Source organism: Salvelinus alpinus, chromosome 4 (genome assembly GCF_045679555.1).
Source record: "Salvelinus alpinus chromosome 4, SLU_Salpinus.1, whole genome shotgun sequence".
Taxonomy (NCBI): Eukaryota; Metazoa; Chordata; class Actinopteri; order Salmoniformes; family Salmonidae; genus Salvelinus; species Salvelinus alpinus.
This window is the reverse complement of record NC_092089.1, coordinates 21,910,829-21,982,917: the sequence shown is the minus strand read 5'-3', so window position 1 is coordinate 21,982,917 and position 72,089 is coordinate 21,910,829. Positions and strand designations below refer to the sequence as shown.

Here is a 72,089-nt window from a genome sequence, read left to right as displayed (position 1 = left end):
GTATGATGTATAGTAACTGTACTGTATGATGTATAGTAACTGTCTGATGTATAGTAACTGTCTGATGTATAGTACCTGTCTGATGTATAGTAACTGTCTGATGTATAGTAACTGTATGATGTATAGTAACTGTATGATGTATAGTACCTGTCTGATGTATAGTAACTGTCTGATGTATAGTAACTGTCTGATGTATAGTAACTGTATGATGTATAGTAACTGTCTGATGTATAGTAACTGTATGATGTATAGTAACTGTACTGTATGATGTATAGTAACTGTCTGATGTATAGTAACTGTCTGATGTATAGTAACTGTATGATGTATAGTAACTGTCTGATGTATAGTAACTGTCTGATGTATAGTAACTGTCTGATGTATAGTAACTGTCTGATGTATAGTAACTGTCTGATGTATAGTAACTGTCTGATGTATAGTAACTGTCTGATGTATAGTAACTGTATGATGTATAGTAACTGTATGATGTATAGTAACTGTCTGATGTATAGTAACTGTCTGATATATAGGAACTGTATGATGTATAGTAACTGTCTGATGTATAGTAACTGTCTGATGTATAGTACCTGTCTGATGTATAGTACCTGTCTGATGTATAGTACCTGTCTGATGTATAGTAACTGTATGATGTATAGTAACTGTATGATGTATAGTAACTGTATGATGTATAGTAACTGTATGATGTATAGTAACTGTATGATGTATAGTAACTGTCTGATGTATAGTAACTGTCTGATGTATAGTAACTGTATGATGTATAGTAACTGTCTGATGTATAGTAACTGTATGATGTATAGTAACTGTCTGATGTATAGTACCTGTATGATGTATAGTAACTGTCTGATGTATAGTAACTGTCTGATGTATAGTAACTGTCTGATGTATAGTAACTGTATGATGTATAGTAACTGTCTGATGTATAGTAACTGTCTGATGTATAGTAACTGTCTGATGTATAGTAACTGTCTGATGTATAGTAACTGTCTGATGTATAGTAACTGTCTGATGTATAGTAACTGTCTGATGTATAGTAACTGTCTGATGTATAGTAACTGTCTGATGTATAGTAACTGTCTGATGTATAGTAACTGTCTGATGTATAGTAACTGTCTGATGTATAGTAACTGTCTGATGTATAGTAACTGTCTGATGTATAGTAACTGTCTGATGTATAGTAACTGTACTGATGTATAGTAACTGTCTGATGTATAGTAACTGTCTGATGTATAGTAACTGTCTGATGTATAGTAACTGTCTGATGTATAGTAACTGTCTGATGTATAGTAACTGTCTGATGTATAGTAACTGTCTGATGTATAGTAACTGTATGATGTATAGTAACTGTCTGATGTATAGTAACTGTATGATGTATAGTAACTGTATGATGTATAGTAACTGTCTGATGTATAGTAACTGTATGATGTATAGTACCTGTCTGATGTATAGTAACTGTATGATGTATAGTAACTGTCTGATGTATAGTAACTGTATGATGTATAGTAACTGTACTGTATGATGTATAGTAACTGTCTGATGTATAGTAACTGTATGATGTATAGTAACTGTATGATGTATAGTACCTGTCTGATGTATAGTAACTGTATGATGTATAGTAACTGTCTGATGTATAGTAACTGTATGATGTATAGTAACTGTACTGTATGATGTATAGTAACTGTCTGATGTATAGTAACTGTCTGATGTATAGTAACTGTCTGATGTATAGTAACTGTCTGATGTATAGTAACTGTATGATGTATAGTAACTGTCTGATGTATAGTAACTGTACTGTATGATGTATAGTAACTGTCTGATGTATAGTAACTGTCTGATGTATAGTAACTGTCTGATGTATAGTAACTGTATGATGTATAGTAACTGTATGATGTATAGTAACTGGCTGATGTATAGTAACTGTATGATGTATAGTAACTGTATGATGTATAGTAACTGGCTGATGTATAGTAGGATATTGATTGACCATAAACACATTCTATTAGTCAAAAATTGCAATATTTATATTGTTACTGCCTATATATCTACTGTACGTATGAAACTTACAGTAATAAGGTTAACTGCTTTATGTTGTTGCAACTGGTTCTATAATGCATTCAAATTAGTCAAGTTAAAACTGATTACTGCTGGCGAAAATGCTGGTTAAATTGACGGCACACATTTTCAATGTGTGAAATATGACTAACGTCAGAGCTTCTCATTTCGGTTCACATATGGGCAATAATTACATAGCAAAATATGATCAGGTTTTTTTTTGCTCCCAATTTTCAAATTTTTCGATTAGTAATATATATTTTTTTACACAGTCATGTTATAAAGCACATGACTGTTGACTACCGTGCTGTATATCATTCCTCTGACCAGTGTCATCATACATACTTCCTCTTCCTCCATCCCAAATGGCACCCTATTCCCTATATAGTGCAACTACTTTTGACAAGAGCCCTGGGGGGAATAGGGTGCCATTTGGGACACATCGCTGTTGTGAACCTCAGTCCTCCCAAACCCTACACTCTCACATCACTTTAACTGTTGTTAGTCTGGTAAAAAGGCAAACAAGGGGGCTCCCAAAGGCCATTTCATATCAATAGGAGAATAATAACAATAAGAAAATGTTCAGCATTTCTTCTTTCAGTTCCCTTACATGTCCCTCTCTACATTACAGGTCAGGTTTCAGTATTATGTGAGGAAAAACACAGCCAGAAACACTGTATAACAAGGCATCAAATCAATTCTGCTATGGAGACATCTACTATATCAAAGGAGTGTTTGTGGAACAGAAACTATGATGACCAAGTCATTCAACAACAGGCCTTTAGTTTCAATTCCCTCTAAACTACAAGGTAATGCACACTTCTCTTTACTGTAACAAGTCCCATTTGAAACAATATCTACGTCCTAAATGGCACTCTATTCACTCGACAGTGCACTACTTTTTACCAGGGCCCATGTTCAACAAGTGCTGTTCTAACTGGTTGAATGAACACATTCAAAGGCATTATTCTTCCCTGTGTACAATGTGTCAAAACAATAAACAATTATCATCAAACTCAGTAAACACATTACATTCACTTTGCATTCATAGTGTTATCGCAGAATTGGACCGACAAGTAAAATATCCAACTAGACATGAATGTATTGTTAGTGTGTGTTGACAAGCAGGACGCACTGTGCTGTGTTTCATTGGATCTGACTTGCCAATATGCTTAGTAATATGGTCACACCTCTACGGACGTACATTATCATAATCTAGAAGTGACTAACAATACCTGTCAAATCAACGTGTTTCTTCCCTCTGTATTTAATACAATTATTGTTTTAATCTAATTTAAGGTACCATGAAACTGACGCTGCATCCCAAATGGCAACCTATTCCTTATATAGTGACCAGCTCTGCCAAATGCAGTGCACTATATAGGGAAAAGGGTGCCAATCAGGATGCACTGTGTCAAACCTACTGTAAGTACATGGAGCTGTTAAACTGACTCGGTCCATCCATGACACAGCTCAGATGGTACCTGCCCCCTCAAGCCATCTGAACAGCCCAGAGTGGACATCTGTGAGCCCTCGCACTGCCAAGAACAAGTCTGATGTAAAAAATATCATCAATATTCTGAGGTGGACAAAAGACTGAAGGGTCGTTTGCACGTGGTCTGAGAAGGGCTTTCATATCAAAACACATGAGCATTTTCTTCTTGTCACAGTTGAAAATGTCAAGTGTATACTGGCAAGCCCCCGCTTCCTGTATTTTCTCATTACCACGCCGAAATAAGAGTTGGATTTTGTCAACATCTGACACCTCGAGACAGAACATTGGCAGAGACAAAAGCTTCATAAAACCTGAAATTTACTCAAAAATCGAATGAAAGCCATGAAGAAGCATGTCTGCAATGGGTTACCATAGGAAACAAGGCAACTCAAACACTGAGGTCAACAAGACAGTCAAATATGCCCTTTCACCAACATCACAACATCCCTACAGCCAATGCTGATTGATATTTCATTGAGCTGTCCACTCTTGGATTTAGAGTGAAATCTGAAAAAGTATTTTAAAATGGCAAGGAATCAATGTTGACAACCTGTTTTTGTATCTTAAGATACGTTTTATTGTGTAGGGGGAATGGGGGGATATCACTTACCACTAGCTGGATGTGTTGGTCGTATGGTTGTCTGTGAGACGTAACGCTCGTAGACGATCAGGATGACCCTGGTGGGTTTATAACTGTGCTGTTTTCTTCTTCTGTGCTGTTGCCCTGTCTTTGCTCTTTGGCTATTTGACTAGAGAAGTTGACTGTAGAACAAGAGATCCACAGATATTATGATGCTGATGAGAATGGACCATCCCTGTAACCAACAGGTAAACAATCTAGATAAGGGATAATACAGATATACTGATAGCGTGTATTGTAAAGACACACACACACACACACACACACACACACACACACACACACACACACACACACACACACACACACACACACACACACACACACACACACACACACACACACACACACACACACACACACACACACACACACACCACATGAGGTGGGTGGCACCTTAATTGGGGTTGGGGAGGAAAGGCTTGTGGTAATGACTGGAGCAGAATTAGTGGAATGGTATCAAATACATCAAACACATAGTTTCCAGGTATTTAATGCCATTCCTCCCCTCAGCAGCCTATACTGACATACACAGCCATATAAACCTCATGCAAATGCATTTAAACAACCACTTTTTAAGTCAGCTGCTTAACACCATGTCTATCTATCTGTGGAGATAATAGCAGAGATGATACTGTAGCAGGCAGCTAACTCATTGTTACTTCAGTCACGTCTGGTGGTGAGATCATACATGTGGGTATTGGTCTATTTATAGTCTGGCTGTGGTACTGCTTGGAGACAGAATCAATGCGCATGGCATTTTATCTGTCTAGCAGCGTAAAACAATAAGGGGGACAATATCGGGTCGTTTATGGTCATGCAGATTAATGGGGAGTATGTGCAATATGAATACGGTTAGGTTATTATTAAGTAAAACATGTTGTGTCATGTAATAAACAGCCTCTTACATAAAAAGGCAAGTGGCAAGATACAGGTGGGCTATGAATGAAAACATGGAAGTCACTTTTGAACTGTGATAAAATACAATTAAGTTCAGACCAAGCTAGAGTTGACAGTAATAGGCTAAATAACAGTAATACATTTCGATTCAAATTAGTAAATTCTCTACTAAAAACATGATCATGTTTGCTACTGTACCAACCTGATGCACTATTGTATCTCATTGCAAAGATTTGACACTAGCTATCTTACCTTCTGTACAACAAAACCACGTTGAGTTGAGAAGAAACTCGGTTGGATCAATTTGGCAACGGTGAAGTGAATTTAGTACCCTGCTCGAAGGCAGATAGAGGGCTCCGGGTCAGGCGAGCGCTGTGTTTTAAAATTGAAGCGAATCGAAATGCTCAGTGTCTAAAAGCGGTATGACGAATGGGCTAAAAATAACTACGAGGAGAGAGCAGGAGCCGTACAATCAAAACTGTAGCCTATGCGGTATTGACGGATGGTAGACATAGCAACGGTGTTTATAAATACGTGTGGATATAAGGTGATGTTATATTTCAACCTCTACACGATTGCACTGGATAAAGAAGAACGAGTCTTAAAAAGCATGCCTTGTTACAGGTGCCAGTGAATATCTTGATAACAGATTACCCTACATACATTTAAATAATACTAGACTACCTTGTGATTGTGTTTTTACTTTGTACCGCTATTACAATAGATTGCATGTCACAAAGGAATGTTATTAATGAGTGATAGGGTTTATATTGAAGTTTGTCTTTGTGAGAAAGTGCAGTGAGTTAGCTGCAGGTGAGGAGGCTGCTTACAGGGTCCACTGTGGTGGGCGGGAAGCTGTGGTCTGTGTGTGGGTGGCGGGGGTGCTTGCCCTCAGGGCCACTGAAGAGAACTTTCTCCCCTGGGTGTCTTGTGGCAACCTGGTCTCAGAGCATATCGTATTATTCTGTAGGATGATATGTTACGTTTCGTATGGTATGTATTCATTTGTGGCTGTCCATCACTCATTTCATATGATATGGTACCAATTACAATTAGTATTATATGTTACGAATTTGCAAAATGTACAATGTGTTATAGATTTGCAAATGTATGATATGTTACGAATTCTAGCTAGGTTGATAGGTAGCTAACGTTACCTAGCTCGCTAACATTAGCTAGGCTAGCGGTTGGGATTAGGGTTAGGGTTAAGTTTAGGAGTTAGGTTAAAGGGTTCATGTTAGGGTTAGGGGAAGGGTTAGCTAACGTGCTCCACAAGCACTTCGTATTATTCTGTATGTAAATCCAAGGCTAGCTTTTTTCAAACAGAAGTTTGCATCCTGTGGCTCCAAAAAGTTTTGGGACACTAAAGTCCATGGAGAATAAGAGCACCTCCTCCTAGCTGCCCACTGCACTGAGGCCAGGTAACAATGTCACCACCGATAAATCCACGGTAATCAAACATTTCGATTTCAATTCTACGGCTGGCCATGCTTTCCTCCTGGCTACCCCTACCTCGGCCAAAAGCTCCACACCCCCCGCAGCTACTTGCCCGAGCCTCCCCAGGTTCTCCTTCACCCAAATCCAGATAGCAGATGTTCTGAAAGAGCTGCAAAACCTGGACCCGAACAAATCAGCTGGGCTAGACAATCTGGACCCTCTCTTTCTAAAATGATCTGCCGCCATTGTTGAAAGCCCTATTAGCAGTCTGTTCAACCTCTCTTTCATATCGTCCGAGATCCCTAAAGATTGGAAAGCTGCCGCGGTCATCCCCCTCTTCAAAGGGGGTGACACTCTAGACCCAAATTGTTATAGACCTATATCCATCCTGCCCTGCCTTTCTAAAGTCTTCGAAAGCCAAGTTAACAAACAGATCACTGACCATTTCGAATCCCACCGTACCTTCTCCGCTGTGCAATCCAGTTTCCGAGCTAGTCACGGGTGCACCTCAGCTACGCTCAAGGTACTAAACGATATCATAACCGCCAACGATAAGAGACAGTACTGTGCAGCCGTCTTCATTGACCTGGCCAAGGCTTTTGACTCTGTCAATCACCGTATTCTTATCGGCAGACTCAACAGCCTTGGTTTCTCAAATGACTGCCTCGCCTGGTTCACTAACTACTTCTCAGATAGAGTTCAGTGCGTCAAATCTGAGGGCCTGTTGTCCGGACCTCTGGCAGTCTCTATGGGGGTACCACAGGGTTCAATTCTCGGGCCGACTCTTTTCTCTGTATATATCAACGATGTCGCTCTTGCTGCGTGTGATTCCCTGATCCCCCTCTACGCAGACGACACCATACTGTATACTTCTGGACCGTTTTTGGACACTGTGTTAACAAACCTCCAAACGAGCTTCAATGCCATACCACACTCCTTCCGTGGCCTCCAACTGCTCTTAAACGCTAGTAAAACTAAATGCATGCTTTTCAACCGTTCGCTGCCCGCACCCACCCGTTCGCCCGACTAGCATCACTACTCTGGACGGTTCTGACTTACAATATGTGGACAACTACGAATACTTAGGTATCTGGCTAGACTGTAAACTCTCCTTCCAGACTCATATTAAACATCTCCAATCCAAAATCAAATCTAGAATCGGCTTCCTAATTCGCAACAAAGCTTCCTTCACTCACGCCGCCAAACATACCCTCATAAAACTGACTATCCTACCGATCCTCGACTTCGGCGATGTCATTTACAAAATAGCCCCCAACACTCTACTCAGCAAACCGGATGCAGTCTATCACAGTGCCATCCATTTTGTCACCAAAGCCCCATATACCACCCACCACTGCGTCCTGTATGCTCTCGTCGACTGGCCCTCGCTACATATTCGTCGCCAGACACACTGGCTCTAGGTCATCTATAAGTCTATGCTAGGTAAAGCTCCGCCTTATCTCAGCTCACTGGTCACGATAACAACACCCACCCGTAGCACGCGCTCCAGCAGGTATATCTCACTGGTCATCCCCAAAGCCAACACCTCCTTTGGCCGCCTTTCCTTCCAGTTCTCTGCTGCCAATGACTGGAACGAATTGCAAAAATCGCTGAAGTTGGAGACTTATATTTCCCTCACTAACTTTAAACATCTGCTGCTGCACATAGCCCATCTGTAAATAGCCCATCCAATCTACCTACCTCATCCCCATATTGTTCTTATTTACTTTTCTGCACACCAGTATTTCTACTTGCACATCATCATCTGCACATCTATCACTCCAGTGTTAATATGCTAAATTGTAATTACTTTGCTGCTCTATGGCCTATTTATTGCCTTACCTCCTCACGCCATTTGCACACACTGTATATAGACTTTCTTTTTTTCTATTGTGTTATTGACTGTACGCTTGTTTATTCCATGTGTAACTCTGTGTTGTTGTCTGTGTCACACTGCTTTGCTTTATCTTGGCCAGGGCGCAGTTGTAAATGAGAACTTGTTCTCAACTAGCCTACCTGGTTAAATAAAGGTGAAATATATATTTATTTTTTTAAACACTCCATTTAGTATGATATGTTATGTTTAGTATGGTTACATAAGACAGATGGTTACTTAAGACAAAAAACGGAAGGGGGGTGGTTGGGTGGGCATTTAATGTGAACGTCTATAAGTAGTTGCAAAGTAGCTCAAAAGTAGGAAGTAGTTGAGAAGTTGCTACTTAGGTAAAATGCTAAAGTTGTCTGTGATGAGATTCGAACTCGCAACCTTTTGGTTGCTAGACATTCGCGTTAAAAGCCCATCCAACCACCATCCTTTTGTTTTTTCTGTCTTATGTAACCATACCAAACAAAGTATAACATACTAAATGAAGTGTCTTGGATTTACGTACAGAATAATACAAAGTACTCTGAGACCAGGTTGCTCCCCTGTTAGAGGAGGGGAGCCACAATGAGGGATGAACTCTAATAAACTGAGGATTTATATGATTTATGGCTGTAGTGTAAAGTATGTGAGGTATTTGTCAGAATCAATTGTCGTGGGAGTGTCATGACAAAAACTTACCTGAGGATTTCAGTAATACTGCCTGTCTCCTAAATGGCACCCTTTTTCCCATAGAGCTCTGGTCAAAAGTAGTGCACTTTGTATGGAATAGGGGTGTCATTTGGTACACAACCAATGTGTTGAGGTATTTGTCAGAATCATCATGGGAGTGTAATGTCAAAAGTGTACCTGAAGATTTCAGTAATACTGTTTGCCTAATTTTGACCACAAAAATATGCAACCTATATCATTTATTGATGCCTATAAAACAATCACTCAGAGTTATGTGAGGAAGGAAGGGTTATACAGAGAAGCACTTGAACAAATAACCCGTGTTGCTGTCTGTCTAGCTGCAGCTGGGTGCAGCAGGAAGGAACAGATAAAACACTGGTGTTCACTCTTCACCTTCTAGGAAACAGCTTCCCCTGCTGCCTACGTCTGAAGTTGCATGGAGGTCCAACAACTGTCTTACAACACGTCTGTACCACTTCCAACAGTTGTGGCTATCTACCAACCAAGAATCTATCACCACCAGCTAACTATGCTGCACTAGGGATACCCCTACATATTTATGATTCTCTACTGTAGCCCATTCTGCAATAGGGATACCCCTACATATTTATGATTCTCTGCTGTAGCCCATTCTGCACTAGGGATACCCCTACATATTTATGATTCTCTACTGTAGCCCATTCTGCACTAGGGATACCCCTACATATTTATGATTCTCTGCTGTAGCCCATTCTGCACTAGGGATACCCCTACATATTTATGATTCTCTGCTGTAGACCATTCTGCACTAGGGATACCCCTACATATTTATGATTCTCTACTGTAGCCCATTCTGCACTAGGGATACCCCTACATATTTATGATTCTCTGAGGTAGCCCATTCTGCACTAGGGATACCCCTACATATTTATGATTCTCTGCTGTAGCCCATTCTGCACTAGGGATACCTCTACATATTTATGATTCTCTGCTGTAGCCCATTCTGCACTAGGGATACACCTACATATTTATGATTCTCTGCTGTAGCCCATTCTGCACTAGGGATACCCCTACATATTTATGATTCTTTACTGTAGCCCATTCTGCACTAGGGATACCCCTACATATTTATGATTCTCTGCTGTAGCCCATTCTGCACTAGGGATACCCCTACATATTTATGATTCTCTGAGGTAGCCCATTCTGCACTAGGGATACCCCTACATATTTATGATTCTCTGCTGTAGACCATTCTGCACTAGGGATACCCCTACATATTTATGATTCTCTACTGTAGCCCATTCTGCACTAGGGATACCCCTACATATTTATGATTCTCTGCTGTAGCCCATTCTGCACTAGGGATACCTCTACATATTTATGATTCTCTGCTGTAGCCCATTCTGCACTAGGGATACACCTACATATTTATGATTCTCTGCTGTAGCCCATTCTGCACTAGGGATACCCCTACATATTTATGATTCTCTACTGTAGCCCATTCTGCACTAGGGATACCCCTACATATTTATGATTCTCTGCTGTAGCCCATTCTGCACTAGGGATACCCCTACATATTTATGATTCTCTACTGTAGCTCATTCTGCACTAGGGATACCCCTACATATTTATGATTCTCTACTGTAGCTCATTCTGCACTAGGGATACCCCTACATATTTATGATTCTCTACTGTAGCTCATTCTGCACTAGGGATACCCCTACATATTTATGATTCTCTACTGTAGCTCATTCTGCACTAGGGATACCCCTACATATTTATGATTCTCTACTGTAGCCCATTCTGCACTAGGGATACCCCTACATATTTATGATTCTCTACTGTAGCCCATTCTGCACTAGGGATACACCTACATATTTATGATTCTCTACTGTAGCTCATTCTGCACTAGGGATACACCTACATATTTATGATTCTCTGCTGTAGCCCATTCTGCACTAGGGATACCCTTACATATTTATGATTCTCTGAGGTAGCCCATTCTGTGCTAGGGATACCCCTACATATTTATGAGTGATGTACTACACATATAACTGAAGTGGTAGATGTGTGCTGTGAATCACAGATCGTACATTTATATTGTCCAGTAAACATCATGAAGTCATGCAATAGCATATGTGGATGTGTTTGCCCTTCCCTAATGTGTTTAGGGCCAGGTATCAATGGTGAGGGCCTGCGTCCCATATGGCACCCTATTCCCTATGTAGTCAACTACGTTTGACCAAAGCCCTGAGGGGTGAAATTAGTGTATACGGGCCCTGGTCAAAAGTAGTGCCCTATATAGGGAATAGGGGCCCATTTGGTACACAACCAGGGTCTTCTCTTGTTCCCCATCGAAGTATGGGGTAGGGTGGGTTGGGGTGGGGTATGTCACGGTGTGTCACGGTGTGTCACAGCAGCCGGTTGCTCACTTCAAAGCCAGTCAGGGAACCAGAAGCTGTGGGCCCTCAGACCTGACACTTTCACACTCCTTTGGTGACATCACCGGTCATTGCTGGGAATGTAGGGAAAAGAGAGATGCTTTTATCTTAACCAGGAGCAAAGGCATGCACGATTAGGGCAGATTATATGCAGATTTGTCATCGTCATAAATCCACAGCTGTCCAGGGCCTCACATTTTTATTTGTCACTTCAAAGGCATTCTTCACTGTCTCTCTTTGGTTCATTGTTTTGGGCATGGACTGCCAATGGACAAATGCATTTTCAGTTAGTCAGTGTGAAAGTTGTTTTTCAACAATGCATATTGAAACAATGTTTTTGTGACATGAAAGTAGTGTTCTGTAGGGGCCAATGATTTGGATGTCCAGGGTGGATGGTGACCTTGAGCTGTCCATTAAATTCCCTCTGCTGAGTGACTGGCTGTTGACCCAAAACTAAAGAGGAGAATGTAAGACGTTCCAAGACCACACTAGCATATGCAGAAAGGTCTTGTGGCCCATAACCATTACACCCCTGCAGCGATGGGAAATGACTGGTGAGCTGATGCAGTTCCTGTTCTTCTTCTTCTTTTTCTTCCCCTCTTCCTCCTGCTCCCCTCCTCCTCCTCCTCTCCTCCCCCTGCTCCCCTCCTCCTCCTGCTCCCCTCCTCCTCCTGCTCCTCCTCTCCTCCTTCTGCTCCCCTCCTCCTCCTCTCCTCCTTCTGCTCCCCTGCTCCTCCTCTCCTCCTTCTGCTCCCCTCCTCCTCCTGCTCCTCCTCTCCTCCTTCTGCTCCCCTCCTGCTCCTCCTCTCCTCCTTCTGCTCCCCTCCTCCTCCTACTCCCCTCCTCTCATCCTCCTGCTGCCTTCCTCTTCCTCTCCTTTCTTCCTCTCCTCCCCTTCCTCTCCTCTTCTCCTCCTCCTCACCATGCAGCAGTAACAGCTGAGTGACCTGGTGGGTGACAACTCTTTCATCTGAGGTTCTCCTCTCTCCACTGGCCAGCTGTTTGCTATTCCTCATTCTGACAGCCTGAGACAGAGGACCAATGCTTCCATGCAGAATCTCTCACACTCACACACACTCACACACACACTGCGCGGGTCAGCAGTTTTTTCACCTGCAACCATCTGCAGTTGCTAATAACTATTAGCTAATAACTATTAGCAACCGCCCGACTATAATGTGATGAAGTGAAAATATGAGGCCGACACCAGACCTAACCTGCTAATAAAGAAAATGCGCTGTAGTCAGAGACGGTGGAACGATTTTTGCAGGATTTTTATTGCCTGGTTTAGATATGTTTCTGCTTATAATTTTCAACATTTTGGTAGGCTATTTGTTAGTCAACTTGTCTATAATTAGATACATGCAGCTTCTCTTCTGTCATTATATGTTGCCCTAGAAGACTAACCTTGCTCACCAGAACAATGTCATGCATTGATAGAATGAATGATTCAATCTAGTTGACATTGGTAAAGTTTTCTCTGTGATCTCTGCTTCTTTCATGGAGAAAAGACGTTTAGGGATGTCACGCCCTGACCGTAGAGATCTTTTTATTCTCTATGTTTGGTTGGTCAGGGTGTGACTCGGGTGGGAAACTCTATGTTCTTTATTTCTATGTTTTGGCCGGGTGTGGTTCTCAATCAGGGACAGCTGTCTATCGTTGTCTCTGATTGGGAATCATACTTAGGCAGCCTTTTTCCCACCTGTGTTTTGTGGGTAGTTGTTTTCTGTTTTGTGTCGGCACCTGACAGAACTGTTTCGTTTTGTTCTACTTTGTTATTTTGTTTCAGTTTGATTAAAAATCATGAACGCTTACTACGCTGCACCTTGGTCTCCTTCTACTTCATACGACGAATGTTACAAAGGACCGGGGAGAAAATCCAATAACAAGAAATAAAGGGAAAAGTTTGACCGGTTGAAAGGAAATATAAAGCTGGGAAAACGACCCAACATATTTCTGATAAGATTTCAGTTCGACCCCTTTCCCAAAAAGGGCCATAAAGATTAGGTGTATGCACTAATGCCACTGATAAAATAATTACAGAAAAACCTCAATGTAGCCTAGAGATACACATTTCACAAAAAGTATACAGACATTTTTTAAGGTATTGTTTTCTCTTTATGCAATTCACCCGCCACCAAACTGATCACCCGAAACCCGCCCACCCTGTGGATATAACCGCGGGAATTGCAGGTTATTAGTCAACCCGCGCATCACTAACACACACGCAGACACACACACGCCACTGTGGCCCACTGCAAAACAGGATACAACCACACCTGGACTGAGTAGACCAACCATCAGATCAACATCACGTATCAGATCCTAGTGCCATAGATCCCTGCATTAGCAGAATATACAAGCTGGCCTGGGCTTCCTCAGTAGTCAGGGGAGAGGGGTTAGAGCACAGGTACTACAGGTCAGTGTGCACATTACAGAGTCCAGGGACGGGGTGGAGGGGGGAGGGTGGAGGGGGTTAGAGCACAGGTACTACAGGTCAGTGTGCACATTACAGAGTCCAGGGACAGGGTGGAGGGGGGAGGGGGGAGGGGGTTAGAGCACAGGTACTACAGGTCAGTGTGCACATTACAGAGTCTAGGAACGGGGTGGAGGGGGGAGGGTGGAGGGGGTTAGAGCACAGGTACTACAGGTCAGTGTGCACATTACAGAGTCCAGGGACGGGGTGGAGGGGGGAGGGTGGAGGGGGTTAGAGCACAGGTGTTACAGGTCAGTGTGCACATTACAGAGTCCAGGGACGGGGTGGAGGGGGGAGGGTGGAGGGGGTTAGAGCACAGGTACTACAGGTCAGTGTGCACATTACAGAGTCCAGGGACAGGGGGGAGGGGGGAGGGTGGAGGGGGTTAGAGCACAGGTACTACAGGTCAGTGTGCACATTACAGAGTCCAGGGACAGGGTGGAGGGGGGAGGGTGGAGGGGGTTAGAGCACAGGTGTTACAGGTCAGTGTGCACATTACAGAGTCTAGGAACGGGGTGGAGGGGGGAGGGTGGAGGGGGTTAGAGCACAGGTACTACAGGTCAGTGTGCACATTACAGAGTCCAGGGACAGGGTGGAGGGGGGAGGGTGGAGGGGGTTAGAGCACAGGTACTACAGGTCAGTGTGCACATTACAGAGTCCAGGGACAGGGTGGAGGGGGGAGGGTGGAGGGGGTTAGAGCACAGGTACTACAGGTCAGTGTGCACATTACAGAGTCCAGGGACAGGGTGGAGGGGGGAGGGTGGAGGGGGTTAGAGCACAGGTACTACAGGTCAGTGTGTCCATTACAGAGTCTAGGAACGGGGTGGAGGGGGGAGGGTGGAGGGGGTTAGAGCACAGGTACTACAGGTCAGTGTACACATTACAGAGTCGAGGGACGGGGTGGAGGGGGGAGGGTGGAGGGGGTTAGAGCACAGGTGTTACAGGTCAGTGTGCACATTACAGAGTCTAGGGACGGGGTGGAGGGGGGAGGGTGGAGGGGGGTAGAGCACAGGTGTTACAGGTCAGTGTGTACACATTACAGAGTTAGGCTGCTGTTCAGGAGAAAGGGGGTGGGGGGGTTAAGATCAGGGTGAGGCATGTGAGAGCGAAGGGCATCTGTTTTCTCCATCTCCCTGTGTTTACTCCCCTTCTCCCTCTTACCCTCCTTTCTGCTCCTCTCTTAATTCAATTTTTGGGAACCCCCATCCCTCCGCTCTTCCCTCCCTCCCATCCAGCTGTCCCCTGTGAGAGTGCATTCCAGCTGGGGTTTCTAGGGCCTTAGGGGGGCTTAGGGACAGATCCTGGAGGATTACCTCCGGCTAAAAGGGACCAACCCACCCAAAACCATCAATTCCGTGGTGGAACTGCACACCATAGCTGCCATACCCACCACCTTTCCTCTCTCCCCTCCCTTTCTCTCCTTTCCTTGAAATGTGAGACCGCCAGACAAAGCTGGTGAGCATAATCCACAAGGAGCTCTCTCTTTCTCTCTCATTCTCTCTCTCTCTCTGTCTCATTCTCTCTCTATCTCTCTGTTTCTCTCTCTCTCTGCCTACTACTAGAACAGTAGGACATTCACCAGAGAGGGATAATGAGTGTATTCAGTCTTCAGTCTCCCCAGACAGTTGAGAGTTGACACCACATCCTGACCTGGCTGCTCATGGCTCAACTGTGGAAGGAAGAGACTTGATCTGTAATGTAATGGCCACCCAATGGGACAACTATACAGGCTGTATCACAATCGGGACGTGATTGGGAGTCCCAAAGGGCGGCGCACAATTGGCCCAGGGTCGTAAAGGTTAAACAATTGGCCCAGGGTCGTAAAGGTTAAATAAATAAAAAAGTCTCATCAACAGAATGGCTGTTTGGTTCACAATATGTCTGTATTTGCTGTGCGGTTATTTAACCCTTATTTTACCAGGTCAGTTGACTGAAAACACATTCTCATTTACAGCAACGACCTGGGGAATAGTTACAGGGGAGAGGTAAGGGGGATGAATGAGCCAATTGGAAGCCGGAGATGATTAGGTGACCGTGATGGTATGAGGGCCAGATTGGGAATTTAGCCAGGACACCAGGGTTAACACCCCTACTCTAACAATAAGTGCCATGGGATCTTTAGTGACCACAGAGTCAGGACACCAGTTTAACGTCCCATCCAAAAGATGGCACCCTACACAGGGCAATGTCCCCAATCACTGCCCTGGGAAATTGGGATCTTTTTTTAGACCAGAGGAAAATGGCCCTCCAATACCACATGTTTTGTAACGGCTGGTTGATACTTTGTGAGTTAAAGTTGAGCGTGGTAACTGAATTATAATACCATTCATGCTGTCATGAGTTACTTCAACTATTCTAATATTGCTTTCTAGGTTAAGGAATATGGGACATTCTTGTATCAAGAATTTTTCCGTCAAGGATTCATTAGCACTCTTGAGAGTGAAAAGGTCATATTTAAGTTAACATATCATCATGAGCACAGAGGAGTGTGAAAGTCTCCTGACATGGAATGTTAGCCACAGCAGCTGATGACGCAGGACAATAATCTCCTCTGGATGGACAGTGGAAATACCTCCGACAGGACTGCTGGGGAATGGAATGCCAGCGTGGCTTAGAGCCAGACAGAACTAGCGGGGCACCAGCGTGGCACAGCGCTAGAGGCTTGGACACAAGACTGGCAGTGTGTGGAGCACAATAGACCAGTTCCCACAAACCAAATCCATCCTGTCTCCAATGGTCATGTCACATTCCTGGCATGGCCAAAATCCCTGTCATTGATAGCTTGGCATATTATAATTTTTTAGGGGGAAAGAAATCTGCAGTTGTTCCCCTGTCTGGAAAGAGATGCCTCTGTCAACCTGATGTGTAATTTAGACCTACATATTACACATTCTCTCATGGCTCTGGTGCTGTAGTGGTTTTAGGGAGAGTAGACAGTAGGGGGCGGTGTTATACCACATTTCAGAGAGATCAGCCCAAGAAATTACAAGATAATACTAAGACCTATTATATCTGTCTAAAATGAGGAAAATACACTCAGCTACTCTAAAATAAAATAAATACAATAATGTTATTGTCTACAAAAACAAATAATTTTCTGTATCTACAGATTTTCACAGAAAAAGCTATGAGAACAGAATGCCACCAAACTAGACTATTCACATTCCTCAACAATCAACTGAATTAGACATGTCAGTTTAGCCACAAATAAAATATGTCACATTTGAATGTCCCATAGACAACAGGCCTCATGTGTGTTTCAACATGACATAACACATAACCAATGGGGTTAACAGGTTGTTACTACCAGTCGATAGAAACTTCTGGAACGGCTATCCTTTCTGACTACCTACTTCACATATCGTGTCAGTGTAAAAACACCCTCAGAACTGGGACATCCCTGGTTGACTTATGTTAAGAATCATCAATAGATTCCAGGAGCCAAGTTGTAAACATTCCGTGAGGAGCACGGTAGTGGTGATCTATATAGGTTAGTTACCATCATAGTGGTGATCTATATAGGTTAGTTACCATCATAGTGGTGATCTATATAGGTTAGTTACCATCATAGTGGTGATCTATATAGGTTAGTTACCATCATAGTGGTGATCTATATAGGTTAGTTACCATCATAGTGGTGATCTATATAGGTTAGTTACCATCATAGTGGTGATCTATATAGGTTAGTTACCATCATAGTGGTGATCTATATAGGTTAGTTACCATCATAGTGGTGATCTATATAGGTTAGTTACCATCATAGTGGTGATCTATATAGGTTAGTTACCATCATAGTGGTTATCTATATAGGTTAGTTACCATCATAGCGGTGATCTATATAGGTTAGTTACCATCATAGTGGTGATCTATATAGGTTAGTTACCATCATAGTGGTGATCTATATAGGTTAGTTACCATCATAGTGGTGATCTATATAGGTTAGTTACCATCATAGTGGTGATCTATATAGGTTAGTTACCATCATAGTGGTGATCTATATAGGTTAGTTACCATCATAGCGGTGATCTATATAGGTTAGTTACCATCATAGTGGTGATCTATATAGGTTAGTTACCATCATAGCGGTGATCTATATAGGTTAGTTACCATCATAGTGGTGATCTATATAGGTTAGTTACCATCATAGTGGTGATCTATATAGGTTAGTTACCATCATAGTGGTGATCTATATAGGTTAGTTACCATCATAGTGGTGATCTGTATAGGTTAGTTACCATCATAGTGGTGATCTATATAGGTTAGTTACCATCATAGTGGTGATCTATATAGGTTAGTTACCATCATAGTGGTGATCTATATAGGTTAGTTACCATCATAGTGGTGATCTATATAGGTTAGTTACCATCATAGTGGTGATCTATATAGGTTAGTTACCATCATAGCGGTGATCTATATAGGTTAGTTACCATCATAGTGGTGATCTATATAGGTTAGTTACCATCATAGAGGTGATCTATATAGGTTAGTTACCATCATAGTGGTGATCTATATAGGTTAGTTACCATCATAGTGGTGATCTATATAGGTTAGTTACCATCATAGTGGTGATCTATATAGGTTAGTTACCATCATAGCGGTGATCTATATAGGTTAGTTACCATCATAGCGGTGATCTATATAGGTTAGTTACCATCATAGTGGTGATCTATATAGGTTAGTTACCATCATAGTGGTGATCTATATAGGTTAGTTACCATCATAGTGGTGATCTATATAGGTTAGTTACCATCATAGTGGTGATCTATATAGGTTAGTAACCATCATAGTGGTGATCTATATAGGTTAGTTACCATCATAGTGGTGATCTATATAGGTTAGTTACCATCATAGTGGTGATCTACTGTATATAGGTTAGTTACCATCATAGTGGTGATCTGTATAGGTTAGTTACCATCATAGTGGTGATCTATATAGGTTAGTTACCATCATAGTGGTGATCTATATAGGTTAGTTACCATCATAGTGGTGATCTATATAGGTTAGTTACCATCATAGTGGTGATCTATATAGGTTAGTTACCATCATAGTGGTGATCTATATAGGTTAGTTACCATCATAGTGGTGATCTATATAGGTTAGTTACCATCATAGTGGTGATCTATATAGGTTAGTTACCATCATAGTGGTGATCTATATAGGTTAGTTACCATCATAGTGGTGATCTATATAGGTTAGTTACCATCATAGTGGTGATCTATATAGGTTAGTTACCATCATAGTGATGATCTACTGTATATAGGTTAGTAACCATCATAGTGGTGATCTATATAGGTTAGTTACCATCATAGTGGTGATCTATATAGGTTAGTTACCATCATAGTGGTGATCTATATAGGTTAGTTACCATCATAGTGGTGATCTATATAGGTTAGTTACCATCATAGTGGTGATCTATATAGGTTAGTTACCATCATAGTGGTGATCTACTGTATATAGGTTAGTTACCATCATAGTGGTGATCTATATAGGTTAGTTACCATCATAGTGGTGATCTATATAGGTTAGTTACCATCATAGTGGTGATCTATATAGGTTAGTTACCATCATAGTGGTGATCTATATAGGTTAGTTACCATCATAGTGGTGATCTATATAGGTTAGTTACCATCATAGTGGTGATCTATATAGGTTAGTTACCATCATAGTGGTGATCTATATAGGTTAGTTACCATCATAGTGATGATCTACTGTATATAGGTTAGTAACCATCATAGTGGTGATCTATACAGGTTAGTTACCATCATAGTGGTGATCTATATAGGTTAGTTACCATCATAGTGGTGATCTATATAGGTTAGTTACCATCATAGTGGTGATCTATATAGGTTAGTTACCATCATAGTGGTGATCTATATAGGTTAGTTACCATCATAGTGATGATCTACTGTATATAGGTTAGTTACCATCATAGTGGTGATCTATATAGGTTAGTTACCATCATAGTGATGATCTACTGTATATAGGTTAGTAACCATCATAGTGGTGATCTATATAGGATAGTTACCATCATAGTGGTGATCTATATAGGTTAGTTACCATCATAGTGGTGATCTATATAGTTTAGTTACCATCATAGTGATGATCTACTGTATATAGGTTAGTAACCATCATAGTGGTGATCTATATAGGTTAGTTACCATCATAGTGGTGATCTACTGTATATAGGTTAGTTACCATCATAGTGATGATCTACTGTATATAGTTTAGTTACCATCATAGTGATGATCTACTGTATATAGGTTAGTTACCATCATAGTGATGATCTACTGTATATAGGTTAGTTACCATCATAGTGATGATCTACTGTATATAGGTTAGTTACCATCATAGTGGTGATCTATATAGGTTAGTTACCATCATAGTGGTGATCTATATAGGTTAGTTACCATCATAGTGATGATCTACTGTATATAGGTTAGTTACCATCATAGTGGTGATCTATATAGGTTAGTTACCATCATAGTGGTGATCTATATAGGTTAGTTACCATCATAGTGATGATCTACTGTATATAGGTTAGTTACCATCATAGTGATGATCTATACAGGTTAGTTACCATCATAGTGATGATCTACTGTATATAGGTTAGTAACCATCATAGTGGTGACCTATATAGGATAGTTACCATCATAGTGGTGATCTATATAGGTTAGTTACCATCATAGTGGTGATCTATATAGGTTAGTTACCATCATAGTGATGATCTACTGTATATAGGTTAGTAACCATCATAGTGGTGATCTATATAGGTTAGTTACCATCATAGTGGTGATCTACTGTATATAGGTTAGTTACCATCATAGTGATGATCTACTGTATATAGGTTAGTTACCATCATAGTTGTGATCTATATAGGTTAGTTACCATCATAGTGATGATCTACTGTATATAGGTTAGTTACCATCATAGTGATGATCTACTGTATATAGGTTAGTTACCATCATAGTGATGATCTACTGTATATAGGTTAGTTACCATCATAGTGATGATCTACTGTATATAGGTTAGTTACCATCATAGTGACGATCTACTGTATATAGGTTAGTTACCATCATAGTGGTGATCTATATAGGTTAGTTACCATCATAGTGGTGATCTATATATGTTAGTTACCATCATAGTGATGATCTACTGTATATAGGTTAGTTACCATCATAGTGATGATCTATACAGGTTAGTTACCATCATGGTGATGATCTACTGTTTATAGGTTAGTTACCATCACTGGGGAACGACAGTGATATTGTAGCTGTGTTATAAGGGTTAAGACACACTTATCCATCATTATGGATGCTTCCCAAATGGCACACTATTCCCTATATAGTACACTACTATAGACCAGAGCCCTATTCCCTATCTAGCCCACTACTTTTGACCAGGGCCCATAGGGTGCCATTTGGAATGCATACCATGACTTTAGACCTCTGTCAGAATCAATCCTCCTCCTTCTGACTGACCTCTGTGTCTGGACTCACCCCTCAGTCTAATACTGACTACATGTCATGTTGCTGGCCTCACCCCTCAGTCTAATACTGACTACATGTAATGTTGCTGGCCTCACCCCTCAGTCTAAAACTGACTACATGTCATGTTGCTGGCCTCACCCCTCAGTCTAATACTGACTACATGTCATGTTGCTGGCCTCATTCCTCAGTCTAAAACTGACTACATGTCATGTTGCTGGCCTCACCCCTCAGTCTAATACTGACTACATGTCATGTGTCTGGACTCACCCCTCAGTCTAAAACTGACTACATGTAATGTTGCTGGCCTCACCCCTCAGTCTAAAACTGACTACATGTCATGTTGCTGGACTCACCCCTCAGTCTAAAACTGACTACATGTCATGTTGCTGGCCTCACCCCTCAGTCTAATACTGACTACATGTCATGTTGCTGGACTCACCCCTCAGTCTAAAACTGACTACATGTAATGTTGCTGGCCTCACCCCTCAGTCTAAAACTGACTACATGCCATGTTGCTGGCCTCACCCCTCAGTCTAATACTGACTACATGTCATGTTGCTGGCCTCACCCCTCAGTCTAAAACTGACTACATGTTATGTTGCTGGACTCACCCCTCAGTCTAATACTGACTACATGTCATGTTGCTGGCCTCACCCCTCAGTCTAAAACTGACTACATGTCATGTTGCTGGCCTCACCCCTCAGTCTAAAACTGACTACATGTCATGTTGCTGGCCTCACCCCTCAGTCTAAAACTGACTACATGTCATGTTGCTGGACTCACCCCTCAGTCTAATACTGACTACATGTCATGTTGCTGGCCTCACCCCTCAGTCTAAAACTGACTACATGTCATGTTGCTGGCCTCACCCCTCAGTCTAAAACTGACTACATGTCATGTTGCTGGCCTCACCCCTCAGTCTAAAACTGACTACATGTCATGTTGCTGGACTCACCCCTCAGTCTAATACTGACTACATGTCATGTTGCTGGCCTCACCCCTCAGTCTAAAACTGACTACATGTTATGTTGCTGGACTCACCCCTCAGTCTAATACTGACTACATGTCATGTTGCTGGCCTCACCCCTCAGTCTAAAACTGACTACATGTCATGTTGCTGGCCTCACCCCTCAGTCTAAAACTGACTACATGTCATGTTGCTGGCCTCACCCCTCAGTCTAAAACTGACTACATGTCATGTTGCTGGCCTCACCCCTCAGTCTAAAACTGACTACATGTCATGTTGCTGGACTCACCCCTCAGTCTAATACTGACTACATGTCATGTTGCTGGCCTCACCCCTCAGTCTAAAACTGACTACATGTCATGTTGCTGGACTCACCCCTCAGTCTAAAACTGACTACATGTCATGTTGCTGGACTCACCCCTCAGTCTAAAACTGACTACATGTTATGTTGCTGGACTCACCCCTCAGTCTAAAACTGACTACATGTTATGTTGCTGGACTCACCCCTCAGTCTAATACTGACTACATGTCATGTTGCTGGACTCACCCCTCAGTCTAAAACTGACTACATGTTATGTTGCTGGACTCACCCCTCAGTCTAATACTGACTACATGTCATGTTGCTGGCCTCACCCCTCAGTCTAAAACTGACTACATGTCATGTTGCTGGACTCACCCCTCAGTCTAAAACTGACTACATGTCATGTTGCTGGACTCACCCCTCAGTCTAAAACTGACTACATGTCATGTTGCTGGCCTCACCCCTCAGTCTAATACTGACTACATGTAATGTTGCTGGCCTCATCCCTCACAGTCTAATACTGACTACATGTCATGTTGCTGGCCTCATCCCTCACAGTCTAAAACTGACTACATGTCATGTTGCTGGACTCACCCCTCAGTCTAAAACTGACTACATGTTATGTTGCTGGACTCACCCCTCAGTCTAATACTGACTACATGTAATGTTGCTGGCCTCATCCCTCACAGTCTAATACTGACTACATGTCATGTTGCTGGCCTCATCCCTCACAGTCTAAAACTGACTACATGTCATGTTGCTGGACTCACCCCTCAGTCTAAAACTGACTACATGTCATGTTGCTGGACTCACCCCTCAGTCTAATACTGACTACATGTAATGTTGCTGGCCTCACCTCTCAGTCTAATACTGACTACATGTCATGTTGCTGGACTCACCCCTCAGTCTAAAACTGACTACATGTCATGTTGCTGGCCTCACCCCTCAGTCTAAAACTGACTACATGTCATGTTGCTGGACTCACCCCTCAGTCTAAAACTGACTACATGTCATGTTGCTGGCCTCACCCCTCAGTCTAAAACTGACTACATGTCATGTTGCTGGACTCACCCCTCAGTCTAATACTGACTACATGTAATGTTGCTGGCCTCACCCCTCAGTCTAAAACTGACTACATGTCATGTTGCTGGACTCACCCCTCAGTCTAAAACTGACTACATGTCATGTTGCTGGCCTCACCCCTCAGTCTAAAACTGACTACATGTCATGTTGCTGGCCTAACCCCTCAGTCTAAAACTGACTACATGTCATGTTGCTGGACTCACCCCTCAGTCTAAAACTGACTACATGTTATGTTGCTGGACTCACCCCTCAGTCTAATACTGACTACATGTCATGTTGCTGGCCTCATCCCTCAGTCTAATACTGACTACATGTAATGTTGCTGGCCTCATCCCTCACAGTCTAATACTGACTACATGTCATGTTGCTGGCCTCATCCCTCACAGTCTAAAACTGACTACATGTCATGTTGCTGGACTCACCCCTCAGTCTAAAACTGACTACATGTAATGTTGCTGGCCTCACCTCTCAGTCTAATACTGACTACATGTCATGTTGCTGGACTCACCCCTCAGTCTAAAACTGACTACATGTCATGTTGCTGGCCTCACCCCTCAGTCTAAAACTGACTACATGTCATGTTGCTGGACTCACCCCTCAGTCTAAAACTGACTACATGTCATGTTGCTGGCCTCACCCCTCAGTCTAAAACTGACTACATGTCATGTTGCTGGACTCACCCCTCAGTCTAATACTGACTACATGTAATGTTGCTGGCCTCACCCCTCAGTCTAAAACTGACTACATGTCATGTTGCTGGACTCACCCCTCAGTCTAAAACTGACTACATGTCATGTTGCTGGCCTCACCCCTCAGTCTAAAACTGACTACATGTCATGTTGCTGGCCTCACCCCTCAGTCTAAAACTGACTACATGTCATGTTGCTGGACTCACCCCTCAGTCTAAAACTGACTACATGTTATGTTGCTGGACTCACCCCTCAGTCTAATACTGACTACATGTCATGTTGCTGGCTTCACCCCTCAGTCTAAAACTGACTACATGTCATGTTGCTGGACTCACCTCTCAGTCTAATACTGACTACATGTAATGTTGCTGGCCTCATCCCTCAGTCTAATAGTGACTACATGTAATGTTGCTGGCCTCACCTCACAGTCTAATACTGACTGCATGTCATGTTGCTGGCCTCATCCCTCAGTATGATACTAACTACATGTCATGTTTCTGGCCTCATCCCTCAGTGTAATACCGAATGGTTCCCAATTCCCTTTATCGTGCACTACTTTTGACCAGAGGCGCAGAGAATACATGAATAAAGCTGAGGATGAGTGGGCTTGAAGGAGGTTACCTGCGAGGAGAGGACTCAACATGCTCTGCAGTGCAGCAGTCCATGGGTACTGCTCTGACTGTCAAAGCTAAAGTGCAAAGGAAGAAGCGCCTTGGCTTGCAGTCTAATCAAGGTTCATTAATTGAGGATTTGGAGCAAGCTAGATGTGTGAAAGTCACTCTAGGACAGTGGAAGTTGAATCAAAAATGTTTATTATTGAATGGTGCATTTCATCCTTCTTCAGGGTGTTATAAAGCTGCATCAGCTCTACTGTGTATCTGTCTGTCCAGTGTTGGGGTTTTACTTAGGGGCACTCTAAAAAGTGTTGTAACTTTCAAGAATTTTATCACATGTAGTGGTTTTGGTACTTTAGATTATTACAGGCGTCTAATTATCCCTGGCCCACTGTGAGGCCTTATCACATGTAAAATATATTAAATAAGATGACAAAGCTATAAAACATTTTCCTAAATATCAACCAAACTTAGCAAATGCCATCAGTGTTAAATATGAGGGTTTCAGCATAAAATATCCTTTATATATTTTGCTACTATGTCAATATGTATTTGTTATCAATGTTTTGCCATCAAACTGGTGCAGCTGTGATAAAAGTAAATAGTTGAAAGAGTTGCAGAGTTAAATGATAATAATGCCATTGTTGATTAGATGCTTTTTTCCTTAGTTATTTTCTCTAAATACGCTCGAGGCGTCACTACAGATCTGGGTTCGATCCCCATCTGTGTCGCAGACGGCCATGACCAGGAGACCCATGAGGCAAAGCACAATTGGCCAAGCGTCGTCTGGGTTTGGGAAGGTTTTTTCCCCCCGTCCGGGATGTCCTTGTCACATCGCGCTCTAGCGACTCCTGTGGCGGGCCGGGCGCATGCACGCTGACACGGTCACCAGATTTTCCTCCAGAAACAGTGGTGCGGCTGGCCCCCGGGTTAAGCGAGCAGTGTGTCAAGAAGCAGTGTAGCTTGGCAGGGTCGTGTTTCGGGGGGCTCTCGACCATCGCCTCCCGAGTCCGTACGGGAGTTGCAGCGATGGGACAAGACTGTAACTACCAATTGGATATCACAAAAATTGTGGAGAAAAAGGGATCCAAAGTACAACAAAAAATATATAAATGACTGAATTTAGCATAGACTCCAATAAATTCTGTTAATTACCAAAATTATAGAAGATTCCAGTAACTTTGGTAAATTACCGGTAGCTTTACAAGCCTACCTGTGACATCGTTTAACCAACTTATTTATGACAGAAAACCTACCCTGTACAGCAGTATAAATAAAACCCTTCAACTGTACTTGGTCAACATTTATCAGCGTGTGAAAGAACAGAATAACAGTAAACTTTCTCTTCCTGCAGTGTTATGATTTTTTAAATGATTTAATGTTAACCAAAACTGCTCATTACATAAATTGTACACAATTTCATACAAAATACAAACAAATGCAAAACTGAACATTTTCATTGATTGAATTTGAACATATTCAAAGTTTGATTTTTCTTTTGACAAAATAAATTAAATAAACCCTGACTTTCCCTGAATTATGTCACTGAAGTGACAGACAAAACAACATGGGGTCTAACGTTCCACTGCACTATTCTGCATAGCAACATGAACATGATTGGCTCAGTTAAACAAGGTACATTTTTTAAAGTGCTACATACAACAGTCTTCTAATTTCACTAAGAGTGCAATAGGTTATTTTGCCATAAATAAGTGCATACATTTTCTTCAAGTTAGATATGTAGATCAAACACATTGATCTGCCACTTGAACTCAATGGCAATGACCCAGATGGCACCCTATTCACAATATAGTTCACCTATGGGCCCTGGTCAAAAGTAGTGCACTACATAGGGCATAGAGTGCTATTTGAGATGTAGAAAATGTAATTGGGTCTTGGACTACTAACTCATCTATAAATGATTATTACTTTGCCTGTCTTGCAATGCAAGCGAGTGGGCTGAAGAACAGATAGACAGGATCCATAAAGCTGGTTGAAGTCCACTAAAGTGATCAAATTGCTCATAAAATGACTTAATGATTTAGTAGGATTGTCAATGCATTTTGTACAAAAATATCAAGCACAGTGTAGATAGATACTCCATCTCATCGATAGCTCAAATAGCTTATGGTTTGTTTCATTCAACTGCACCTTTAAATGGAAGTGATTATTTCTAAGCAAACAACGGCTTATATATATATATATTCACAATAAATGCTGTCAAAGTAAATGCTATAGTACGGGGACTTTAAAAGCAAGAATGCTATAGTGGAGACTTAAAAAGCAAGGCTCCGTATTCATAAAGTGTCTCAGAGTAGGAGTGCTGATCTAGGGTCAGATCCACCCCCCTTCTCCAAATAATCATATTCATTATGATCTAAAAGAAAACACTGACCCTAGTTCAGCAGTCCTATTCAGAGATACTTTATGAATACGGGCCCAGAGGATTGGTAACATTTTAGTTCTGCATCATCTCATCTTACTCATTGACCAATGAAAGAACTGGTTGTTCAGTATTACATCAGGTTCATGACATGGCATGCTGACACACTGACCAGTAAACCATGACTGTTTTTCTGGACAAACAAAATGGCTGACAAGAGTTTTCTTTTTAAAGCAAGTCCACATTCAAACAGGTCATTAGTCCATTATATTTCTATGCACTACCTGGCCTGATGACTCCTTACTGTCCCCAGTCCACCTGGTCGTAATGCTGCTCCAGTTTCAACTGTTCTGCCTGCGGCTATGGAACCTTGACCTGTTCACCGGATGTGCTACCTGTCCCAGACCTGCTGTTTTCAACTCTCTAGAGACAGCAGGAATGGTAGAGATACTCTGAATGATCGGCTATGAAAAGCCAACTGAAAATTACTCCTGAGGTGCTGACCTGTTGCACCCTCTACAACCACTGTGATTATTATTATTTGACCCTGCTGGTCATCTATGAACATCTTGGCCATGTTCTGTCATAATCTCCACCCGGCACAGCCAGAAGAGGACTGGCCATCCCTCATAGCCTGGTTCCTCTCTAGGTTTCTTCCTAGGTTCTGGCCTTTCTAGGGAGTTTTTCCTAGCCACCGTGCTTCTACACCTGCATTGCTTGCTGTTTGGGGTTTTAGGCTGGGTTTCTGTACAACACTTTTTGACATCAGCTGATGTAAGAAGGGCTTTATAAATACATTTGATTGATTGATCATCCACTTCCTCTGGTCTCCCTCCGTCTGTCTGTTTGTCACAATCTCTCTGTCTCTGACTGCTGTCTAATGTTCAGACAGTCTCTCTGGATGTGAATCTCACTTTTACATTTTAGTAATTTAGCAAATGCTCTGATCCAGAGCGACTTATAGTTGTGAGTGCATACATTTTCATACCGGTCCCCCGTGGGAATCGAACCCACAACCCTGGCGTTGCAAGTGCCAAGCTCTAACAAAATGATCCACATGATCTCCAGTCCAAGTCCTCCATACTCCCAGACATGTCCTGGTTCCTGTTTTAGACTGCAGCCCAAATTGTACCCTATCCCCTATATAGTGCACTACTTTTGACAAGAGCCCATTTGGGAAACTTAGTGGTCTCAGGGGAGCCATGTGCAGCTGGGTGCCAGACAGGAGGAGCCTCATCCCTCTAGCCTCTGTTGTGTGGTGCTGTCGTCAGTCAGGGCTCTGCTCCCTCCGGGGGACTGGGTGCAGCTGGGTGCCAGACAGGAGTAGCCTCATCCCTCTAGCCTCTGTTGTGTGGTGCTGTCGTCAGTCAGGGCTCTGCTCCCTCCGGGGGACTGGGGGCAGCTGGCTTGCCTTGGAACGTCTGGCTCTGGAGCCTCCAGGGAGGAGGGCCTTCAGTCTCACATGAATCCACTCAGAGGGAGGTCAGGGTAGGGCCTGCTCTCAGCAGAGGGAGGAGGAGGCTGGTGCTTTGGCTGCCCTGCTGCTGCATGTCCATGGTCTGCCCCCCTGGAGGACCCAGGGTTGGGTACAGGGCCAGGGGCTGGACCAGCCTCCTTCAGGCTCCCGTTCTGGAACTGGAACAGAGGAAATGGCCGACATAGCTAAGCCTCCCTTTTCTGGTCTAAATTGCCTTGACGTGTAAATACCCACTGGCTTTCAATGGTCAAATGATAATGACCTTCTGTTTCTAAAGTCTCATTCCCTTGGTAAATCTGATGAGCGGGTATGTATGTGCCATTGGTATTCAACGTTCATATGATGAGCATATAGCTAGAGGAAGTAAAGCACATAGTTCTAACATTTTACATAATTAGTTCAGGGCCCTAGTCCCAGTGCTTCTACATCTGCATTGCTTGCTGTCTGTGGTTTAAGGCTGGGTTTCTGTATAGCACTTTGTGACATCTGCTGATGTAAAAAAGGATTTTATAAATACATTTGATCTTGTTCCATGGGGCACAATATTTTATTTATTAGCGTTTTTATTAGACAAATTCAGGTAGGCCCCCTTTTACGCTTCACAACATTTTACCTGTTTGACGCCTAATGAACACTACCCAGGTTAGTGTCACCTTTCTTACCTGTGTGGTGAATGGCCACTCTGCTCTGTTGACCTGGCTGAGCCCCATAGCCAGGGGATAGGCATGCTGAGCCCAGCCCTGGCTGGTGGCCTGAGACTGAGTCAGGCTGTCAGGGAGGTGCCTCTGCTGCTGGGACACAGCTAGGGCCTCCACCACACTCCAGTGGGGCGCTCCCCTACCATCCTCTGTCCCCCGGGGACCACTGGACTCCAGGCTGCCCAGCAACTCCTCCAAATTCTGGGGCGTGAGCTCTCCGTCCACCCCCTGGCTCTGGAGGCCCGTGGTGGGTACATAGGAGGAGTGCACTGAGGAGCGGCTAACAGACAAAGTGTTCAGCTGGTTCCTGTAGGGGAGGCCCAGGGCCAGGGAAGCTTCCCCCAGGCAGAGGTTCCCATGCTGGGGGTGGCTGTGGTGAGTCTGGAGCCCCCCTGGCTGCTCCACGTTGAACAACGGAGGAATCTGCTGCTGCTTGGTGATGTCTTTCTGTCGTTGTGTTATTGAACCCGTCCCAGTCACCTGCATGTGCTTCAGTCTGTTACACAGTTGCTGCTGGTTTGGCAATACCTGTCCATTTAGATGGCTCTGTTGCTGCTGCTGTGTTGCCTGCAATACTGTCTGTGGGTGGGGCTGTGTGTGTAAACAATGCTGCAGTATTGGCTGCTGTGGGTAGTGGGGCGGAGACTGATAGTGGTGAACTGATAGGGGATGGACTACAGGCAGCTGTGGTGGCTGTATCTGTGACTGCCACTGAGGCACTGTAGTAGAATGTGGTTGTGGGGTTAGTGGTTGTTCCAGAGATGGTTGGTGTAACAGCGTGGTAGGGCAGCTATAGTCCTGATCCTCTAACTTAGTCCCCCTGCAAGAGAATACAGTCTGACCCCAGTCCGACCTCTTCCTCAGAGACTCCTGTACGTAGGAGAGAATCTCGTCTGTCAGGTCAGGAAGGAGGCCGTCTCGGCCAGCGTCCAGATCCACATCGAGGAACATCTCATCCTGCTGGAACAGCTCCAGGTCCTCCCTACTAATGCCCAGGTTCATCATGAAGCTCCACAAATCCCCGTCTCTGTCAATCAAATCAATATCTTTATAGTCACAATTGGGAAATGAGTAGCGCAGTCAAGGTTACATTATTAAAAACAGTAGCAACCACACAGATACACATAAGATAAACAGTAAGTGATCAGTTACCTGTCCTCCAATGAGAAGCCGTCGATCCCCCCGCCATCCCCCACCCCCAAGGGCTCCTGCTTGAAGAGGACTCTCTCTGATAGAGAGAGGATGCTGCCCTCCTGCCAGCTGCTGGAGAAGATGCCCCCACACTCCTCCTGCGGAAGCCCTGCCACCTCCTCCTGCGGAAGCCCTGCCACCTCCTCCTGCGGAAGCCCTGCCACCTCCTCCTGCGGAAGCCCTGCCACCTCCTCCTGGAGTTGGAGCTCGTTCTGAGTGTGAGGGGAGCAGCACAAGTAGATGGACTTGTCCTGTTTCAGCAGAAGTTGAAGCGGGAGCTGGTTCTGAGTCTGAGGGGAGCAGCAGTAGACAGACTTGTCCTGTTTCAACAGAGAGCCCAGCAGTGAGTCAGGGTCCAGGGTTCCATCCTGGTTGTTGTTGGTGGTATTTCCTGCAGAGCCGGTGGTGTCGCCTGCTAAGGAGTCCCCTGTTACCAGAGTTTTGGGGAAGCTGGTGTTGTAGAGAAGAGCCTCCCCAGTGGTGTAACTGAAAGGCAGCTGGAGGCTCCGCTTCCTTAGGTTGTCCTCTCCCTCTTCATCACTAAAAATAAGTAAATTTTAGTCATTTAGCAGACGCTCTTATCCAGAGTGACTTACAGGAGAAATTAGGGTTAAGTGCTTTGCTCAAGGGCACATTGACCGTTTTTTCACCTAGTCAGCTCGAGGATTCCAACCAGCAAACTTTGGTTACTGGCCCAATGCTCTTAACCACTAGGCTACTTGCCGCCCCAATGGAATGACATTAAACAATGAGGTTGTGTGTGTGCGTGCCGAGACGTACGTGAGGACTCTTTGGGATGCGATGATACACTCAGGCCGTCCGTTCTTATAGACCAGTCTGGCGTTAGCCTGCACCCACACCCAGCCTGTCAGCTTGGTCAGCAGCCTGAATACTGTCATCCCACTCTCTCCGGTCTTTATCACTGGGCATGGAAACACACACATTAACCAAGTTACACAGCAGAAATGTGTATAGGACACAAACATCACATAAACATCACCAAACATCACTAGGGATGTGGCTTATGGTTAAAAAAATTTTTTTTAAAGATACAGAAAATTCATAACGTTTCATGTGAATTCACAATGCAGCTGTGCTGCTGCCAGCAACGGTTTGGGTCTCACAGTGCATCCCTTTCAGATGGTGAAGCGTTGCACCTGTACTACAATTCCTGTACCTCAACTCCACTTCGCAAAGTTGCCATTTCCTTCTCATTTAACGGGACTTCTCTGCTGTCGCTTGCCTTTCTCAGCCATTTTTCAAAAGTTAATTAACGACAATGACGTAGTGGTGGAGAGTCGACTCCAAAATAATAGATTCCTCGACTCCTTACACGAGGACTCCCGTTTCTGAGTGTTAAGATTAGATTGAGCTAAGAATGGACACCTAAGATTCAGTATTTTTGGAACGGAGGAGAATTATTAGTTGCCAAACTGAGAACACAAACACTGGCATCTTTCATAGAGCTAGCGAGGGCCAGGGAGAGGCGCACATTATAGGCAGATCGGCCACCAGGCAAACAGTCAGAACCACGCACTAGGCCTATCTATCGGTAATCAAAAGCTGTATCTCGTAATGGAATGCTGTATTTTGCCATTTCTTGGCTTGCAATGTTTCGTAACTTCAGCAAAGCAGGGCCTATCTCTAGGGCTGGGCGCTATAGCGTATTTGATGATATACCGGTATTGATGCAGGGACCGGTTTGGGCTTTTACTTTACCTTCTATAACGGTATTTGAATGTTTGGTTTGTTAAATGTGGTACGCCTTGTGTAACGTCCATTTTTATAGTTTACTTCGCTACCCGAGTCATCTCTATCCACTCTCTACATGCTGCTTTCCAGACAGACCTAGGCCTGCACCCAAGGAGAGCATTTGTTGTTCCTTAACCAGGCTGCATGGGCAATGCAGCACATGTAACAATGTTGACGACAACGATGCCGTTTTTACTTTGCTTCTTACTATAAATCCACTAGCATTCTATAATTACACTATTGGTTTGTGTTTCTTACATCTGCAAACAGCTAGTTTTGTATTTTCTTAGCAATTTGGGCCTAAATCCTGTTAGCCGCTAATGCTAATCGCTAGCTAGCTAATAAATGTACTGAGTCATAGCAAACGTAATTAGCTATACAGCCTGACAATACCAGTGCTGGTGTAGACCTAAATCAGCATGTTGTCTAAATCAGAGGAATATGAAGTAGCTAAGAGAGAACATTCAATGTAGACAAAGATTACAGGGTCCCCTAGGACACACTTATCAACAGTTCCTACCCTGTCACAATAACTCTTCCCTGGCATTTTCATTCGTTGTCATGTCAAACACTGAATTCAAATTGCCCACAATTATATTCTAACTATAGAATTAGAATAATCATTCTATTTCCATGATTCCAACAGTTCACTCTGTTTTTTGGTTTAAGTTGAATTGAACAGTATACAACAATCAGAATGGAGAAAGACCCATTGAAATCACTTAGAATGTATGTGTTGCCACCCTAGGGTCACACTACTCAAAGAAAATGGTGAACTTTTATTATTCAAAAACATAAAATATCGTCATACCGTACAATTAAAAAAAAAAAAAAAAAACCTGATATGATATTTTGGCCATATCACCCAGCCCTACCTATCACCAATGAATAGTCTAGGATATTCTACACACAACAGACCGAAGACTGAACACACACTCGCATCATTAATAAAGAGCAGGCGAGCCAGCGCGAGAGGAGGAGGCAGGCAAAAATAATGTCTTGTTTCGCAAATTCACCAAAGTAGCCTAAAGTTTTATTTAAAATGACACAACTTTCCGCAGGCATTTATAGCTTACCGTCTAGTTAGGCTATAACACGGAAATTAACATGACCTGCACTGTGATTTTAGCAAAAAAAACAAGGATTTTTCATAACGTTAAGGATCCCAACTTTGTATAAAAGTTTGAATGTTTAAACGTTCACACCTCTGCTTGTCACTAAAAGTCACTAAATCAAATTGCAATCAAAATTGCCTTCAGGGATTAATAAAGTGCGGTCTTGTTTTATCATCTTATCTTAAAACACCATTAATTTTTTAGAAGTTGTAGGAATGAATCTGTTCAGAAAGTCCCCTCAGGACACTGGCTGTAGAATGAACTACTCAACATGCAGTACACTATGCAATGTGACCCGCAAGTTTTTGATCTCGGTCTGTCAGTCTCCATGAACTACACTACATGATAGGACTGTGTGCAGCAGGAGAGCAGTCTTACTCCTCATGTGGTTCTCAGCACAGTGCAGCATGTCAGCAGCATGGATGAACTGGTATCCTGAGCCATGGTTGCACAGCTCAGCCTCAGTGTAACCCAGCACCATCTTCCCTCTGTACAAGAGGACAGGAAAAACAACACAGAAAGCACAATGAAAACATGTCTCTTCCCTACTTCTGAATAGATCACACTTGTGATCTAAAAGCATAATTAATCAATAAGGCACAAGAGGGTGTGGTATTTGGCCAAAATACCACGTCTAAGGGCTGTTCTTACGCACGACGCAAAGCGGAGTGCCTGGATACAGCCCTTAGGCGTGGTATATTGGCCATATACCACACCCTCTTGTGCCTTATTGCTATTATAAAGTGGTTACCAATGTAATTAGAGCATTAAAAATATATGTTTTGTCATACCCGTGGTATACGGTCTGATATACCACGGCTGTCAGCCAATCAGCATTCAGGGCTCGAACCACCCAGTTTATAATCTCAAATATGATGAGATTGCGCTGATGGTTCCTCTTAAAATGTATAAATTATTTGAATTATTAGGTTTATTTGACAGGGACCACATACAATTAAAACATGCACTGTACTAGATTTAGCTAAACAGCTTGTTCACAACTCCAGTACCCGGGCAGGTGAACAATAAAATTATTTACCATTCAGACGGCAAGCTTTGAATTCAATGTAAAATATTGTAGTGAAGTGGTCATGTTCCCTATGTTTTGAAGGTGCTTAGCAGCAGTAAGCCCCACTAGACAGGCCCACTACTGTTATCGTCACTCACTTGGCGTCGCAGGCAATGGGGGTGAAGTCCAGCTTGTGCTTGGTCTTGAAGATTAAGTTGTTGGTGCGGATCTCCAGGATGGTGGGGGGCTGCAAGGGCGAGGCCAGGGAGAACAGAGCCAGCTGAGGCGGGCTGGCCTTGCCCTCCTTGGTCCTCTCGCTCTGGCCATGGAGGAACTTTAGACGCCCCTGGATGTTCAGGGCCTGGAGAACGCAGAATAGCCATTAAACACAGTCAGGGCTGTGTCCCAAATGTCCCCCTATTCCATCCTGATGACGGTCCATTCAGACAGGAACATTGGTTAAATAAGATCCCATTAAACTGTTGGAAGAAGCGTCAAGATTATCAATCAGCTGGAGCTCTTTTTATTGAGTACACTTTTCTCCATGCAACTGGTAGCACCTTAAAGGGAAATTTCACAAATGTTCAACTTTCTATTCATCATCGACAAATGTGAAAATGGCGTGTTTCTATATTCTGTAGTAAAAAATATGGAGGAAGATAAGTGTTTCCAATGACATCATCGGTGCACATCATGTGATTTTAACCAATTATGAGGCATTACCTACTAATTGCCTCCTAATTGTCTATGAATTGGTTGTCATTGGAAACACATCTTCCTCACTTTTTTTAGTACAGAACATAGAAACACGCCATTTTCACATATATTGATGTTGGGGTGGTGCTGGAGACGATGAATATGAAGTTGAATTTTCTTTTTAATGTTCCTTTAATAAGGTATGTAAGTGAAAGTTTACTTTCTAAAATGTGTAAATCTAAGTAACAGAAAAGACTGAAATAAGAACTCAATGGGTCTTTCTGATTTAATTATTATTATTTATTTTTATCGGTTTCCCTGCCTGAACAGAATTTGACACAGATTTGATTTGTGCTCAGGTCATCCAACACGGGTGTTTTTTTTCTGCAGAGTTGAAAAGTTCAGAGGGAGAATTGAGGCTAGCCAGAGGACAAAGGCATAGTTCTCCACTTCATTTCCCATATTAGATTTGAGAAATCAGTAAGAGTGACTTGTGACAGAGGATTTATTCAGCTCTGTAGCAATCAGCCCACTCAGAAAAACTCAAACACCATCTATATTATAAGAAAATCTAGAAAATGTAAATGAAATCAAATTAGATTTTCAAATAGACTTCTAGGAAAATGTCCATAAAATCTAACTAGATTGAAAATGTTGTTAGATTTTATGGAAAATCTAGTAATTTTTTTAAACTAGTCTAGTTAAAACACCAAATGGTCATTGATCAAATGGGCAAAGACAATTTAATTTAAGCTACAATATTGAGTTTATGTAATAAGAAAACAATTTCCAATTCCAGCTAAATCTAATTATTCAGTGATTATAACTTGACAATCACAAAACTAGAGAAATGCAAAAAATCAAAAAATATAGAATATTTTTGTGTTCTCAAACCTTGACTGCAAACACTATTTGTAGGATAATTTCCTGGTCTGGATAAGCAGTCTTTGGCCCCACCCTTCCCTGAACTCAAAGGGGAATTGGAGAAGCCTCACACTGATTCCCCCACTTCAGGGCAACGCATATTTAACCCCTTCCTGACACGCCACTCATCCTCAAAGAAAGTGACTTCAGTGGCTGTCATAACACAATTACAATCTCAAGAGTTTCAGCGGGAGATGAGAGTTGATTTCCATTGCGCTCTAGTACACTGTTCACAAGTAATCTTTTTAAATAATTATTTTAAATGATTAGGGTTGAAAAATCTTTTCCTAAAATTCCCTAGATTTTCCAGTAATTGCAGAGATTTCCTCCATGAACTTACTAGGAAGCCAGTGGAGTTGTCCAGGAGACATCTTAACCTGCAGACAAAGTTGCGTTCCAGGAAGGTGGAATTCTCTGGTGGAAGTGCCTCTGGCTTGTAGACTGTGACAGCCTGTGGCGAGGCTGAATCTTCAAAGGCCAGAGAGGTGGGGGGGGGGGTCATAAAATTACACATACAGCATACTATAGCTATAATAGTGAATTACAGGATGTCTAGAGAAAATAGTCTCTTCATATAGTAGACTAACTCTTAGCTGCAAACCTCACCCCGAGCTGCAAACCTCACCCCGAGCTGCAAACCTCACCCCGAGCTGCAAACCTCACCCCGAGCTGCAAACCTCACCCCGAGCTGCAAACCTCACCCCGAGCTGCAAACCTCACCCCGAGCTGCAAACCTCACCCAGAGCTGCAAACCTCACCCAGAGCTGCAAACCTCACCCCGAGCTGCAAACCTCACCCCGAGCTGCAAACCTCACCCAGAGCTGCAAACCTCACCCCGAGCTGCAAACCTCACCCAGAGCTGCAAACCTCACCCAGAGCTGCAAACCTCACCCAGAGCTGCAAACCTCACCCCGAGCTGCAAACCTCACCCCGAGCTGCAAACCTCACCCAGAGCTGCAAACCTCACCCCGAGCTGCAAACCTCACCCAGAGCTGCAAACCTCACCCCGAGCTGCAAACCTCACCCAGAGCTGCAAACCTCACCCAGAGCTGCAAACCTCACCCAGAGCTGCAAACCTCACCCCGAGCTGCAAACCTCACCCCGAGCTGCAAACCTCACCCCGAGCTGCAAACCTCACCCAGAGCTGCAAACCTTATGTCTAGTCCCCACACTACAAACCAGAATGTTATACCACATGTCATTAGCCATTTCCTACTGAGGAAAGACAGAATGCTAGGTAATACTCCCAAACGTAGAGTTTATCTGATCCAGGGCTGGGCCTAGGTCAGGCTCACCCCAGCCAGTTGCCACTACTGGTCCAAGGTGCTAAAACGCCCCTGGCTCACAGGGTCTCTCAGGATGCAAGGTGAAACACTGCTCCACACTACGATATGGAGAGTGAATACAGTGACAGACTGTCTGGATAATATCAAAGGTAGAGGACAGGTAGAGAGCTGGTGGTTTACTATGATCAGTGTAACAGAGTTCGTGTTATACGAGTAGGGCAAGGGACCCGTACAAAAAATATGGGTATCCCCATGGAAACAACGTCGTTACTCGTATGACCAGAGAACGTGAAATACTCCTCGATTTTAGAAAGACAAGCCAAGTGGATAGCTAGAGGGTGTTTTATGACTTTATAAAAGTGTTGACAGTGCTGAATAAAATCTTAAACATGAACTAACTCATAAACACAGCAGCTGTTTACTGTATTTGTTGACAGTCTCTCTAGTCATGATTTTGTTTCTCACAGTAGTTTTGAAATCTCACAGTAGTCGACTATCAACTTCACTGCGGGCTCGTGGAAGCTGTGACACAGTGATCTGAGATATCTGATTGGCCAGCGGTAGACCTATAGGTGCACTTGATTTGCTATCCGGACCTGCCAGGTAGGCGGAGTTTGTACCTTCAGACACATGAAATTGGACAAAATGGGAACACTTCAACTACCCGGCGTGCAGGACAGCTAAATCAAGTGCACCTAAAACAAACATTGCAAAAGTAATACAAAAATAGAAACGCAAGGCTTTATTTTACAGAAATGTTTGGCGATCTACGAGGAAAGCCTTGGATGGACCAGTCGACTGCAATAGACCAGATGGACTAGTCGACTGCAATAGACCAGATGGACCAGTCGACTGCAATAGACCAGATGGACCAGTCGACTGCAATAGACCAAATGGACCAGTCGACTGCAATAGACCAAATGGACCAGTCGACTGCAATAGACCAAATGGACCAGTCGACTGCAATAGACCAGATGGACCAGTCGACTGCAATAGACCAGATGGACTAGTCGACTGCAATAGACCAGATGGACCAGTCGACTGCAATAGACCAAATGGACCAGTCGACTGCAATAGACCAAATGGACCAGTCGACTGCAATAGACCAAATGGACCAGTCGACTGCAATAGACCAGATGGACCAGTCGACTGCAATAGACCAGATGGACTAGTCGACTGCAATAGACCAAATGGACCAGTCGACTGCAATAGACCAGATGGACCAGTCGACTGCAATAGACCAGATGGACCAGTCGACTGCAATAGACCAAATGGACCAGTCGACTGCAATAGACCAGATGGTGACCACTGGACTAGAACATCTAGGCCTACATTCCTGGCTGACACAGCAGAGATACTGTACATTCAAGGAGGTTTACTTTTCACAAGTGGTTATTTCCTTCTGTGGCTCTCTTCACTTCCTAGTAGATACCATGTTTCCCTGTGCTTCGCCAGCATACATGGAGCTGCTGGACTTAATGTCATATTAGAACATTAGGTAGCAGACACCCTAGGACTAATATATATAATGAAGGAACCTGCCAACGCAGGGGGAGCTCAATTAATATAAGATCTGGGGCAAGATAGGTTAGATAGTGTGGATTGGAGAGTGATAGTCTATAAGATAGTGTGGATTGGAGAGTAATAGTCTATAAAATAGGTTAGATAGTGTGGATTGGAGAGTGATAGTCTATAAGATAGGTTAGATAGTGTGGATTGGAGAGTGATGTCTATAAGAAACAGACGTGCTGGTACAAGTTGTGTGTCGGCTGTCTGTGGTGAAAAACTCAGCTTTACCTGAGACCAGCTGTCCAGTGTCAGGGAGGAGGGTGGGGTTGGAGGTTACCTGAGACCAGCTGTCCAGTGTCAGGGAGGAGGGTGGGGTTGGAGGTTACCTGAGACCAGCTGTCCAGTGTCAGGGTGGAGGGTGGGGTTGGAGGTTACCTGAGACCAGCTGTCCAGTGTCAGGGAGGAGGGTGGGGTTGGAGGTTACCTGAGACCAGCTGTCCAGTGTCAGGGAGGAGGGTGGGGTTGGAGGTTACCTGAGACCAGCTGTCCAGTGTCAGGGAGGAGGGTGGGGTTGGAGGTTACCTGAGACCAGCTGTCCAGTGTCAGGGTGGAGGGTGGGGTTGGAGGTTACCTGAGACCAGCTGTCCAGTGTCAGGGAGGAGGGTGGGGTTGGAGGTTACCTGAGACCAGCTGTCCAGTGTGAGAGTGGGGTTGGAGGTTACCTGAGACCAGCTGTCCAGTGTGAGGGGTGAGAGTGGGGTTGGAGGTTACCTGAGACCAGCTGTCCAGTGTGAGGGGTGAGAGTGGGGTTGGAGGTTACCTGAGACCAGCTGTCCAGTGTGAGGGGTGAGAGTGGGGTTGGAGTTTACCTGAGACCAGCTGTCCAGTGTCAGGGTGGGGTTGGAGGTTACCTGAGACCAGCTGTCCAGTGTGAGGGTGGTGTTGGAGATTACCTGAGACCAGCTGTCCAGTGTCAGGGAGGAGGATGGGGTTGGAGGTTACCTGAGACCAGCTGTCCAGTGTGAGGGTGGTGTTGGAGATTACCTGAGACCAGCTGTCCAGTGTCAGGGAGGAGGATGGGGTTGGAGGTTACCTGAGACCAGCTGTCCAGTGTCAGGGGTGAGAGGGGGGTTGAGGGCCCAGTGGAGCTGTCTCTGTAACTCTGCTCGGTCCTCCATATGAATGATGTCATAAACACTCTGATGGACGACGTCTGACTGAGGAGCAAAAACATCCACCATCATCAAAATACAAGTCTAGTAAACTAGTTTCGTTTACATGTTTACCAATGATTCTGTATCTCTCCCTTTGAAATGCATTCTGAGGCAGGCGCCTTGGGAGTTAGTATAAAAGGTTCCCGAATCCGGCTGTTAAAGGAGCCCCAAATGAAGTAAATGCCTGGACAATGTCTGTTTTTACCTGTTATTGAATATTTGTTAGTGGTGATTTATTGTGTGGGGTCTTTTTATTTTTGGTGGGTTTTTCACAGGTTAGAAAGGATGCACCTTAAAGAACACACATGAAGTATCTATCATCAGAGTTCTGGTTGTACACATGTACATTCTCTTGATAAAGAAATGTAAAACCCATTGTAAACCTGATACACAAAATCATTGAAATATCTTGAAGTAATGTCTGAGGTACAGGGAAAGAAACACTCACTTAAATGGGGTTGAATGACCTCTGTTCTGACTTTCTGGTGAGGCCTGATCACCCTCATTAGAAAGACTAGAGACATTGGCTGAGATTGAAATGGGCTACGTAAACAATAGAGAATTAGGAAGAGGTTAATAATTTATCAACATTCCTGTGTGTGTGAGTGTGAGTGTGAGAGTGAGAGAGAGAGAGAGCTGCCCCTGAATGAGGGACACCTTTCTCTAGTCTATTTGACCATTACCTTATGGGATACAATTATTTCCTTGTGGAGTTATCAAGGTTGTAATTATAATTTTATTTGTATTTAACAGGCAGTGTTGTCATTTTTTGGGGGGGATGCATGAATCATGATGTGAGTCATGTGTCCAAAGGGGGAATTACCAGTCCCCTGGGGTCCTTTGGTAAATATGCTAATCATTTATTTTCACATGAATGCCTGTAAAAATGAAAGAAGAAAAAAAATATGTTGGTAATGGTTGACAGTTACTCCAAATGGATTGAAGATTTCCCCACCTCTAGTTTTATATGAAGAAGTGTTTTTCTGTTGTTGTGTTTGTTTTTATCTTGTTTCAATACACATCTCACCAGATTGGGCCTGCTAGATGGTGGGGATTTCTCCCTAAGGATTAGCACTCTGATCGCCTGACCCTGTAACTCTGCGGTGAGATCGCCAAGATGATAGGGGAGTATAAGCCAATTTGGGGGGGGGGGGGGTAGAATAAGAATAACAACTGTGTGTTGTTATTCTCTTTGACATTTGTCTTAGACATTTATATTTCTACTTGCACATCCTCATCTGCACATATATCACTCCAGTGTAAATTGCTAAATTGTAATTACTTTGCCACTATTGGCCTATTTATTGCCTTACCTGCTTACTTCATTTGCACACACTGTATACAGATTTTTCTATTGTGTTATTGACTGTACGTTTGTTTATCCCATGTGTAACTGTGTTGTTTTTGTCGCACTGCTTTGCTTTATCTTGGCCAGGTCGCAGTTGTAAATGAGAACTTGTTCTCAACTGGCCTACCTGGTTAAATAAAGGTGAAATAAAAAATGTAAGAATATTAGTAGTAGTAATAATTTGTCATACAGTGAATAATTTGTCTGGATTTCCAGAATTAGATATGCCCTAAACTAAACTGTTGTTCTGGTCTGTCCTCTCTCGATGTTATGGTGAAGGTGACCACAGATGGTATCTAGATGCATAGAAGGTATAATTCGGCCGAGAACAAGGGGAATGTCACCCCCACTAACCGGCTGAAGTAATGGCGACAATGGCGTTCACTATGGTCCTTCACCACCTGAAACCTGAGTCCGAGCCAGCAACCTGTACACAGCATCCAACAAGACATAATGGACTGGAAAGAACAGTGGCGGCTCAGGTGAGAGAAATCGGGACATTATCAAGGGCCTTCAATTTTGAACATGTGCCATTGGGAGGACAAACTGAAACGCCACGAGAATGAGTGCCGAGAGGGGGGGGGGGGGGGGGGTAGTCAACCGTGCCCGTAATTAATAAATTGTTTATTTGGGGTATCAGGTTGATTGTGGAGGTCTGCACACAGCAAATGTATAGTACTTTAGACTATAAATGCATTGAGATAATCTGTCATTACCACAAATGAAGGCTGTGATGAAAAAAGTTAATGCTAGAAATATAGGATGAATATACTGTGTCAATGTAAATTCTGCCTGTATAGGTGTGTGCTGAATTGAGGGTCTTCAAATTTGAGTGAGAGAACCAAAGTGAAACACAATGGGGGCACTGTCATTATAAATTTGTGCTGGATAATTTATCAATAGTTCTAATTATGATTTGGAAAGGCTTCTAGAGACAAAGCTATAACCAGAAAATGTGATGAGAGCCACTAGATTGTAGTTTGTGATAATCTTGCCCTAATCTCATTCATATCAAGGTTGGTGTGAAACTGTTATAACATGTGTGCTCTCTCTTCCCTCTGAAATTCAATATGCATGTGCCCTAGACCAAATTCTGGAGATCTCTAGAAACGTAGATGCTAAAAGAATTGTGTAAATTGGCTCTGCAAAACAGAGAGGCTTTTGACTATCTTTGGGCAGGTAAAGGGGGCACTTTCATTGGCGATGAATGTTGTACTTTTGTCCCAGATCACTCTTCTAATATGACTGCCACTGTTGCTAAGAATAATTCTGCACAGAGTGGACGCCTGCAACTTGGTTGGAATCCCTGTTTGGAAGTTGGGGATCCCAAATGACCAAATGGGCTGCAGCGTATGTTTTTCTTAGTTTGCCTAATTGTGTTATTTAACATGCTGTGTATCTGTGTGTATTTTATATAAATTCACTCCCGTTAATAGAAGTATAACCTTTATTATGATGATAGTATTACCATACTAATTAGATTGTATAACCCAGAATGAAGGGTTTTAAATGATGAAGTGTCTGGTTTTATGTGTGGATTTCCCTTTAACAGAAGTATAGTAACTTTTGATAAAAGCTATAATCTAATGCTTACCTTAAAATATAATGATAATTATCACAGATTGACTGGTAAGAGGGAATGTGATGGAGCGTTTTATGTTTGTGCTTTTCTAATAACCAATTTCTGTGTTCATGCTAGTGACTGATTGAACAAATCCTCAATATCAGTATCTACAAATCTGCAATTTGGCAGTTCGCCCCGATATCTCAGTTTCAAAGTCTCAGCCTAGAGAGAAGAAGAGAGAAGAAGCCTCATGAGGTATTGGTTGGTCACATGAATGAAGCAAACGTTAATGATTAATTCATTATGAATAAGCTAAATCATGCAAATATAACTTGTCTGCAGTATATAAAATAACTAAACGGGACTGTCCCGGAAGAGCTCCTGATCGACATGTGTACTTGATGCATTGAGTTGGTTAGAACCTCTCCAGTGCTGATAATAAAGAATGACTTTGGGTGACCCTGTGTAGAACTTCCACGACAGAGGCATTACAGAAAGTACTTTTACTGGATTAAACTATGGAAACTCCATACATAACATTGTTTAATGCAAGAACTACTAGCATAGTAATCAAATGTGCTTCAATAACTATTTATTTTGAATGAGGATGGGAATTAAGAATCTATAGCCTACTTTTTATCACAGTCAGAACTAACACTGACATATGAGGTGTGCCACAAATGCACTGGCTGGCTAGGCTACCTAGACCTTTTCATTCCAAATTATTGACTGAAATGAACTTATCAACAAAGTGATTTCATATAAGGTGTGAATAACTTTTTAATTACAGGTGCATACTAGACGATGCACCCTGCATAAAGCAAGCTGAGCCATATTTGTTCTATGGTCCAATTGCAGTTGGTCTCTGTGTGTATGTGTTTCCCCCAGAATCAGCCTGAACAAGAATTGTTCCACTGTACCAGAGTACAGGGAGGAATGAAATACACCTTCACTCTACATTTTCACTGAGTTTACACCTTCACATTTCAAATCCATTCCATGTTTGGTTCATGCATTATATCATCCTGTCAAATAAAGTGAATGTTGTACATGCACTCCGTTTGGTTTTTACAGTAGTAAATGTTGTACATGCACTCATTTTTACAGTAGTAAATGTTGTACATGCACTCATTTTTACAGTAGTAAATGTTGTACATGCGCTCTGTTTTATCTTTACAGTAGTAATTGTTACATTAGACATTCTAGGCTGACTTGATGAAAGAGGACTCATCTCTCTTTTGGTTTTGTTGGTCATACTTGCTGTAGTCTGATCTTTGTAATCTATTCATGTTTAGGGTCGTTCATGTTCATGCAAAATTAGGAGGCAGGGAGGAAACTTGCCAGAACTGAACATGGGTCGTACAGTAGTAGTTAGCTAGCTAGATAGAATGCATGTAAGATTCACATTGCCCTACTATGTAAATCGAGGACATCCAAGAAGGAAAATGAATAACTTTAGTGGGTTAAGGAAATGTTCAGCCTATAATTAGCAAATTAGTTCAATTTGAAATAAAACATACATTTGATTAGCTGGCCGATTTCGAGTTGATAGTCAGCAAGCTAAAGTTATTAGCTGTCTGGGTTTCTATGGGCTGAACAATGCTAGCTAACATTAGCTATGCTAGCTAACGTTAGTTGCTGCTTGCTAGCCACAAGATCATAACGTTTAACAAGTTGCAGTTCTCTAATATGTCACCCGTTTTAGTGTAGAAGGGTTTTTATAACGTTTGGAAAATGTGTGTGATGTTTAATGCACCCTATTCATCATGTTAGTGGCAAACGATGTCCAAACTCCGAAGGTTTGTGCTAGTTACAGTGTGTTTTTGCTTATCCCGGAAGGGCTGGCTGGAAGCTGAAGGGTGGTCCTATGTAAAAATAAAAAATAAAAAAAATAGATCACGATTCATTCAATTTGAAATGGGGATATCCAACCAGCGTATGGTGCCGCCTTGAAGTCTGAGGGCACAACCCTTTCATTATTGATGCTTCGTGCCGACACATCAAAGCAGCCATTCCAGTCTCAGGAAGACTTTGAGAGCTGGTGTCAGCCAGACTACATTTATAGAAAGCTAAAAATAGGGCCATTACTTGGTGAAAGCCCAGTTGTAGAGAGGTTAAAAGAGCCTTTACCTGGTGAAAGCCTAGGTAGTCCTGGATGGTGGAGGATGCATAGAAGATTGTGCCACCAGCCGTGACGACCAGAACAAAGCCATTCAACACCTGAGAGGAGAGTGGAACAGAACTGATTAGTATATCTTTATACACGGAACAAAAATATAAACGCAACATGCAAAGTGATAATCCTATGTTTCATGAGCTGAAATAAAATCATCCCTGTTAGTGAGCATTTCTCCTGTGCCAAGATAATCCATCCACCTGACAAGTGTGGCATATCAAGAAGCAGATTAAACAGCATCATTACACAGGTGCACCGTCTGCTGGGGACAATAAAAAGTCCACTTTAAAAAGGTGCAGTTTTGTCACACAACACAATGCCACAGATGTATCAAGTTGAGGGAGCGTGTAATTGGCATGCTGACTGCAGGAATGTCCACTTGAGCTGTTGCCAGATCATTGAATGTTCATTTCTCTACCATAAGCTGCCTCCAACATCATTTTAGAGAATTTGGCAGTAAATCCCACCCACTTGGACGATCCCAGGCCTACCCATGGCTCCACCCCTGTCCAGTCATGTGAAATCCATAGATTAGGGCCTAATGAATTTATTTCAATTGACTGATTTCCTTATATGAACTGTAACTCAGTCAAATCTTTGAAATTGTTGCATTTATATTTGTGTTTAGTATACATGTTTACACACATCTAGACTACATGTGGTCATATGAAGTAGGCCTAAAAATATATACTTAAAAGCTGGAAAATCAACCAATCCTCTGTTGTTAACACAATGGACAGGTCAAATTCTTTATTATCTAAATGTTGAAAGTGTGTGTGCGACTCAGAGAAACAAAATGGTGCAGTTTGAGGCCATGTGGTGGAGAGTGATGCGGGCGCTGGAGATGGGGGTGTGTGGGTCTCTCTCGGCAGGTGTGATATACTCGATGTTTGTGTGATGTCGTTTGTATGTGTATGTTTTGTATTGTTTGAAAAAATAAAATCTAATTTTTTAAAAATTGTTTTAAGGAATAGGGTGCTTTTGGTCAAAAGTAGTGCACTATTACAGGGAATAGGGATCCATTTGGGAAGCAACCATTGTGTTTGTATCTACCCTATTCCATGTAGTCAGTTCAAAGATCAGACAGTTCAAGGATCAGACCGGCAGCAGTATATGATTAACTGTGTAATTATTTGGACAGGAAAAGCTAACAGGCCACAGGTTATTTGGACAGGAAAAGCTAACAGGCCACAGGCCCTGCATGGTGTGGTTCAACTGCACTTCATCTCAAACCAACAACTCTCCATGGTAAAAAAAAAAAGAAGGAAAGGGGGCTAGTGGACGGCCCGTATTCACAAAGCGTCTCACAGTCGGAGTGCTGATCTAGGATCAGGTCCGTCCTGATAATGTAATCTTATTCATTAAGATCTAAAAAAGGACAAACTGATCCTAGATCAGCACTCCTACTCTTGAGACGACAAAAAGATTTGCTGCTTTTAATATCGGTTTGTCCTTTGTTGTGTTTTATTAGGGTATGTATTGGCTGGTGAAATCAAATGTACCCTGTATGGGATGAATAAAGTACTTACCTTATCATGAATACAGGCTCTTTGTGGGATTAATACAGTTATTATTTTACAATGAATACAGGCTCTTTGTGGGATTAATACAGTTATTATTTTACAATGAATACAGGCCCTGGAGTGCTACGGTAACAGACAGGGTGGCTACTGAATACACCCCACTAACCTGTAGTAACAGACAGGGTGGCTACTGAATACACCCCACTAACCTGTAGTAACAGACAGGGTGGCTACTGAATAGACCCCACTAACCCGTAGTAACAGACAGGGTGGCTACTGAATACACCCCACTAACCTGTAGTAACAGACAGGGTGGCTACTGAATACACCCCACTAACCTGTAGTAACAGACAGGGTGGCTACTGAATAGACCCCACTAACCTGTAGTAACAGACAGGGTGGCTACTGAATAGACCCCACTAACCTGTAGTAACAGACAGGGTGGCTACTGAATAGACCCCACTAACCTGTAGTAACAGACAGGGTGGCTACTGAATAGACCCCACTAACCCGTAGTAACAGACAGGGTGGCTACTGAATAGACCCCACTAACCTGTAGTAACAGACAGGGTGGCTACTGAATAGACCCCACTAACCTGTAGTAACAGACAGGGTGGCTACTGAATAGACCCCACTAACCTGTAGTAACAGACAGGGTGGCTACTGAATAGACCCCACTAACCTGTAGTAACAGACAGGGTGGCTACTGAATAGACCCCACTAACCTGTAGTAACAGACAGGGTGGCTACTGAATAGATCCCGCTAACCTGTAGTAACAGACAGGGTGGCTACTGAATAGACCCCACTAACCTGTAGTAACAGACAGGGTGGCTACTGAACAGACCCCACTAACCTGTAGTAACAGACAGGGTGGCTACTGAATAGACCCCACTAACCTGTAGTAACAGACAGGGTGGCTACTGAATAGACCCCACTAACCTGTAGTAACAGACAGGGTGGCTACTGAATAGACCCCGCTAACCTGTAGTAACAGACAGGGTGGCTACTGAATAGACCCCACTAACCTGTAGTAACAGACAGGGTGGCTACTGAATAGACCCCGCTAACCTGTAGTAACAGACAGGGTGGCTACTGAATAGACCCCGCTAACCTGTAGTAACAGACAGGGTGGCTACTGAACAGACCCCACTAACCTGTAGTAACAGACAGGGTGGCTACTGAATAGACCCCACTAACCTGTAGTAACAGACAGGGTGGCTACTGAATAGACCCCACTAACCCGTAGTAACAGACAGGGTGGCTACTGAATAGACCCCACTAACCTGTAGTAACAGACAGGGTGGCTACTGAATAGACTCCACTAACCTGTAGTAACAGACAGGGTGGCTACTGAACAGACCCCACTAACCTGTAGTAACAGACAGGGTGGCTACTGAACAGACCCCACTAACCTGTAGTAACAGACAGGGTGGCTACTGAATAGACCCCACTAACCTGTAGTAACAGACAGGGTGGCTACTGAATAGACCCCACTAACCTGTAGTAACAGACAGGGTGGCTACTGAATAGACCCCACTAACCTGTAGTAACAGACAGGGTGGCTACTGAATAGACCCCACTAACCTGTAGTAACAGACAGGGTGGCTACTGAATAGACCCCACTAACCTGTAGTAAGAGCTCTCCCTCTGGAACGTGAAGTTCTTGCTTCTTCAGAACATTACACTCTGGGCGCTGGGAGGCTGTGGATTGTAGGGTCACTGCAACACAATAAATTCAAGATCAAGGTTGCTGTACCATAGAGGATTTCCACCACACACTGAAGGACTGCAGAGGAACCAGTTACAGTGCATCACTAGAGACAGAGACCCATTCACAATAATGTGAGACAGGCCGAATGTGTACACCGCTAACGGTACTATTTTCTCCTTTGGAAGAGAATTTGATGGGCATTTTAAATCAACCAAAAATGATGTTATTCTATTTGTGTGTACTGTGGTAGCCATATAGGCTAGGCAACGGCAAATCATCTTCAGATAGATTGTGCAGTGTGATGCCTTATGATTCAGTGTGATTAAGAGAACAGACACTAACTGTGCTGGTCGGGCCTTATAGCCTAGCTACAGTAGGAGAGTTGTGTCAGTAGAACGTGGATAGGAAACTCAAAGTCCTCAGGGGCCAGAGTGGTGTCACACTTTCTCCCCGTCTAGCAAACACAGCTGATTAAACGAATTACATTTTAAACTGATGATCATGATTAGTTGATTATTGGAGTCAGGTTTGACACCAATCAGGCCCCCGAGGACTTGCCCATCCCCGCAGTAGAATGACGTCCTATCTCAGGCAGTCCCATCCCCACAGTAGACCACAATTATTTTTCCCCCTTTATTCATACAGGTAAGTAATTTAAGAATGTATTCTTATTTACAACGACGACCTGTCCACAATCTTGTTGTATTCTCATACGATGGCCAAAAGAATCCCCCTCCACCTCTGGTTCACATCAACCTACACCCATCCCCTTATCAGAGCCGAGTCAACGCTTCTCACTCATCTAAACAAGTCAAAGTTTAGTTGTTGGCTCATACTACAGACTATCAAACACTGCACACCAAATGGCATCCTATTCCCTATATAGTGAACTACTTTTGACCAGAGCCCATGCCCTTGACAAACGTAGTGCACTAAACAGGGAATAAAGTGCCATTTGGGATGCAGGAGACCACTGTTTTATAACCCTCCTCAGGAGTCAAGAGTTCAACAAGTCTGTTCTAATATAGATTACTCAGGCAAACACCCCCCCCCTCCCCTCGGGAGTCTAGGAACTCTGCCGATGACACAAAGCACCACAGCAGGCAGCAACACAACATAAAGGCCAGGAATCCTGGCTGCTAGCAGGTCTCAGGAAACTAAATAAGAGTAGAACATTTTATTCTGCTGGCTTTTTCCTCATGCAAGTCGAGCTAATTGAATTGTTGAGTCACTCAAAATATGAAGGGCTCCCCAAGGGAAGATCTTGCAAAAATTGAGGCTAAATGTTTACATCTCAGACAGCTAGCCTACAAGTTCTAAGAAATACATTAAAATCAGTCTAAATTTTTCAGCTTCAGCCTGCTCTGCTCGGAGAATAGGGGGTAGGAGGAGACGGCTGAGAACGTAGGAGAAAAAAACACAAGGAAATGAAAAGATAGCAGTGCCAGCTGTACAGATAACTCATCCAAAGGGCTTTGACTTCTCAAACACGGCAGAAAGCTAAAACAATATGACCCATCATCTTATTAATTCAGCCGCTTAGTTTAACTTGCTACTTAATCTTCGGGGTCACGTTTACGCAGAATTCTGAAAACTCTTAAGATCTTCCCACGTTCTGTAAATGCAGATGTAAAATGGATCTTATTGCAATTTCTGCTCTGCATTAGACTAATTTCGTGATTCAGTTGCACTTCTCCACTCAGATGAGAATTCAGGAATGGGCATTCTATCAGCAGACAGCGCTCTGACTGATATGGAGCTACTGTTCTCCATCATTCTATCAGCAGACAGCGCTCTGACTGATGTGGAGCTACTGTTCTCCATCATTCTATCAGCAGACAGCGCTCTGACTGACGTGTAGCTACTGTTCTCCATCATTCTATCAGCAGACAGCGCTCTGACTGATATGGAGCTACTGTTCTCCATCATTCTATCAGCAGACAGCGCTCTGACTGATGTGTAGCTACTGTTCTCCATCATTCTATCAGCAGACAGCGCTCTGACTGATGTGGAGCTACTGTTCTCCATCATTCTATCAGCAGACAGCGCTCTGACTGACGTGTAGCTACTGTTCTCCATCATTCTATCAGCAGACAGCGCTCTGACTGATATGGAGCTACTGAGCTTTTCTCAGTGTAGCCAGACATTTTTCACCATTAAAATGCAAGATTAACTTTAAAACAGAACATTAGGAAATTTAGCTGGCTACATTCTTTATATGATAAAGAGTAGAAATTGATGGCTATGCATAGTTTTCGCAAAAAATAACTTGCTTTTTCATTGAAAGCTCATGTACTTGGTTGCACTTCTGCTGCCATCAGATGAAAATGAAGCTATTTTCTGCCGAATGTGTTGCACTAATGTATTTCCTGTGAAGGAACGCTATAGTTGCACGTCCCTGATCACTCTATTGACTTTCAATATAAAACAGGTTCATGCCAACACACAGCTGGACTCACCTGCTCCCGCGTTCTCCCGTTGTGCTATTTCCAAACAAACACGTGACCGGCTCAACTGTTCTGGGGAACTACGGTGAGCTTCATCATGTAAATAATGTGACAGGTGAAATGAAGAACGCAATCTGCTTCATCTCCTAAGGTATTGCACAAGTTGACTGCAGGTATTTCATAAAAAACATTTGCTTCAAATATTTAAATGTTTTGAAACACTTCAAATAAATAGTGTAAGCTGTATTGGCGGTTTTGAAAAACCATCCCGTGGCTATTTCCAAATACCCCGTATACCGCACCTAAAGACTCTCAGACCATTTGAAACAAGATTCTCTGGTCTGATGAAACCAAGATTGAAATCTCTGGCCTGAATGCCAAAAGTAACATCTGGAGGAAACCTGGCACCATCCCTACGGTGAAGCATGGTGGCAGCATCATGCTGTGGGGATGTTTTTCAGCGGCAGGGACTGGGAGACTAGTCAGAATTGAGGGAAATATGAATGTAGCAAAGTATAGAGAGATCCTTGATGAAGTCCTGAACGCTCTGGAGCAGGTTCTCAGACTGGGGCGAAGCTTCACCTTCCAACAGGACAACAACCCTAAGACAACAGCCAAGACAACGCAGGAGTGGCTTCGGGACAAGTCTCTGAATGTCCTTGAGTGGCCCAGCCAGAGCCCGGAATTGAACACGATCAAACATATCTGGCAAGACTTGAAAATAGCTGTGCAGCGACGCTCCCCATCCAACCTGACAGAGCTTGAGAGAATCTACAGAGAAGAATGGGTGAAACTCCCCAAATATCGGTGTGCCAATCTTGTAGCGTCAAGAAGACTAGAGGATATAATGGATGCCAAAGGTGCTTCAACAAAATACAAACGTCTGAATAATTATGTAAATTTGATATTTGTTTGTTTTTAACAGCAAGTGCAGGTCCAAACAGCCGAGTACGGGTCCAAACAGCCGAGGATGGATACTAGGACCGGTACGATACCAGTATCGCAATACTCGTTAGTATCATGGCAAGGAAACATAAAGCAGATTTAACTTTTAGGAAAACAGCCTTAATGTTGGAACCAAACATCATTATGTTGTCATCCAGAGTCACATGTATTTGTTTTCCAAGCTATAGCCACAATACTTTACATACAGCAGGTTTAAAAAGGACCAAAGAGTTTGCTTCGAGTTTTCATTTTTGCCATGGAAAAAATATTGCAATACTGGTATCGTCACAGCCCTACTTTCTTAGTATCCAAACAGCCTAGTCTGCATCCCAAACAGCACCTTTTACCCTATATAGTTCACTACTTTTGACCCGAATAGGGTGCCATTTGAGATGCAAACATAATGTCTTGCAAGGGGGAGGATGTGGTCAAAGGTTTCCCTTGGCAGATCCCTCAGAACCCTTTTCAATAATGTGGTTAATGCTAGAAAACGATCTATTGTTGCAGCACTGCTAAGGCTTCCGCTAAGACAGATCACAAGATTACACATTTATATTCTACTTTCCACAGGATTTCACACACCCTGCTGGCATCCTGTTATTTAAGAAAGTCCTCCCTTTCTTGAGAGAGAGCGAGAGATCTAGCCACTGCCTCCCAGACACCTCAGTAGTAGATAGTGACTGATATAGTTGATCAGGGCAGCAGGTAGCCTAGTGGTTAGAGCGTTCGGCCAGTTGCTAGATCGAATCCCTGAGCTGACAAGGTAAAAATGTCGTTCTGCCCCTGAAAAAGGCAGTTAACCCACTGTTCCTAGGCCGTCATCGTAAATAAGAATTTGTTCTTAACTGACTTGCCTAGTTAAATAAAGGTTCAAAAATAAAAATAAATCAGACAGTAGTCAGATCCATAGCGATAATATCTTAACATAATCCAACCCTAAATATGGACAATAGGGTGTGTTATGATCATGCCTTACCATTGAAAAAGCTCTTGGCACGCAGGTAGCTGACACAAAGCCTGAGGATGGTCAGTTTGTCCAGCTTGGAGATGACATCCTGGGGGTAAGGAAGCAGACTGGCCAGCCTGTCCAACTCCCCATTCAGGCGTTCCCGGTGCCTCTTGGAAGGGTTTGATTTGGCTCCTTCTGGAGGTGGCTTCACACTACGAGGAGGAGAATGTCTCATATGATGATATTCCTCGGTCTTGTTATGTAGCCTAAATGGTAGATACTGTATGTTTACGAAAGTGTTAATGAATGCAACTCATGGAGTCCACAGAAAGAAATATCATAAAGAAGTATCATTGTCCGAGGTTGAAACATGCTTCTTTCTGTACCTCATTCAGACCTCATACAAATCAGACTAGGGAGTCTGTCAGTCAACCCTATTCCATGAATATAACAACAGTACTACAATTGAACTGTCACTCACAAGGCATCCTAATTCTGTACACTGATGTGGCATACTAAACATGCACTAGACTAGTAGTGACATAACTTTGTCTACAACCCCTAACTAGCTGACTATGCTGTTGTAGCGGCGATCAGTTATCTATCGTGACTGTACCTTCTCTGGGGCTTTTTCCTCTTGCGACTTGCATACATGTTGGTGCTATTTATTCCCAATGTGTACTATGGAATGCCAAGCGCACTAGAAAGACAGCTAGCTAGCTGACCGGACAGGGTACGCAATCAAATCCCTGCTTCTGCTAGGCTAGCTAAATAACACGTATCATGTTAGCTAGCTGACAATCAAACCAAAACATGGTCGATTACTCAGTAAGATGCATTTTCAAGCATGCTACAAAACGATATAGCCAGTTAAATGCATACCTGCATTATTAAGCAAAAGGCAAGAAATGTTTGCTACATATATTAACAACCTAATTTAGCTAGAGAAAGCGGACAAGTTCGAAGAAGAAAAGGATGATCAATTGCCAACACTGAGCCGTCAATGCCGTGCGAGCTTCCTTGCTAAACGCGGATGGACCATAAATCAAATCGGAATATATTCGCTGAACATTAGCCACACGAGCATTTCATGGCTACAACCTACAACACTGCAGAAATTTGATATTTGTGGTCATTTCTTTCACACCCCCTTCAGCTCCGCCCACCGGATACGCACACGCTTATCCCAGCCAATCGCAAAGTGACTACCATTGTGTTGTTTACACCCTTCAAAGGTCTGGGTCTAGACGAGATGGATGGGACGTCTTAAAAACCAATTGAAAGTTCATTACTGTAGCTACTGCAATTGTAGAACACATGAATAATTCAAGTAGATTTAATATATTGTATTATATGAGGTCCTGTGTGAGTCAATTGGTAGAGCATGGTGTTTGCAACGCCAGGGTTGTGGGTTCGAGTCCCATGCACTCACTACTGTAAATTTCTTTGCATAAGAGCGTCTGCTAAATTATATAAATGTATGTATCCTTATATCAACTCTTAGATTTTTAAAACAGCCTTCTGTATTTTTGGGTCAGCAAAGCAAAATAGGTCATAGTTTGTGAACGTACTGCAGACTGACACCTCACCAGTTAAATGAAGAGCGTTATCAGGAAGAAGTGTGTATACAGAAGCAGTTTTGGTGGAGGGTGATGATCTCTATTCAGGGTAAATGACTTGGGAATTACTGTATTCAAGTTACTTGTTATTTCAGGCTCTGATAGCAAAGCTCTTTATCTCCTAATCTGCCACGTTACTTGGAATGCCGTTTACATTTTCCATTTGCTTTGAATAAAAGGGATTAGGGATTTTTCCATCTCAGATTCATCAAAAAGTGATATGTGCCTCCTGAAATGTCAACATTTGGAATGTAAACGTCATTCCAAGCCTGACAGGATGGACAGCCATGAACAGTTTTTCTGGCACGGACAAATATACGTTGGACTCCACAATTTGACAGGATTAGATCAGACTACAGATTTGAGAATCGACAGAATATTGTATGTGTGCACCAAGATCTCATGACTTTGACCCAACTACCTAACACAATTGTGTAGTCATTTTTGAAGGAATTGACCCAACCCCCAAGTCAATTTGTACTCAGTATTCCACGTCAATGTACAGTATTTGGACACCCCATTCCATATAGGGAAAGCATGGTAAATACAGTACACCACATTCAGATCCCATGAACATCCCAGTCAAAGCTTGGGAGGATAATCCATAAAACACTGTTAATTTCAGGCTTTTAGACTGCTTTGGGGGAATTTGATAATCTGCCAGTTGACATACTGAATGTGTTTGTCAGAGCGAATAAACATCAAAACATTTAGATATGTAATAGGTTTACTACTAGGCAAATCTCCATTCGCTTGCAAACATAGGGTTTCATGGTATCTGCAATGCATTCATTATATGATCTACTCCTGTGGCAAAGACACTGTACTGTACCTATCCTTGGCTTGTCCCTATAGTCATGTTTTGAATTGGCTATTCTTTTGGCCTTTGAAAATAACTAATGTTTTTGAATGCATGAATTTACAAACCAAAAATATTCTGCTTGTCTATTACATTGATCAACATACAAAACATATTTCATCAAGTGACAATCATTTCAAGTGGAGAAATGTAATTAATCAAGACTATACAGCAGATCATTCAGTGAATGTATTTGTATTCATTGAGTGAGGGGGTTTTATGGGGATTTTAGGGGGCTACACTCCCTATCGCTAAAACCTAAATCCCCTTATGTTTACAATAGGATTTGGGAGGCTAAAAGCAAGTGGGTCAAGCCACATTAAAAAGAAACACGTGGGCAATATCCTTGAATATACAAATAGCTGTGGACATGCTTTAAATTGACAGAGTAAATGAGACATTGACATCAGTTTTGATGTCCTGACCTCTCTCTGAAGTAAGTCAACTTCCTTCTTGACCCTGAGCTAAGCATTACAGTACTACGATATGTTTACGGTTGTGTATGTTGGACCATTGTTGGGTATGGCACTTACATACCAAACAATATTGTCTTTGAGATGGAGCTTAATAAAAGTGGATATTTCATCTACAACAGAGCTTATTATGTTAGATGGTAGACGGTAGATGGTATTTATTTCAACGTATTGTAGGTCTACACTTGCTATGTTGTCAGTGAGAAAGGAACTTGTCTATAAGCTTGTTATGCAGCCCTGCTGTGCAGCATGGTGTTTTCCTCTGGGATCAGTCTCAGGGTTGGACGGGACAGCCAATTGTTCATTTAGATGTGACAGTGAGCAAGCGAGCGGTTGTATTACTGATGGGTGATGGGGCCGTGTTTAAACAGATCTACTGTTTCCCCCTGAGTCTAGCGTGGGAAATGAACAAGAAATTACAGCAAATGTACTATTGATAAAAACAAGGAAACATAGCATCATGTATGAGAGAAAGCTCTCTCTCTTTATCTCTCTCGTTCTCTCGCTCTGTGTGTGTGTGAGTGTATGTGTGAGATTCTATGGTGTGTTAGTGTCTCTTTCTCTCTCTCTGTCTCTCTCCCTCTCTCTTCTCTCTCCCTCTCTTTCTCTGAATGAAAATGTAATTCAATGTCTTGAAGCCAGAGGTGCATGATGACTGATGGGATGTGTGCTCTCAGAGTAAACATTATCAAACAACATCACTGAGGACACTCTCAGAGCAAACATTAACAAACAACATCACTGAGGACACTCTCAGAGAAAAACATTAAGAAACACCATCACTGAGGACACTCAGAGCAAACATTAAGAAACAACATCACTGAGGACACTCTCAGAGCAAATATTAACAAACAACATCACTGAGGACACTCTCAGAGCAAACATTAAGAAACAACATCACTGAGGACACTCTCAGAGCAACCATTAACAAACAACATCACTGAGGACATTCTCAGAGCAAACATTAACAAACAACATCACTGAGGACACTCTCAGAGCAAACATTAACAAACAACATCACTGAGGACACTCTCAGACATGTTTGGGATTTTGTCAAGGAGGCCCTTTATATACTTCTCCAGAATCAGATGAACTCGTGGATACCATTTTTATGTCTCTGCATCCAGTATTAAGGAAGTTATAGGTAGTTTTACGAGAAAGCTAGTTAGCAACTTCCTTCAAAATGCACACAGAGGGATAAAAATGTTCATCTGATTCTGGGGAAGTAAAGGGCCTCATTGCCAAAATATTGAAATATTCCTTTAACGTGATTAAACACCATTACTGAGAACACTTTCAAACATTATCACTGAGGACACTCAGACATGTTGTCTCAAAACATTATCAAACAACATTACCAAGGACACTCAGATATGTTGCCTCAAAACATTATCAAACAACAATACTGAGGACACTCAGACATGTTGTCTCAAAACATTATCAAACAACATTACCGAGGACACTTAGATATGTTGCCTCAAAACATTATCAAACAACATTACCGAGGACACTCAGACATGTTGTCTCAAAACATTATCAAACAACATTACCGAGGACACTCAGACATGTTGTCTCAAAACATTATCAAACAACATTACCGAGGACACTCAGACATGTTGCCTCAAAACATTATCAAACAACATTACCGAAGACACTCAGATATGTTGCCTCAAAACATTATCAAACAACATTACCGAGGACACTCAGACATGTTGTCTCAAAACATTATCAAACAACATTACCGAGGACACTCAGACATGTTGTCTCAAAACATTATCAAACAACATTACCGAGGACACTCAGATATGTTGCCTCAAAACATTGTCAAACAACATTACCGAGGACACTCAGATATGTTGCCTCAAAACATTGTCAAACAACATTACCGAGGACACTCAGATATGTTGCCTCAAAACATTATCAAACAACATTACCGAGGACACTCAGATATGTTGCCTCAAAACATTGTCAAACAACATTACCGAGGACACTCAGATATGTTGCCTCAAAACATTATCAAACAACATTACCGAGGACACTCAGATATGTTGCCTCAAAACATTATCAAACAACATTACCGAGGACACTCGTGGCTTCTCTCTGCATCGCCTTAGTGGTTCTTACATAGAAATAGAATCAATGGATTCCACTTCTATGGGTTCTTACATTTACATTTACATTCAAGTCATTTAGCAGACGCTCTTATCCAGAGCGACTTACAAATTGGTGCATTCACCTTATGATATCAAACGCTCTTATCCAGAGCGACTTACAAATTGGTGCATTCACCTTATGATATCAGACACATCCCTCTTACAGTCATTGACATTTTCAATATGCAAAGGCAGAGAAAGTATACTGAAAAATGACAGATGTGTTATATCAAGAAGCTGACTAAACAACATGATCATCACACAGGTGCACTTTGTGGGCTGGGGACAATAAAAGGCCATTCTAAAATGTGACTTTTTTTCACACACAAAATGCCACAGATGTCTCAAGTTTTGAGGGAGCTTGTAATTGGCATGCTGACTGCAGGAATGTCCACTTGAGCTGTTGCCAGATCATTGAAATTTAATTTCTATACCATAAGCCACCTCCAACGTCATTTTAGAGAAGTTGGCAGTAAGACCAACCGGCATCACAACCGCAGACCACGTGTAACCACGTCAGCCCGGGACCTCCACATCCAGCTTCTTCACCTGCGGGATGGTCTGAGACCAGCCACCCGCATAGCTGATAAAACTGTGGTTTTGCACAACCAAAGAATTTCTGCACAAACGGTCAGAGACCATCTCAGGGAATTTCATCTGCGTTCTGGTCATCCTCACCAGGGTCTTGACCTGACTACAGTTTGGCATTGTAACTGACTTCAGTGAGCAAATGCCCACCTTTGATGGCCACTGGGACGCTGGAGAAGTGTGCTCTTCATGGATGAATCCCGGATTCAACTGTACAGGGCAGATGGCAGACAGCGTGTATGGCGTTGTGTGGGCGAGCAGTTTGCTGATGTCACCGTTGTGAACAGAGTGCCCCATGGTGGTGGTGGGTTTTATGGTATGGGCAGGCTTAAGCTATGGGCAACAAACACAATTGTATTTTATCGATGAAAATTTGAATGCACAGAGATACCGTGACAAGATCCTGAGGCCAATTGTTGTGCCATTCATCCGCCTCATATATCCAACAACTTTGCACAGCCATTGAAGAGGAGTGGGACAACATTCCACAGGCCACAATCAACAGCTTGATTAACTCTATGCAAAGGAGTTGTGTCACGCTGCATGAGGCAAATGGTGGTCGCATCAGATACTGACTGGTTTTCTGATCCACACCCCTACCTTTTCTTTAAGGTATCTGTGACCAACAGATGCATACCTCTATTTCCAGTCATGTGAAATCCATAGATTATGGCCTAATAAATGTATTTCAATTGGCAGATTTCATTATAATCAATTCAAATTTTATTTGTCACAAACACGTGTTTAGCAGATGTTATTGCGGGTGTAGCAAAATGCTTGTAAAAACAGTTATATGAACTGTAATTCAGTAAAAAATTTGAAATTGTTTGCATGTTGCATTTATATATTTGTTTGGTGTAGATAATTAGCATGGATGGGGCTGGATATCTACATGCAAATAATTGAACACTGGATATGAGACACTCACTGTTTATTACTTCTGCCATTCAAAGCAGTGACAACGTGTCATTCAGCTGATTAAAAAGCTACATTTAGGTGAAAGAAAATTCTTACATTTTCAGTATGGCTTTCACTGACATACTGTACCTTGCACTTCCAAACAAGTGGAGATGAGTAGGAGAGAAGGGGGAACCACTTTACAGTACTTTACACCAGGGTTTCTCAAACTTTTGGGGGCAGGGGACCCTTTTTGTGATAGCAAATTTATCAGGTACCCGCTCGTAACTCGAGTGAGATGCGCTGCCGTTACTGTTTATTGTCTATCCTGTTGCCGAGTCACTTTATCCCGACCTACAGTTGAAGTCGGAAGTTTACATACACCTTAGCCAAATACATTTAAACTCAGTTTTTCACCATTTCTGACATTTAATCCTAGTCAATATCCCTTGTCTTAGGTCAGTTAGGATCACCACTTTATTTTAAGAATGTGAAATGTCAGAATAATAGTAGAGAGAGTAATTTAATTCAGATTTTATTTCTTTCATCATATTCCCAGTGGGTCAGAAGTTTACATACACTCAATTACTATTTTGTAGCATTGCCTTTAAATTGTTTAACTTGGGTCAAACATTTCAGGTAGCCTTCCACAAGCTTCCCACAATACGTTTGGTGAATTTTGGCCAATTCCTCCTGACAGAGCTGGTGTAACTGAGTCAGGTTTGTAGGCCTCTTTGCTCACACACGTTTTTTTCAGTTCTGCCCACACATTTTCTACAGGATTGAGGTCAGGGCTTTGTGATGGCCACTCCAATACCTTGACGTTGTTGTCCTTAAGCCATTTTGCCACAACTTTGGAAGTATGCTTGGGGTCATTGTCCATTTGGAAGCCCCGTTTGCGAACAAGCTTTAACTTCCTGATTGATGTCTTGAGATGTTGCTTCAATGTATCCACATCATTTTCCTGCCTCCTGATGCCATCTATTTTGTGAAGTGCACCAGTCCCTCCTGCAGCAAAGCACCCCCACAACATGATGCTGCCACCCCCGTCCTTCACGGTTGGGATGGTGTTCTTCGGCTTGCAAGCCACCCCCTTTTTCCTCCAAACATAACGATGGTCATTATGGCCAAACAGTTCTATTTTTGTTTCATCAGACCAGAGGACATTTCTCCAAAAAGTATGATCTTTGTCCCCATGTGCAGTTGCAAACCGTAGTCTGGCTTTTTTATGGCGGTTTTTGAGCAGTGGCTTCTTCCTTGCTGAGCGGCCTTTCAGGTTATGTTGATATAAGACTCGTTTTACTGTGGATATAGATACTTTGTACCTGTTTCCTCCAGCATCTTCACAAGGTCCTTTGCTGTTGTTCTGGGATTGATTTCCACTTTTTGCACCAAAGTACGCGTCTCCTTCCTGAGCGGTATGATGGCTGTGTGGTCCCATGGTGTTTATACTTGCGTGCCATTGTTTATACAGATGAACGTGGTACCTTCAGGCGTTTGGCGTTCTTTTGATTTTCCCATGATGTCAAGCAAAGAGGCACTGAGTTTGAAGGTAGGCCTTGAAATACATCCACGGGTACACCTCCAATTGACTCAAATGATGTCAGTTAGCCTATCAGAAGCTTCGAAAGCCATGACATCATTTTCTGGAATTGTCCATGCTTTTTAAAGACACATTCAACTTAGTGTATGTAAACTTCTGACCCACTGGAATTGTGATACAGTGAATTATACGTAAAATAATCTGTCTGTAAACAATTGTTGGAAAAATGACTTGTCATGCACAAAGTAGACGTCCTAACCGACTTGCCAAAACTATAGTTTGTTAACAAGAAATTTGTGGAGTGGTTGAAAAACAAGTTTTCATGACTCCAACCTAAGTGTATGTAAACTTCCGACTTCAACTGTATATGTACATATTTACCTAGCCTTGTACCCCTGCACATGGACTCCATACTAGTACCCCGTTCATATAGTCAAGTTATCACTACTCATTGCCATGTTATAAATTTCCTATTTATCTATGTTTTCTCTTTGCGTTGTTGGGAACGGCCGTAAGCAAGCATTTCACTGTTAGTCTGCACTAGTTGTTTACCAAGCATGTGACAAATAACATTTGATTTGTATAGCAAACAAGGCATTTTACTTTGACTTCGGCAGTGCATGGCCGGACGAACCAAGTCTCGGGCTCTGGGAAGGAACATTTTAAAAGTCCACCTCTTGGCATGGAGTGTGACGGGTGTCGTCGTCGGATGAGGAATAATCGGACCAAAGCGCAGTGTGGTAAGTGTTCATGCTTTTTATTTAAACTGAACACTATAACAAAATAACAAAGAGAATGAACGAAACAGTCCTGTCAGGTGCAGAAACACAAAACAGAAAATAACTACACACAAAGCATCAGTGGGGAAAAGCTACCTAAGTATGGTTCCCAATCAGAGATAACGATAGATATACAAAACATAGAAAAAAGAACATAGAATGCCCACCCAAATCACACCCTGACCAAACCAAAATAGAGACATAAAAAGCTCTATAGGGCGTGACAATGAGAGAAAATTCTGCAGGTTTCAAGCTAATTTCCTGCAATTCCTCACACCTGTTTTGGTAAAAAGCTGAGGTACGGGCCTGGAGAAATTTTACCAATCTCAAATTCATAGACAGAGCTATGGATGCAAGGACTTACCATCCATGATATCAAAATGATAGTTTAAACCATATTTTGAGGCTATACAGTGTTTACATTTATATTGTTTACAAACATTGGAGTAAAACAAGCTTACATTTTAGGTTCTGATGGGGTACTACAGTTGAACTAAGCTCCTGAGGCATTTATAAGTTAGATTCTTCAAGAATCACTGGATACACGTTTGTATGTATTAACTAAGGATTCTAGCTTTAAATTACAGTGCATTTTATGTAAACAAATTATAATAATTTGTGGGGAACACAAGAAGTGCTACGTAGAAAAATGTATAATTGGTGGAGCACTGTGGATATCAATATCCCTGTGAGCCTCCCAGGCCCATGTTGCCCAGGGTTAAAAACATACATTTTAGATTAAAAATATTACATTGTATTTTATTACACCCTCTACGCTTATTCAACAGATTGCATGGCCTAAATTCGTTTAATCTGTTAGAAATATTCATAAAAAATAAAATATTTTTTAAAGACTTGCTTTACCTGGGGGCATTCCTGACCTGCAGTACTTCCGCAGACCCCCAGTTTGAGAACCCCTGTTTTACACCAATTACTGTTAGTTCTGGGGAGTAAGTCTTTCACTTTACCGACATCTAGTGGCTAAATGTAGTTTTGTTTTTCGATGAATGTCCCATTTCATTTTATTGATCAATTATGACGTCTCAAATGACACCAGCTCATGTAGTATACTGCTTTTGAGGTGACTGGTCAAAATAGTTCACAACATGGGGGGTTCATTTGAATTTGAATTGTGCAGTATTTGAATGAAAATAATACCAGAAGGCTAAAACATGATTGGTGATAAAATACTGTCTGAATTTAAAACGGTCCTAGAAGCAGTAAGAGGTAGGAGTATATTCTTCGCGGCTACCAATAGCCTGCCACTTATACCCTTAAGAAAATTACAGTATAACTGCTGCAAATACTGCGTTCAAAATGACACCGTTTTTTAAACTGCAGTAATTTAGCAGTGTATTCGGCAATTACTGCGTCCAACATTCCACAGTCAACTGCGGTAACTGCAATCTTTTTGGTACCCTCATATGCTGACATGGCTACGCTAGTTTCGACGGGTGTGTGTGCAGTGGTGTAGGCTGATTGGTGGTAGTGCTTGTGCTCCCTATCGCTCAGAAGTTATGTAGCGAGATAAGGTGACAACAATGCCTGCCATAGACGTTTCCTAGTTGCTTCGAATGTTGAAAATCATAGGGTAAGAACACTTAAAGCCTTTCAAAGCGAGTAATTCTGGCTAGCCACAGCAGTCAACTAGCTAGTTGTTTGTTTTCTAGCACATTCACTAATTTGTTTGTAAACATTTAACAAGCCAGCTACCTCACATGTTCTTTTCAAACTGTCAACACAGAGTAGCTAGGAAGCACCAATATATTCCAAGTCTAAAAACCACTTGAGGTTAAATGCATCCGATTTCATTGTTCAGACACAAGACACATGGCCAGGAATCAGATTTGTATCTGACATCAAACCACTTGAAATATCCGATTCCATTTTTAGCCGTTCAAACTGCAGGGAAAGGAACAAATTCGAATCGGATATGCAAATAAATAGGATTTGAGTCACTTCAAACTGCCAATGTAAACACGGTTTTACTAATCCCAATCCAACTAATTTAATTCCACCTGTCATTTGCGGGTTATTCTAGGACTGTGCGCTGTATCACTGGTCTGCTGGCGTTTAGAGACAACTGAACATCGTGTGACCAACCACAAACTTTGTTACTCTGTTCTAGTCGTTTTTTGGCCAATGAAATTGCTTCTTTTAGGGAGGTCACACACGGTGGCGGTAATGTTATGGAGTTTTTCCCTTCAAGTCTATCAGGTTGAAAAACATAGGCCTCGTAGTAATTGGCAACTAAGAAGCTGGAGTGTTGGGCCAAACATTCAGATAACGACCAACATCCTTTTATACTTCTGCATGAGAACAAGTAAAACTATAGCAAGATGGTGGTTCTCAAAATCCGAGACCAGGTAAGTGATCCGTCTTGTCAAAACGAAGGTAGCTAACATTAGCTAGTAAGCTAGTGAAATTGCTAGCACGTTCTCAACAGCAGAATGTGCAGGCAGGGCCACACTGATGTAATGGTGGATAACTAACTAGCTAAATAATGGGATTTGCGAGATGTAACGTTTAACTAAACTCTATAAGTGCGTACTCAAGGTCATAGGTGTTGGTGTAAATCAGTAAACAAGCTTATCTAACGTTGGCTAATTAGCGTACTGGTACCCATCTAGCTTAGCCATATGGTAGCTAGCTATGCCTATGGTAAACTAGCTGGAAACGCAATTTACTAGCTAGCTAGCTAAACTGGATCTGCGTGAAGCTAGCCACAATAGTGGAATTTGGTGTTCGCCTTCAAAATAAATGTACCCCATTGAAAGTGATGCAAATGTATACAAATAATTGAATCATGCCATATTTGGATAATGCGAAATAAGGTCGGAATGTTATATAAGTTCAACAAAAGAGAATTTGAGCAAAGTAAAAAATATGTTAATTGAACTGTGGATGTATTCGAGTTGGGGGCATACCTACTGTATATGTACTGTACAGCCTAATGTATGGATGTTGCACCCATGAAATAGGTTATCAGTCTACTCGGTGACACTCACAGAACAAGTATTAGTGTCTTAACCCTTATTGTGGGATTAAAAACCTGTGCAAAATGAGCCACAATCTTTCAGCCTATGTTACGTATTGGACATGCATATTGACTGTACAGCCTAAATTAGAGAGAAGCATCGTTACACTTATTGCGGAACTTTGAACCTGGCTTGAAAGGAGCCAAGTGTAAGTATAATGTGTAAAGTATTCCTGTTTCAGGCCAGGCCAGAAGAAGTTATGCAAAATACGGTCATACGTCTTGTTGACCCCAAGATGGCCTGCTATACAACCATCGTGAGTAGAGGTCGACCGATTATGATTTTTCAATACCGATTATTGGAGGACCAAAAAATCAGATACCGTTTAAAAACATTTTACATTTTATTTTTTTTATATATATTTGTAATGACAATTACAACAATACTGAATGAACAATGAACACTTATTTAAACTTAATATAATACATAAAATAATTTTAGTCTCAAATAAATAATGAAACATGTTCAATTTGGTTTAAATAATGCAAAAACAAAGTGCTGGAGAAGAAAGTAAAAGTGCAATATGTGCCATGTAAAAAAGCTAATGTTTAAGTTCCTTGCTCAGAACACGAGAACATATGAAAGCTGGTGGTTCCTTTTAATCTTCAATATTCCCAGTTAAAAAGTTTTAGGTTGTAGTTATTATAGGACTATTTCTCTCTATACCATTTGTATTTACGTTTGACTATTGGATGTTCTTATAGGCACTATAGTTTTGCCAGCCTAATCTCGGGAGTTGATAGGCTTGAAGTCATAAACAGCGCTGTGCTTCAAGCATTGCTAAGAGCTGCTGGCAAACGCAGGAAAGGGCTGTTTGAATGAATGCTTACGAGCCTGCTGCTGCCTACCACCGCTCAGTCAGACTGCTCTATCAAATCATAGACTTAATTATAATATAATAAACACACAGAAATACGGGCCTTAAGTCATTAATATGGTCAAATCCAGAAACTATCATTTCGAAAACAAAACGTTTATTCTTTCAGTGAAATATGGAACCGTTCTGTATTTTATCGAACGGGTGGCAAGTCTAAATGTTGCTGTTACATTGCACAACCTTCAATGTTAGGTCATAATTCTGTAAAATTCTGCCAAATTAATTACGGTCTTTGTTAGGAAGAAATTGTCTTCACACAGTTTGCAACGAGCCAGGCGGCCCAAACTGCTGCATATGCCCAGACTCTGCTTGCACTGAAGGCAAGAGAAGTGACACAATTTCCCTAGTTAATATTGCCTGCTAACATGAATTTCTTTTAACTAAATATGCAGGTTAAAAAATATATACTTGTGTCTTGATTTTAAGAAAGGCATTGATGTTTATGGTTAGGTGCATTGGTGTAACGATTGTGCCTTTTTTCGCGAATGCGCTTTTGTTAAGTCATCAGCCGTTTGGCGAAGTTGAAGTAGGCTGTGATTCAATGATAAATTAACAGGCACCTCATTGATTATATACAACGCAGGACAGGCTAGTTAAACTAGTAATATCATCAACCATGTGTAGTTAACTAGTGATTATGTTAAGATTGATTGTTTTTTTATTAGATAAGTTTAATGCAAGCTAGCAACTTACCTTGGCTCCTTGCAGCCTCCACGTCCTTTTGATGCTGCACTCGCGTAACAGGTGGTCAGCCTGCCACGCAGTCTCCTCGTGGATTGGAATGTAATCGGCGTCCAAAAATGCAGATTACCGATTGTTATGAAAACTTGAAATTGCCCCTAACTAACAAATTAACCCAGACCAACTTCATCAAACTCCGCCTCTGGGCGCATCTCAGCAAAAAGAGGGGAGATGGGAAACCTTTTTTCTGTTCTGAAATCAGCTGTTTCCTAGACATTGAAGTGTCATCTGTAGGGACCCTCTCTTCCTTCAGCTGACCTTTGGGCGTTTTAAAGGAGAGGTCAATTCAGGAGGTTTACCGAAGTCAGGATCACCCATAAATGTCTCGGACAGATCAACCATGCTAGTAGGATGGCTGACATCCTCAACACTAGACTTGCTCCCGGCGAGTAACGGCATACGCTAGGGTACTTTTCTGATAACCCATCGGGTTCCTCAACTGCATTCCTTACAAATGACAGGATTTGGCACGACCTACCCTCCAGCCAAATCGTTTTCCAAAATGAATGAGACCCCCTTCACTGGTAGGCTAGGCCTCACTACAAGACAACAGAACCTGAAATAAGATCAGACTCAAGTTCCACATTATACAAAGGAACTTCCAAGCAACCCATCTCCACGCCTTGTACTAACACACTGTAACCAGTTGCTGAAGTGTCAAAGGCAAAACACCCTCCAAAATGGACTGGGCTGCCCCAATGTCTCTTATCTTCACCGGCTGCTCTGCAGACGATCTGCAGAGACACGGACCCGTCTGAAACCAAAGGGTTCATATACATCTGATCCAAAATCTTGTTTAGGAGATACACCAGCCCCAACCAGAGACCTCATGGGCTGGAGTGCTCCCACAAGAAGAAACAGCTTTAACTGTCTAATTTTTCTGTTTCAACTTAGAACACAGAGACAATGTGTCCTTTCTCACAGCAGTAATGACAAACTGGCGGATACGAAAAACCAGTTTTCTGCCGATCTTTATCTTTGGGCACTGTAGAAAAAGACTGAAATCTTGCAGTAGGAGGTGACTTCTCTGGATTGCTTTTTTGCATAGGAATAACTACTTGGTTCTTTGTTTGAAGGTAAATTTCACTCCTTGACAAGTCACTAGAGACTCAAAGCACGAGGGTAGAACACATTTCAAACTTTGCTTGTGCTCATGTAGGTAGCAACCCTTTCGAGAAGGCACATCTTTAATTGCTTGAAAGGTGGCCCAAGTCAGCTGTTCCGACCAAGATCAAACTCTGCTGAGGGTGCAGGATGGCCTGACTGGATTCGGAGTGCTTCCAGATCTCTCAATCTAATGGCATGCTCACTCCCGTTCCCTTTCCTTGTGCTAGTCTGGCTGCACGCCCATCCCATCTCTCCCGGTGCTCTGTCTCCAATCTCTGCTGTTCAAGCTCTAATTGTTGTTGCTCCAACTTCACCTTTAGTTCTAACTCCCTTAGTTGCACGTCTATGGGATGTACTCTACCACCCACAGAGCCCCCCCTCCTCATCAGCCCCCCCTCCTCATCAGCCCCCCCTCATCATCAGCCCCCCCTCATCATCAGCCCCCCCCCCCTCATCAGCCCCCCCCTCATCAGCCCCCCCTCATCAGCCTCTTTCCCCCCCTCATCAATCTCTTTCCCCCCCTCATCAGCCTCTTTCCCCCCTCATCAGCCTCTTTCCCCCCCTCATCAGCCTCTTTCCCCCCCTCATCAGCCTCTTTCCCCCCCTCATCAGCCTCTTTCCCCCCCTCATCAGCCTCTTTCCCCCCTCATCAGCCCCTTTCCCCCCCTCATCAGCCCCTTTCCCCCCCTCATCAGCCCCTTTCCCCCCCGCATCAGCCTCTTTCCCCCCCTCATCAGCCCCCCCCCCCCCCATCAGCCTCTTTCTCCTCCCTCCTCATCAGCCTCTTTCTCCTCCCCCCTCATCAGCCTCTTTCTCCTCCCCCCTCATCAGCCTCTTTCTCCTCCCCCCTCATCAGCCTCTTTCTCCTCCCCCCTCATCAGCCTCTTTCTCCACCCCCCTCATCAGCCTCTTTCTCCTCCCCCCCTCATCAGCCTCTTCCCCCGGAAGGTTCTCCCCTTACACCGAAGCAGAACTCATCAACTTCTCGACCACTGCTCTCGGATCACCAGATGCCACAATGCAACTTTCCAAATGATTCCCCCAATTTTATAACCCCTATCAAGACAACTGGAGCACTGGGCCAGCAGCTCTTAAATAGCACCTGGGCCAGCACAAGTGAAACACCTTCCCACTAACGAGATGGAAACCAGCACAGGTGTAACATGCACTGATGTCACCTCGTTATTCAATCGGTGCACCCTACGTGCTAAGGAGATGCACGTGCTAAAGTCCAACCTCAAAACAAATGGATAAACCAAAGCCTGTAACAATGTTCAGTATGTTTAATAGGCTGAATGCTTAATTTGGCTAATTTTGCACTGGTGTTGAGTCCCACAATAAGAGCTAAGACGCTAATATTTGTGTAAACTCTGCATAGTTGTGTTCTGTGAGTGTCACCGATTAGGCTGATACCCAATTTCATGGGTGCAACATCCATAGGTTAGGCTGTACAGTGCGTATAAGTATGCCCCCAATGCAATTCTGAAGTCTAATACATACAGAGTGAGATTTCAACAAATTTGTGTCAAATTAAGTCTTTTGTTAAATTTCTATAACATTCAGACCTTGTTTAGCATTATTTAGTCCAAATATGGCATCATTCAACTATTTCTGTTTGAATCACTTTCAATGGGAGACTTTTATTTTGAAGGCAAACTGCAAATTCCCCTATTGTGGCTAATCCCTATTATGGCTAGCTTCACACAGGTCTGGTAGGTTAGCTACCTAGCTAAACCACGATTAATACAGTGTGCCAGAGTTCCAGTTTAGTTGGCGAATATTAGCTATCCCAGGCAATGTATTATAGCTAGCGTTAGATAGTTATAGCTACCAGCTAAATGATATCCGATTGCCACTATTGTTGAAGGTCCCTAGCTAGCTCCTAACTGCCTACAGTACTGCTGTGACGACACGCATCACCATCACTTTTCAACAACTGTTGAACTGAAGCCAAGGAATGCAAGCATGTTGAGCTGGTATTCAGTGTCACTGTGTATGGTGTGTTGTTTCACCTACCTCAACATCACTACACAAATAGGCCTTTTTGGAACAATGTTTCCTTACATTGTGTTACTTGGGACTATGGTCCGTTATCAGGAAATGGCTGGCTATAGACCTCAGGGATTCTATCATGCAAGGCCCACATTCCCTACTGCACTCTTTCTGAAATTGTTGTTACACTTAGCTCAATTTTGTATCCTGAATTCACAGCAGCATTTTGCCTAATAAATCAGACTGATACCAGCTTTCTGGTATACGTTCTGAAATAAAACACTGGAAAAACTTGGAAAGTTCCCTTACAAGCTAGAATGTTGAATAAAATGACATTTGAACCTACTCTACTTTTTGCGTTTGGTCCTGAGACAAAATATCCCCAGGAAGGTATTATTTACCTGACTTTTTAGAGCGCCGGTACTGCCATTGAGATTTACATCACCTGGTCCAAGTTTCCTTAGTATGGATGCATTGCATGCATGTACTTCCATCTTGTGGCAGCAGGCAGCCTAGTGGTTAGATCACTGGTTTAAATCCCTGAGCTGACTAGGTAAAATTAAATCTGCTGATGTGCCCTAATTGCTCTGGGTAAGAGCATCTGCTAAATGATGTACATGTTGTACACGTGCCTTAGGTGATGAGCATACAAATTGTGACTGCCACACACAGACCTGCGATTGGTAGTCTGTTTAATAATACTTTTCCTGTGGATATTCTGTCTAAAATAAATAATAATTCACCAGCAGAAGGACAAATCAGAGGAAGTTCATTCTGACTTGTAAAGGGACTGTTTGATTGTCAAAGGTGGAGACGAGCGTGGCCACTCCACAGCCTTTGGTTAACTGGTACCCAAAAAGATCCAGACAGCGCTCCTATATCAGTGTATGCTCCTATCCAGCCTCATCTCTACAACTAGGCCTAATTCATTTCAGCAGGTAAGTTGACTGAGAACACATTCTCATTTACAGCAACAACCTGGGGAATAGTTACAGAGGAGAGGGATGAATGAGCCTATTGTAAACTGGGGATGATTAGGTGACCATGATGGTATCAGGGCCAGATTGGGAATTTAGCCAGGTCACCAGGGTTAACACCCCTACTCTAACAATAAGTGCCATGGGCTCTTTAATGACCTCGGGGTCAGGACACCCGTTTAACATCCCATCCGAAAGACAGCACCCTACACAGGGCAGTGTCCCCAATCACTGTCCTGGGGCATTGGGATATTTTTTAGACCAGAGGAAAGAGTGCCTCCTACTGGCCCTCTAACACCACTTCCAGCAGCATCTGGTCTCCCATCCAGGGACTGACCAGGACCAACCCTGCTTAGCTTCAGAAGTAAGCCAGCAGTGGTATGCAGGGTGGTATGCTGCTGGCTCATGCAAGATAACTTTCCTGAGCTGTTGCTTTACACATCTCAATATTCTCTCATTGAGATGGTATAATATATGGTATGTTTTAAATGAATGCGAAAAGTAGTGTCACTGCTGTAGTTTATCCATTGCTGTTGATAATACATAGACTAGATGATCATGTTGTTTTGAGTAGAAGACCATGGTCACTAAAATATTGGCATGTCATTTTTTTCCATTGATGGGTTATTGAATAGTTTTATAAAGGGGTCATGGTGGAGGGGTGGTAAAAGTGGATGTGTGATTTGACAGTCGGAGAATGAATAATGAAAGGCTCTACTGTGCCACACTTGTACTTATCATAGCCTGAATAGCTTGCTCTTATCATTACTGGACCGTCTTTATCACACCGGCAGTATATGCTGCATGAATGCTAGTAGCTAGGCTTTGTGTTTGCACATGGGTCCTGCGTGCTAGTCTTTGTGCTTTCAAGAGTGTGTCTCAGAGGTATGTGTGTGCACACTCGCTATACTTGCGACATATATGTATGCGCATGTATCCCCTCATTGTATTTGTCATGAATGATCATGTGACCAGACTCCAATGAGAGAGGCTCAGGAGTTGCCAAAGAGCTGTCTCCATGGTGACGGTATTAACTAGACTGGATTGTAGGAGGTGGTGGTGCACTGCAGGGTCGGTTGTGCTGCTGAAGAGGCTTAGAAAACCTATTACACTGGATCAGGGCTAGTTGTCCCGTTGCCTTTCTCTGCGAAGGGCGACGGACATCTTTTTAAACAAAACATTTCTTGTAGCACAAGTGCTTACTTGTTACACTGTTTGTATCCAGTGGGTCTTCTAACCTCAATTGTAGCCTGCATTTTTAATAGCAGAATGAGGGGGAGTGCCTGAAGCAAATTATATTCAACGCTTCTTTTCAATAGACATCAGGAAATGCCCTGCATGTACAGCCTACTGTTTAGGGCTGTAAATGGCCGTGTTTTCTTCTAACTATATTTATCT

At 42.7% G+C, this 72,089-nt stretch overlaps 3 protein-coding genes across 9 annotated transcripts in view; 1 reads left to right on the top strand and 2 right to left on the bottom strand.

The window, feature by feature from the left end:
• Positions 1-5,521, bottom strand: part of hdac9b (histone deacetylase 9b) — a 156,673-nt gene extending 151,152 nt beyond the window's left edge. Inside the window, exons 1-2 of one of the 2 annotated variants that reach the window (XM_071396038.1) lie at positions 5,355-5,521; positions 4,173-4,377 (exon numbers count right to left, since the gene is read on the bottom strand). The gene's annotated coding sequence lies outside the window, so the exon portion shown is untranslated. The remainder of the gene's footprint in view (positions 1-4,172; positions 4,378-5,354) is intronic. The other variant, XM_071396039.1, reaches the window with a different exon arrangement.
• Positions 5,522-26,486: 20,965 nt separating this feature from the next.
• On the bottom strand, positions 26,487-54,209 carry ahr1a (aryl hydrocarbon receptor 1a). 6 transcript variants are annotated; one of them, XM_071396027.1, is made up of 12 exons: positions 53,665-54,209; positions 53,076-53,314; positions 48,624-48,715; positions 45,427-45,516; positions 40,264-40,387; positions 36,716-36,843; positions 34,914-35,116; positions 34,125-34,234; positions 31,660-31,801; positions 30,841-31,419; positions 29,653-30,715; positions 26,487-29,142 (listed from the first exon to the last, which is right to left on the bottom strand). In XM_071396027.1, exons 1-12 carry the CDS (start codon positions 53,700-53,702, stop codon positions 28,972-28,974), a joined length of 2,979 nt encoding a protein of 992 aa, XP_071252128.1. In that variant the 5' UTR covers positions 53,703-54,209; the 3' UTR covers positions 26,487-28,971. The 6 variants fall into 6 exon arrangements, with proteins under 6 accessions (XP_071252128.1, XP_071252130.1, XP_071252127.1 ...); XM_071396029.1 differs by having other exon boundaries at positions 26,487-29,148; positions 53,076-53,328; positions 53,665-54,208; XM_071396026.1 differs by having other exon boundaries at positions 26,487-29,148; positions 53,665-54,208.
• A 9,898-nt stretch (positions 54,210-64,107) lies between these two features.
• ankrd28b (ankyrin repeat domain 28b) overlaps positions 64,108-72,089 on the top strand; it is a 40,543-nt gene continuing 32,561 nt past the window's right edge. The window contains exon 1 of the mRNA XM_071396025.1: positions 64,108-64,325. Within this exon, the coding sequence (XP_071252126.1) occupies positions 64,299-64,325 (27 nt within the window). The 5' untranslated portion in view covers positions 64,108-64,298. The remainder of the gene's footprint in view (positions 64,326-72,089) is intronic.

Coding starts and splice junctions, on each gene's coding strand:
- ahr1a (XM_071396026.1), bottom strand. CDS start 53,702: ATGTATGCAAGTCGCAAGAGGAAAAAGCCCCAGAGAAG. Junction 48,716..53,075: donor TGCCAAGAGCTTTTTCAATG/GTAAGGCATGAT, acceptor ATTGTGTTGCAG/TGACCCTACAATCCACAGCC. Junction 36,844..40,263: donor CACTGGACAGCTGGTCTCAG/GTAACCTCCAAC, acceptor TGGCCTTTGAAG/ATTCAGCCTCGCCACAGGCT.